The sequence below is a fragment of the Castanea sativa genome, chromosome 11, assembly GCF_040712315.1.
Source record: "Castanea sativa cultivar Marrone di Chiusa Pesio chromosome 11, ASM4071231v1".
NCBI classification, from domain to species: Eukaryota; Viridiplantae; Streptophyta; class Magnoliopsida; order Fagales; family Fagaceae; genus Castanea; species Castanea sativa.
Window position 1 is genome coordinate 58,298,011 of NC_134023.1, and position 72,089 is coordinate 58,370,099.

The window sequence follows — 72,089 nt, forward strand, 5'->3', positions numbered from 1 at the left end:
TCTTTTTTAAAATTTTTTATTTTATTTTATATTTATGCTTGGGGTGTTACAAGGGAAGCTGGAGCTTTTATCAAGAGAGAGAGAAATAAGAGGAACTGTAGATTTAGAAACTCACTTTAGTCACATTAGACCAGACACACCATTTTTTGCTATCCTGTTCGGTTTATAGAAACCCCTCTAATCGACTAGCAAAAGGTATTGCATTAAGTAAGATAACTCATGTTGCTAAAGGTAAGATATCAAGGGCTTGTTTGGTATTATTGTTTAAAAAATAATACACGTATTTCCATAACATTTTTCATATTTTCACAACACTTAAACAACATCACTAGAAATTTCTGATCAAATGGGCCTTAAAGCTACTCATGCAGTTTCACTAAGCATGATAAAGCTTTGCAGTCATGCAACATGGGAGTGCTAAGATATCTATCTTCAATCTATCTACATACACTCACTCACTGCCTTCCTGATCTATAAATCCTAGTCTTAGGATAATGTGACTTTTTTTTGCAATAATAGTAAGGGTAAAACCTACGTGCATCCACACACCACACTACAAGTGAATAAACGCTGCCCTAATATATACACAGATCACAAGCCTTGATACATCCTTAATTTATGGCCTTTGATACGTGCGGCAATGTGTTCGGCAAGGATAGGGATCCTTTCAGGTGGGGTGGATATGGGGAGGAAGAAACCCGCCCTGCCCTGCCCTGCCCCACTCAGATGCCACCTTAGGTGATACTGTTGGTACTAGTACTTCAATAAGATTATTTTATCTCCAGCATTGTCTGCAAAGTAGCAAATTTTTGTAAGTCCATTATCTTTGTTGTTTAGTGGCAAAAATGACCTAGCTGAATAAAAAGTCTACTATGCCTTGAGGACGTTGCATTATTTTTTTGGTTACATACGTTTGGAGATGCATATTTCATGATAGAATAAGCATAAAATTTGATTTTGAACCTGTGTACCCTTTGCCCTTTCCTTGATGTTCACTAAAGTACTTGGATATCTACTTAACATTTGAATGAGATTTGTTGGTTTCTTTAATTTTTAACTATAATATGTTGTGTTGATTAAACCTCCTATTTACTGCAGTTCTTTATCACTTGTGAAAAATGCGACTGGCTTGACAATAAGGACGTTGTATTTGGGGTTGCTCTAATTCCTTCTCAACTCTGTTGTTTTAATTATTCATCCAAAAATACTGAAATTTTACTCAATAATTTTTTTTCGTCTTTAACTTGCAATGTAGACCAGCTTAGGTTTTTTTTGAAGTGAAATAAGGAACTAGAGAATTGTATGAAGAATGATTTGACCTGATAACTGGATTGATTTTATTTAACCCAAGATAAAATTTTTACTTGGGTTGGGACAATTCTGGTTTCTTTGATATGCTTATGAGTTGCATCTGAGACTTTTAAACAATTGAACTTTGCTTTAGTGTGTTCATTGGTTTGGTTATTTTAGCACAATTGTGAAAGGAGCTGCAGGCACAAATTGTTCTTCTGTGACCATGGATAAATCTTTCATTTGCAAGCTGCTTCTGAATGTGGGGAAATGTAAACTTCATTCACAAACAGTTCTAACACAACAGTTTCCATACTTGTTATAGAAGATATTCTCTAAATCAAGTCACCATTATCAGCTTTCCTTTTTGTGGACATGCATATGCTAAATAACTAATTCTTTTCTTCCTTTAATAACAGATTACGGGTGTCAATCTGATCTGTCTGCATGTCTCAGCGTGGATACAAATATTTTCCTTCTTATTTTTCAATGAAGTCATTATCAAGCATGTTGCTTGTACTTAACCGAGGTCTTGAAAGTGGTGATTTGGATAGTTTAACTACTCTTACCCCTCAATATTTTTATTTATTTTTGCATTGACTGCTCTGAAGATCCAAAACTGCGTACTTCCGCTTGGCAGTGCAAGACTTATCATGCCTACAGGTTCAGTCTTCAAGCTAGCTTTGGATAATCAATGATCCTTCCATTCTTTATCCTTAAACAGATAATGTTATCTTTGCATGTGTTTCCACTTATCAAACGGGCACATTTATCATGCCTACAGGTTCAGTCTCAACACATTTATCATGCCTACAGGTTTAGTCTCAAGCTAACTTATTAATAATCTCTAGGTGCTGTCATATAGTTATTATAAAATGCCTTAGGGTTCAGCTTGTAGCTAATTAATTAATCTCTTTTGGTATATATTAGGTTGATTTTCAACATCAAAATAATAAGTTTTGATTTATCATTTGTTAGAAATTCCAATGTAAGCTGCACTGCCACAGAATGCTTTCTTGGACCTAAGCATTCATGCGTGCTGAGGGGATGGTTTTGTAGAGCCGCTCTCTATAATAAGATACCTCTCCATCCTACCCTGGGAGCTCAAAAGTTTAAAATTATTATTCACGATGGATTATAATTCATGAAACATGAGTCAAATCATCAGATACCATTAGCACAATGCACATACATACGAGACTCAGCTATCTTGTTGCCAAATGTTCAACTTAAGTCTATTTCTCAAATGATTGCAGTTGATAACATTGACGCAATAGATTAAGCCTAGCCAATAAGCTCAATTGCCACTAATTTTTTAAGAGAAGTTTCCATTATTAATTGCTTGAAAGTTTTGTAGAAATAGACAATGCCTTCTATTCATGAACTTGTCATAGATTTTTTTTTTCTTCTGATACCATTGTCATAGAGAAGATAATCATACAAAACCAAGGGTTTTTACATGGGGTACACAGATCACAGAATAGACATTCAACCTTTGTTTTTTGGGATCCATGCAAAGGGTACGTATATGCTGATAATCACGGGATCTTGGAATATTAGTAAACATAGAAGGGCACATGCTGATAATATCAAGATGAGATTAACGCCGTACATCCATGGGTGCCACAAGCTCCATTGCCACAAATTCTTAAAGAAAATTTTCCATTCATTACTTAAATTATTGGACAAATAGATTTTCCATATCTATTCATGAACTTGTCGTATACAGAAAAGACATTCTGCTTGTTTTTTTGGGTAAATGCAAAAGGGGAAGCAGATTATGATGTTCGTTTAGATGTTTGAAACCTCAAACGCTAGAATCAGCCTTTTATTAATATTTAAGCAATATGAAGCTACCACACGGTTTTAATTTATTAATCCATTTGTCTCTTTCTCAGACCAAACGAGTAAAGTTGTCACTTGCTACACAAAGTTAGCTAAGCTCAATTAATTTCACTAGTGTTGCCTATTTTGATTCCAACCTTTGGCACATCAAGCCAATGAGGAGATAATATATACATGCACGCTTTATGACACCCATTCCTTATTTTGTTTTGCACACAATTCAAAGCCAAACCTTGGTCAGTTAGTAAGATTTGAGCATATTAATTAAAACTAATCGGCAATTTGAAATTCATAAAATGAGCATTGCTACTACATGTGCTGGAGATTCAATAGTTGCTGCTGCAAGTGCTGGAGATTGATCAATAGCTGCTGCTCCAAGTGTTGGAGATTCAAGGGCTGGTGGTGTTACTAACAGTAAACGTGTGGTGGTGCTAACTGTGGAAAAGGCCATTCAAAGGATGCAGGCCAAGAAGAACAATTAAACCTTGGAGGATTTGAGAACATATAACTACCCAATGATTATCAAAGTTAACATAAAGCTCAATTTTCATAGAACTTCATAAACGCTATCTGACTTGTGGTGATGCAAACTGTGGAAAAGGCCACAATACTGAAATTTTACTCAATAATTTTTTTTCGCCTCTAACTTGCAATGTAGACCAGCTTAGGTTTATTTGAAGTGAAATGAGGCACTAGGAATTAGTATGAAGACTGATTTGACCTGATAACTTGATTGATTTTAGTTAAACCCAGATATAATTTTTACTTGGGTTGGGACAATTCTTGTCTTTGTGATATGCTTATGAGTTGCATACTTGTAAAAAATTTGACTTTGCTTCAGTGCGTTCATTGGTCTAGTTATTTAAGAACAGTTTTGTGAGGAGCTGCAAGCAGAAATTGTTTTTCTGTGACCATGGCTAAAACTTTCATTTGCAATCCACTTTTTCCCCCTTATTTTCTCAAGTAAATAGTTTTGAAATTTGATTTAATTTTCTCCGCTTCTATGCAGAGAGTGCTTGGAGATGATCCTTTGTTTACCAGGAAGATTGAGAGCGTAGCTACTGGACCCAACAACCGGCCTAAGTTAGCTTGCATTATTGCTGAAAGTGGGGAAATGTAAACTTCATTCACGAACAGTTCTAACCACAACAGTTTCCATAACTGTAATAGAAGATATTCTCTCAATCAAGCGACCATTATCAGCTTTCCTTTTTGCGTACATGCTAAATAATTGTTTCTTTTCTTCCTTCGACAACAGATTACGGGTGTCAATCTGATCTTCCTGCTTATTTTTCAGTGAAGTCATTAAGCCTGATTGCCAAAAGCTCCAAACGCCACAAATTTTTATAAAAAGGTTACCATTCATTGCTTAATTTTTTTCTATAAATAGAAATTTTCATCTATTCATGATTATAGACTTGGCGAACGAGTCGAATCGATTGGGTTTGTGTTTGACCTGTTTGGGGTATAGGTCAAATCAGGTTTGGGTCTGAAACAAAAAAGAAAAAAAAAAGGAAAAAAAAAAAAAAAAAAAAAAGGAGTTAATGAGTTCAGGTTGTAGACCCTTGCGAGCTGTTACTTGTCAGAGACTTATTAGTTTTTGATATATACCAATATTGTCAAAGAAAAGTAGACAGGATTTTACAAGGGGTCCACAAAAAAATTATTGAACTTCTTTTATTTTTGGATCCTTGTAAAGGAGGATTCTACGGTAAGGCTTTAATAACAACCACTCACGTACTTTAATTTAGTGCCAAAAAAGTGAGTGTTTGCGCACTAAAGTTATTAGCTTATAGCTTAGTTTGGATTTAGTTTATTGTTACTACGTTTTTAAAGTTCTGCGTTTTGTAGCTTTTTTATTTATAACATGCATGAACAGTAATCGGTACTGTTCATGCATGTTATTTCACTGTGCAGGAGACCAATTTCACTGTTTATGTACTGTTCATAGGACCCATATACTTTAATTTAGTGCCAAAAAAGTGAGTGTGTGTGCACTAAAGTTATTAGCCTATAGCTTAGTTTGGATTTAGTTTATTGTTGCCACGTTTTTAAAGTTCTGCGTTTTGTAGCTTTTTTTTTTCAACATGCATGAACAGTAACCAGTACTGTTCATGCGCGTTATTTCACTGTGCGGGAGACCAATTTCATTGTTCACGCACGGTAGCTGCACTGTTCATGCACTGTTCATGGGACCCACAAGCATTTTATTTAGAAAAAAAAATTAAAAATAGGTTCCACAATACTATTCACACATTTAAAAATTATTTTACTACAATGTTTTCAGTTTTCAGCATTAAGCTCTATCCAAACAGACCCTATATATAGACCTTTCTATTCGCATTGTTTCCAAGTCCAATAGCCCATCACTACCATAACCATGAAGATGAGTTTCTCCCATCCAATTTCACAGTGTGGACTACTCTGGTTGCTATTGTTTCTGCTTCCTTTGGTTAAAGCAGTTTCAAAATTTGAAAACTACCAGACATATATCATCCACATGGACCATACTCACAAGCCTGAATCTTTCTTAACCCATGAGTCATGGCATCGTTCCATCCTAAAATCATTGTCGTCATCTCCTACTGATGACAAAGAACTATTGTTGTACTCATACAACCATGTCATGAACGGCTTCAGCGCTAGGCTCACACCCTCTCAACTATCTGAGATTGAGGAATCTCCATCTCACCTTGCCACTAACCCAGACTCCTTTGTTAAGTCAATGACAACCTACTCCCCTAAGTTTCTTGGGCTACAAAAAAACTTTGGCATCTGGCCTACTGCCTCGTATGGAGAAGATGTGATCGTAGGCGTGGTTGATACAGGAGTTTGGCCAGAAAGCAAGAGTTTTAACGACGAGGGTATGCCACCCGTGCCGAAAAAATGGAAGGGCAAGTGTGAGAATGGCACGGCTTTTAGCCCTTCATACTGCAACAAAAAACTCATTGGGACTCGATTTTATTACAAAGGAATCCTAGCTCATGGTTTAAACCCATCTGAGTATGGCGAATATCTGTCTCCAAGAGACTTCGATGGTCATGGAACGCACACAGCATCCACAGCAGTTGGTAACAATGTTCCTGGAGCAAGTTACTTTGGATACGCAAAAGGCACAGCCATTGGGATGGCTCCTCGTGCACGTCTTGCTGTCTACAAAGTCCTTTGGCTAAAAGGCGGATTAGGTGTAACGAGTGATGTTCTTGCTGGCATGGAACAAGCAATTCTTGACGGGGTTGATATAATGTCTTTGTCTCTTGGCTTTCATATGAAAGCTTATTTCAATAATGATATTGCCTTGGGTTCTCTTTCAGCAATTGAGAAAAGGGTTTTTGTTGTTTGTGCTGCCGGCAATGATCCTTATTTTAAAACAGTAGACAATGTAGCACCTTGGATCACAACTGTTGGGGCTGGCACACTTGATCGAAATTTCCATGCAAAAATGACTCTAAAAAATGGGGTTTCCATTGAAGGTACATCATACTTTCCAGAGAGCGTTTTCATTACTGATTTGCCTTTGTACTATGGCAAAGACAACGTGAGTAAAGCAATTTGCAAGGACAGAACATTGGATAGAAAGGAGGTTGCTGGAAAGGTAGTCATCTGTGATTACTCAGGGTCAAATGTCTCTCAACAAATTGAGGAGGTTGAAAGGGCAGGTGCTTATGCGGCTATCTTCACAGATTTATTCTTACCATTATCGCATGAGAAGTACATCATGTTTAATGTTAAGTACAGCATTCCGAGCCTTATTTTGCCAACTGGTTCGGGGACTTTGGTTAAAGAGTATGCGACAAGGGTGAAAAACCCGAAAGTGAAAGACATGAGTTTTGTGTTAACGAGGTTGGGTACAAAGCCTGCCCCTCAAGTGGCCAGCTTCTCTTCGAAAGGTCCAAATCCAATCAGTCCAGGAGTTTTAAAGCCAGATATTATTGCACCAGGAGTTGATGTTTTAGCCGCATCTGTACCCTCGAAGTATGATTTGGTTACAGATTATGCATTAAAGTCGGGCACATCAATGGCGACACCACATGTTGCTGGGGTTGGAGCTTTACTGAAAGCAATCCACCCCAAGTGGAGCCCAGCAGCTATCCGATCGGCTATGATGACCACGGCCTATGCCTTGGACAATACTGGCACAATTATTAAAAGCGAATTTACAAATGATTTAGGCACCCCTCTGGAGTTTGGGGCTGGCCACATCAATCCGAATAAAGCGATGGATCCAGGACTCATCTATGACATGGGTTTCCAAGATTATATTGAGTTTCTGTGTGGCCTGGAACACACTAAGAAGCAAATGAGTGCTCTCATTAGACGAACTCAATGGAGTTGCAGCAACAAATCTATTCATGATCTAAACTATCCCTCTTTCACGGCCGCACTCACAACCAAAACCAATTATCCAGTGGCAATGAACTTTAGCAGGGTTGTGACAAATGTTGGAAATGATAAAGCTGTTTACCGGGCGCATTTGGAGAATATTCCCACCGGATTGAAAATAAGTGTGAAACCAAGGACTCTTACATTCACCCGCAAGTATCAGACTCGAAGTTTTGTTGTGAGCATTGAACTTGATAGAGAATTTTCAAGGGTAATTTATGGTTTTCTCAAATGGATAGATCAAGATAGCCACGTAGTATCAAGTCCTATAGTGGCTATCAATTTCTAGTAGACAATGTTGGCATGTTCCCGTGCTAAATACTATTATCAACTGCTGAGGGTGTATAGGCCATATTCCTTCTCAGTTCAAATAAAGGGTTTGTTGATCAAGCAAATCTCAAAAGACTGTTGTGTTATAACTATATGTTGGCTATGTGATGTACGATTGAAGTTGTCATATATGGTAGTTTTTGTATGTACCAATAAAAACAGTTCTTACTCAAAAAAAAAAAAAAAAACCAATAAAAACAGTGGTCCTAATTTACTGTTTGGACCAGTGAAAAGAGTCTAGCGTGTGATACTTTTGCAGTAGCAAGAGATGGTGTTCTTTTTGTGTTCAACCTCTGCAGTTGAATAAGACAGTACAAATGTATAATAGTATGCCAATTTTAATCTCTTTAAAGGTTGCTTTATATATATGTTTTCAAAAAAAAAAAAAAAGTTGCTTTATATATATAAGGGCTGGCTTGGTTGAAGTCCACCTTCTTCGTTAAGGTGATTGAAAAAAAAAATTATATATATATAAAGTAAGAATCCAGTCTAAAATTTTGATTAGATCAACTAAACTATATCACAAAATACAATAGAAGCTACATCTTCAAGTGTGTCTTCAAACCATACTTGAGGCTGGTCTTGAAACTTTTGCCTTCTAGAAACTAGCAAGCGCATATGCAACAATATTGCTGTTGCGTGTAACATCTGAAAATGCAGAGACCATCTTAGAGTAGTAACCATTTTCTTGTTTCTCAAAAAAAAAAAAACCATTTTCGTTATATTGTCAATTACATGACCATAATGAGCAAAACTGGTCTCGTTTTAATCGTAACTTCCGCATTCCCACCAAAGAGAACTTCCTGCACTCCTATTGCTTCATCAAAATGCACCGTTCTTCTACAAGCTTGTACCTTGACTTGCTCCACCGACTCCGATCGAGCAACCATGGAAATTACCATGGCCCCATCTTGCTGTAGCTGGAAAACACGACCCATGAACTCCACAAACTTGCATACCAAACTGAAACTATTCCAAGATCTTATAAAATACCATTACCGTGAAATTTTAGGTGAGCCTTTTCTTTTATATATATATATATATATATATTTCATATGGGAGAGGTCAAAATTTTACAGTCTTAAATTGAAGTAGATAAAGTAAACAGTATTTAAAGAGTGTAATTTTTTTTTAAAAATAACTTTTATTGATTAAAATTTTTTGGGATGTTGCATTCTAATGGGTTTTTTTTTTTTTTTTTTTTTTTGGAAAGGTAAGAAGATTTTAATTATATTCTACTGGGTAATGGAGGTGTCTTATAGTGTTGAGCCAACCCTAACTCCTCCTTTAACGCCTAACAACTCTATAGAGCATGTACAAAAATAACAAATAATTTTTGAAAGGGAAGTCAAATATGTTGTTGAAAATATTACAAAAATAATATACACTTGTGATTCTATGAACAAAAATAACAAATAGAACAAAACTTGTTCAATGCATAAAAATTACAAATAATTAAACATATATTCACATATTAGATAAATGCAAATTTGATTATAGGTAGCGTTTGACACCATCTTCTTAAAACGTATAAAATATTCAATTATTCAACCCCATATGTGAATTATTGATTGCATGTAAATGAGTGATATAGAGAAAATCCTAATGTCTTTTTTATATTTAATATGATGCAAAAAAAAAAAAAAAAAACCGCAAAACATGTTGAATTGTTAAGATACATGAAAACATAATGAGATGCATAAGCCCTAGATTTAAGAATTAAGATGCATGAACAAATTGAATTCCTAAACCTAGGTGACTAAATCTAAATGGGCATTCGGATGCATGATCATCATATGATTTGAGCATGTGATAATACGTGTCATTACCATTGGAGTACTATTTGAACCCTAGTCATCTACCTAAAAAAAAATTGTTAGCTATAAGATTTGCATTATACAAAACACATCCCAATTAAATCAATCATAATTAGATTTTTTTTTTTTTTATATTTCCTTTCTGCCTTGGTACACTTTTCTTATTTATATAATTAGTAGGCCATTATATGTCATATTTTATGATGTTTGTTATGGTTAAGAATAAATTGAAGAAAAACAAAATTAGAGTAAATGGTTTATTTATGATTGAATGGTTAATTTTCATTATTATCAAATTTATTAATTCCTTTTGTTTAGTAGTATAATGATTGTGGTCCTTTTGCCTTGTATTTTAGCTTCTTTCCCTTTATTTATTTCTCACTCTTACAAGATGGAAAGCAGAAAATTCTTTATCAATAAGAACTTTTGCACCATTGGAAACTTCCACGACAACTAAGCAAGTTGGAATTATAGTGCTAGATGCATATTGCTAAGAAAGGAACAAGTATGTCCCGGACCTTGTAAGTAAAGTGAAGTCTTTCGGATATGATTTGGATGCTTATCTTTACCAATCTTCAAAATTCCTCCGATATGGTCACTGGAACACGCAGGAGATTGAAAGTGCGTCCCCTGGATGATTATTGGCAATGGTAGATGAATTACAGTCAATAATGGATTCTTTTGGAACAATTTTGAAACATACTGTCCTCATCAGAACAGTTGTTGTAAGAAAATAGTCTCAATTTGATATTAATAACCAACCCCATTTCAGAGATTCTTTTCCCAGCCATGTAGCCCTTTGATGTAGGTACCTTGGGAGTGGAATTGATTTGTTCTAGTTAGTGTGAGAAATAAAAGTTCTTCTTACCTATGAAAAAAATAAGTGTGAGAAAAAAAAGTGTTAATACGGCTGAGGAAGTGGATGGCATGGATAAATTCCTATGCATCTAGAAAGTTTTGTAATGCATACCAACCCAAAATTTCCCCCAAAATTTTTATTGACATTTAAATGAGAGAGACTTGAGTATTTGTGCTGTTCTTGTTTGGGAAATGTTGTTGTTTCCTGAATAGTGCGATAGAATTGGTTGGAATAGGGAATTTTGGTGCTATTATTTTTATTTAGACTTCAACAATGTCTTTGTTCTTAATGATAAATTCACAGACTAAGCAAAATAAAAAACATTAAAAATAATAATAATAAATGAAAGAAACACTCAAAATTCAATATTTTATTGATTTTTTCAGTAAACAAACAAACCAAACATTTTTTTTATTTTAATTATTATCAATTAAGGATGAATTTTTTTAATATAAAAAAGAAAAAATATACATATTTTAAAAAAATTGAACGTTACCGTCATAATTATTTAATATAATAAATTAATTATATTAATCATAGACTAATATTGTAAGTCCATTTTTAAATAAAAGTAAATATATCTATTTAAATATATTTAATCATTTCTTCTCCTTCCCCTTTTAATTTTTTAAATATCCAAACAAAAAAATAGTTAATTATTCTTCTCCAAGTCCCTCATTTAATTTTTAAAATATTCAAATAAAACGAAAGATTACAATTCTTCTATACTCTCATTTGCTCTTCTTCTCTCTACTCTCTCGTCTACTCTCCCTCTCACAAACGTAGCATAAGCCTATCCGATAAGTTCACTTCCCACTAATTTTTTAAGAAAAGTTTCCGTTATTAATTGCTTTTAAGTTTTGTAGAAATAGACAAAGATAATCATGCCAGACCTAGGCTTTTTACATGGTGTACACAGATCACATAATAGATATTCAACCTTTTTTTTTTTTTTTTGGGTCCACGCAAAGGGTGGTATATGCTGATAATATCCGGATGAGATTAACGCCGTACACCCACGCGTGCCACAAGCTCCATTGCCACAAATGCCTAAAGAAACTTTTCCCATCATTACTTAAATTATCGTACAAATAGATATTTTCATCTATTCACAAACTTGTGGTAGAACTTTTCTTTTCTCTACTGTCATAGAAAACTTGATCGCACAAGACGAAGCTTTTTTTACATGGGGAACACAGAAAAGACATTCTGTCGCAGAAAAGCTTTTTTTTTTTTTTTTTCGGCACGTGCAAAAGGGCATGCAGATAAGCACGAATCTTATTCTTATTGATATTAGCGAAGATAAAAAGAAACCAATGAGCGGTTTTCATGAGAATACAAATTTTTTTTTTCTTTTTTTTTCTTATAGCACTAGACGATGCTTTTTTTTACATGGGAAACACAGAAAAGACATTCTGTCGCAGAAAAGGATTTTTTTTTTTTTTTTTTTTTCGGTACATGCAAAAGGGCATGCAGATCAGCACGAATCTTATTCTTATTGATATTAGCGAAGATAAAAAGAAACCAATGAGCGGCATTCATGAGAATACAAAATATCTTTTTTTTTTATTTTTTAATGTTTAGTCTTTTATATTTATTTGATACTTAAATATATTCATTATTCTTATATTTTTATTTAAAATATAAATAGAGGCATTAAGTACAAAATGTAGTTAATTGGATAATTTTAGGCAGATTTGACATCGTTTCATAATTTGGGCATAACTCTCTCATCAAAATTTCGATTGAGATGATTCAAGATACTATGGAACGCCAAGAAAAAGCTTTACAACTTTCATGTTTTGAGTTTTGAGAGATATTAGATACATCAAGGTCGAAATCGGGTTTGAAGTTGCTGCACCTACACTGCTGACATTCTAGAATGTTCCTTTGCCTGAAATTCTAATACTTGATGCGGTTTCTTTTCAAAAGCTTCTAGATCTGGTGCACAAAAATTCCAACTGAAAAAACACCACTTTCCTAGTCATATTAAGATTTTGTTTTATTTTTAATATCTTCCTTAATTAGTCAGATTTGGATATTGTTATTTAGAATATTTTTAGGAGATTTTGCAGGCTTTGAAAATGGGGAATTAAAGGGTAAAAGAGGGGAAGAGAAATTAGATTGGACACACGCCTCTCTCTCCCCTTTTCTCTAAACGTGAGTTTGTTTTAGCTTTTTGAAACTGGGTTTTTTTTAAAAAGTGCAGTATGAAAGAGTGTTTTTTCAAAAAACTGAGTGTTTGGTAAAAACTGTTAAAAAATGCTTTTTGAAAAAACTAAGTATTTGGCTAGCACTTATAAAAGTAGCAGTTTGAAGGGTAAATTACTAAAATTGACAACGTCTATATAAAAAGAATTCTTTGTTTTAATTACCTCTTTTAATGCAAGTTATGGACACAATATTTTCACAAAAATTTCACATTAAAGTCTATGTAACAAGTTGTTAATGGTAGGAAAAAAATGTCACTAGTAGGTCTAAATGAGAACTAATAACAACTTATTATGTAAAATTTATTATGAAATTGTTATAAAAATATTCTGTCAATAGTACTATTTTTTTTTCTAAAAAAAAAGTTTAGAGATATAATAAAATGTCACAATATTTTCACAATACCAATTTAAAATTAATCTTTGTAAAATAAAATTTTATTAACACTAATCTTTTAAATGAGTTGTTCTAATACCCACAATTTTTTCTCCACCACATACTTTATAACATCACAGTTATGAAAAAAAAATTGTAAAATAATTTGTGTTCTTACTCATTATATTTTCTTCCACGTTGCATAACCAAACCTAAAAACTCTTTTTTTTTTTTTCTTTCACTTTTTTCTCATCCATACGTTCAGTTCGTCCTTATCTTCTTATCTACCTTTTCTTTTACTTTCCTCCACACTCACACACACACAAAGAAGTCTGAACTCTCTCTCGAGCTCCCTCTCTCTACTCCATGTCTCCAAAGGTTCCATTTATCAAAAACTCTACCAAATTCAAAAGTTTTTTTTTTAAGATTAGATATGTACGTAAATTAAAAAAAAAAAATAGAGAAGAGAAGGGGAAGAAGCAGCACAAAAAAAGAAGAAGAGGAAGAGGAAGAAGAAGATGAGATGCCGCAGCACAGTAGCATAGAGGAGCAGGAAAAAAAAAACTATGGGCAATTTAGGGAAAAAAAAAACCCACCAACGGTAATATTACTATTTTGTAAACGTGTTTGTGCGCGTTTTGTTACTGGAGCTTAGAGCTCCATTTTGCAAATGCACGTTTTCTTCACAAACTCAAAACGCAACTTTTAACAAAAAGTTGCTTTTTGAACCTAACCAAACAGGCTTTTGGGCTGGGCTTTTTCAAAACGTGCTTTTTTGGCTGAGAAAGTTGAAACAAACAGGCACTAAATTCTCCTTTGAGTTTTCATCATGGCCCTACTTGGCTAAACTTTTATACTTGGTCGAAGTAAACTGAAGCCTCGGAATCAATAAAACTATGAGATATAATTTGTTTTTATTATTCAATTTATGCTTTGAATATCAGATTTTCTTTGGTGCCTATTTTCATGATTGCCTTGTTTAATTACTAGGAGGCCTACTAGTTTATTATTCGTTGCAATCTACTACCAGGTTGGATATCAAATCCGTAATTGTTTGATCTCTCTAATTTGTGAAGCAACCAAGATTTAATGATTTGTTGCGTCAAAAATTATTGGATCTTAGGAAGAACGCTCGACTAAATTAAATGCAACCGCTTGTGCTTGTGTTGTTTGGCTTCATCAATCTCTCTAATTCTTAAGGCTGCTACTAGATTAAACCTTTAGCGCTTATCTTGGGTTGTTTAGTAGTTAGGGTTAATTAGATTGCTTATTTTTAAATTAAATACGACTAAGGATAAATAGAAAAATAGTTCCAACAGTGAATATTCAAAGTGTGAATTGATATATGCTTGCATCAATGATCGCTTGTTTATATGTGTGAATAGTGGCGTAGGATATATACAAAGCCGAAGGCCCTGCATTAAAGCGATGGAATGCTCTCGTGCTCTCTCTAGGGAGGAACAAGAGGAGCTATTGCATAGTAAGAAAAAAGTTAAAGAAATAAATCATGCGGGTTTCAAAGAAGGGCTAGACTCAACTGCTTCTTCTCCAAGGAACAATGGAGGTGTTTGGAGTAGAGCCACGTCATTCAAAGACAAACTGGCCAGTGAAATCCCTAGTGCTTTCACACAAGCTTTCAGCTTTGGAAACCTCATGGAAGACGATGTTGATTCTGATGAAGAGGTCAAAGCCCTGAGGGAAGGATTGGTGGCAGTGAAGTTCTCTAAGGAGAGCTTAAACAGAGGATGCGTAGCCCTTGGTATAAAGCCCTCATTGTTAAGGTTTATGGGCAGTCTGTGGGGTTTAATTTCCTACAAAATAGATTGCTATCTATGTGGAGGCTAGCTGGAAGATTAGACTGTGTGGATTTAAGCCATGGCTTCTTCCTTACAAGATTTTCTTAGAGAGAAGATTATGAAGCTACGCTAAAAAGAGGACCTTGGTTTATTGGAGAGCACTCTTTATCCATAAGACCTTGGGAACCAGATTTTTTACCGGCAACAAAAAATGTTTCATCAGTGGCTATGTGGATTAGGTTGAACGAACTCCCAATATAGTATTACCATGCGCAGGCCTTGTGTACAAGTTGATGTCGAGAAGCCGCTTGTTACGACCATCTTGATAGGGAAACGTGAGCAGCTTGTGTGTTTATGAGGGAATCCACAAGTTGTGCTTCGGGTGTGGAAGAATAGGACACCGTAAGGAGCAATGACCGTATGCCATCCGTCAGCCATCGCCGCCAAGTAAGGAGGTTAACCAACCTGATGATGAGATTGAGGCGCAGGCATGCAATTTGCATGAACCTAACAACCTCAAGCAAAACGTGGGGCGTAACTTGAACGTGCATGGTAGTGCGCAAGAGGATGTACTCAAGAGTACTTACGGACCTTGGGCAGTGGTAATGCGCAAGAAACAAGGGACAAAACAACAGAGACATGATGGGACCACAATGAATATGGCGCATGGGCAGCCACGAGCAGGGAAGGAGACACGGTCCTACATGCCTTCAGGATCAGCAGAAACAAGCACTAGGTATAGTAGAGATATTAAGGAAAATCTCTCATCCTAGAGAGCTATTGATGGGCTTCAAGTGGCTAACGCAGTCCAGCACCTTGTGAAGGAGGGCCCGAAGCCTGTTAACGAATCCAATGAAGCAGGTCCAATTGTTTTGCATATTAAGAAGGTTCATTTTAGGCTTGAGAAGGGGCCAAATCGGCCCAATACCATCATTTTAAAAAAAATTTAGGCAGAAAACACTGTTTCGGAACTAATTGGGAATGTACCACTTTTCTTAGTACTCGAGTTCGCCAAACTCGAGTACTAGATTTTACACTTCCACCGTGGCATGCCAGCGTGGAATTTCTATTTTTTTTTTAAAAAAAAATTCACCTAGTACTCGAGTTCAAGAGACTCGAGTACTGTACGATATGTTACCCGAGTTTAGGGAACTCGGGTACCAATCTGGATTGTACACCGCCATGGGATGGGATAATCCAGACTGATACTCGAGCTTAACAGGCTCGAGTACTTTGAATGGTACCCGAGTTTTTTAAACGCGAGTACTAATCTGGATTCCCACACAATCCAGACTGGTTCAAAATTGCATATCCAGATTGATACACGAGTATATGAAACTTGAGTAACTTGAAAAGTACCCGAGTTCTTGAAACTCGAGTACTAATCTGGATTTGCCCAAATTTGTTCAGTCATGCCGATTAATGAGTTTCACGGAACTGTCACCATCAACTTGATTTTTTACATTATTCTCAGTAAGCTCTTGCTCCTTTATATTCTCATTATTTGCACCTGACATTTTCTGCTTTTGGCACCAGTAAGGAATGTAACTATGAACAACCGATTTGATATCTATCACAAATGAAAAAACTAAAATTTAAACTTCTCAACAAGTGCAGGCATTTGAATGCCATGTCCAAACAAAAGAGAGAAATTTCACGGCAATTACATTACAAAAGGAATGAGCCCATTCAAACAATAACATAATTACACAACACTCAAAATAAGTAACCACTCTTACACAACATTCAAACAATTCTTTAAGATTGTAAGGTCCTGTGACATTGAGAGTTCCACTCCACATTTGCTCTGCGAATTGCTGGTAGGCCTTTTCGGAAAGATGACCAGTGTCAAAGAACAAATATTCACTAGCATTCTCACATAATTCATACTCTTTAACTAATCTCTTCCCTCCACAACTATTTATTCCTTTGTATGGACCAATTCCACAACATGCAATATTCCCTTCCTTGAAACCTTCACAACATGGTTATAATGCTATCAGTTAATGACATAATATAGAAGGATGCCACAGTTCAAACTTAGCGTACCTAGTCTGCGAGACCACCACTCGCCGAGGCCTCGTTCCGCTTAGGGCATGTTCTTCGGTTATGCCCCTCTTGGTCACACAACCCACATTGCACCTTCCTCCCCCCCTCCTTCCATGGTGTGGTTCTAGGCCGATTCCCGCCCTCGTCCATCTCATTCCTGATTCGTGTTGAGACAGGGCGACCTTTCTCTCGAATCAATTGGGGGTTAGGGAGGACCCTTCGAGTTTCTTTAGGATCTGGCCATGATAATCTATCTTTCAAGACAGGAAAAACGGGAGCATAGCTCCGAAACAATGCGTCCACGCTATAGCATTGGTCAATGTACTGCTCTGCATCATGTCGATACCTAATACAAACTGCAATGACATGTGAACATGGTATCTTATACAATTTCCATTTCTGACATGTGCAAGTTCTTTGCAACAAATTAACTCCATGTGTGTGATCCCCATGTCCAGCAGTCCCTGGATTATGCGGTGTATCTACTTGATATGACTGTTGTTGCGCACTCAATCTTGTCACCCTGTGATGCTCCGCCCTCTCCTTATTTCTCATGAAGATATCCAAGGCATATTTACACCATTTTTTCCCTGAATTCAACTGCTCTATGCTCTTATTGCGACGATCATCGAAATAAGCATTCAGTTTGAACCATGTGTATTTCACCATTGCTGTAATGGGCAGGCTACGAGCACCCTTTAGAACACCATTGAAGCACTCGGAGACGTTTGTAGTCATCGTCCCATAACGGTAACCCTCGTCAAAAGTTAGAGCCCATTTCTCTTTGGGCACATCCTTCAGATATTGGTGCGCATCCTAGTTCACATTCTCAATTAAATCGAAGGTGGCATTGAACTTTCGCTCCTGGGTTGCACTTGCTGCCCTCCATACTAGGTTCTTTAAAGTTTCATTGTTCCATCTAGTGTTCACGTTACTGCATAGATGACGAAGGCAGTAACGATGTTCTGTCATGGGATGCTGCAAATAGTCTCGATTAGTGTCTCTGAAGATAGCTTGTATCCCAGGGTGTCTGTCAGATATGACACACAGGTGTCTCCGGTCAGTAACATACCTTCTTATACAAGCCAAGAACCAACCCCAAGTCTCTGTGCTCTCGCTCTCCACAACGGCGAAGGCTAGTGGATAAATCTTATTATTAGCATCTGTCGCCATTGCAATCATCAATTTCCCTTTATATTTTCCATAGAGGTGGGTTGCATCAATACTAATCACAGGCCTACAGTTCTTGAACCCAATAATACATGGACGAAACGCCCAAAATACGGACTTGAATGTACAGGTTCCTGGTTCATCATTATCGTCCACGTTTAACTTATACTTTGTACCCGGACTTGCATCCTTAAGTCCTGCCAAAAAACGTGGCAACTCTGCATAAGACTCCTTAAAATCCCCGTATATAGCTGCAACGGCCTTTTGTTTGGCATCCCAAACCTTGTATGTGAACCATAATGATTATGTTAGAAATTAAGTACAAGTCAAATAATTATAGTTGAAGAAAACAAATCAAGACTTGTAAGGCTATAAGATGAAGATAATATTTCTTTCTCTTTATTCGTTTTTTTTTTCAATTCAATTTCATTTTTCATAACATCAGGTATTCATGGGTTTTGGGAATTACAATCATGTTTATACTTCCATGTATTGAAAAAAGAATGCAAGTTAAAGAATACCTTGTAGTGAGATACTTCGTGTTTTAAGTCTGCCAAAGCAACGTGACGTAAGTTCTTTATCTTATACGCGGGGTCTTCTCGTATATAGCGCTCAAGTACGTATGCTAGGAACACCGAATCAATCATCCGTCCATCATGAGCATTCTGAATTTTGTCGCACGTGTGGGGGCCCTTGCATTTTGCGATCTTCCAGACATTGTCTCCCTTGCAACAGATCGCACGGACTGACCATGGGCAGGAATCATCCTCACAACTCACCATAAGCCTCTCTGAGTCTGAATGCTCAGTTTTAAACCTAAAATTCTCTCGCAGTGCGTACCAAGTCAATGCATGTCGCACCGCGAATTTAGTCGCGAATACCATTCCTTTCATTGGCTGCTGCCCAGGCGTCCAACTTGATACTTCTGCTTGCATAACCGGTGATGGATCAAACATATTATCCCAAGTGTTTTTGGTGAACCATTCCGGCGTAGGATCGGGACCAGGGCATGTGTCTCTATTCTCTTCTACAACCACATCCTCGATATGATCAACATCATCATGTTCACCCATGGTTTCTAGACGCTCCTCAAACTCATCCCTAGTAACATCAATATCGGTTGCATCGTCACCAAGTCCGTGATCATATTCGGGTTCAGATGTGCCCCCATGCAGCTCATCATGAGATAAATGCTCTCCTGCATGCACTTCCTAGGGCCCTTGCTCCTCCTCAATGTGTGAAGCATGGGGAAATGTTTGCCACGGTTCAGTACCATACTCATCTCCTGTGTTTTCTGCACACCCTTGATAAGATTGTAATGGTATTGAGTCAATGTGCTCATCTACAGTTCCATCCAAAACAGTGTGTTGTGAACCCTCCCCGGCCTCTACTATGGTGGGCTCAATAGTGACATAGAGATCTGAAGCAAAAAATCCTTTCACCACCATTTGCTCAACAATTTCCCACATCATCTTCACTTGGGCGCCACTCGATAACTGTAGTGAATTGTAGAAAACATGGGTGTCTAGAACCCGTTGAGGTGCTCGATACACGATGGAAATTTTATGCCTAGAGTGGTCTAACCTCATCACCTTCAATATTCTTCGTTGCAATTTCATAAGCCCTATCCCACGCTTCACCCTAACACAATTTTGCTTTCAGTTCGAGCCTTGGTATGACAACCCATGCAAGTCATGATAATACATCTCTCCATCGTAGTATACATAGAAAAAGTGAAAATCCATCACTAACCTGTTGGCATCAATATAAAAGTTGCCATAATGTATAACCACTTGCAACTGATCTTGCGTATGATAAAAACAATTTATATTCAAACTCAATCATAGACATCTAAATAATTGAATATTTGACAAATATAAAAACAATTAATAGTATATCGAGTTCTGCGTTCTAGTTAACTCAATTTATAACATTTCTCTCATAAAAAAAAATTATAAAATCTCTTATTGTCAAACTCACATGGTTTTTAAAATCAAATCACGTCTAAAAAAAATTATTAGTGTTTTCACATAATTAAGAACCATAATCAGACTGACAATTCAAATACAATCATATTTACATTATAAATGAGAAAAATAAATAAATAATAAAGTCAAGTTCAAACAACATAGTGTTCTGCGTTATTATTACCATATAACTAGGGCGATCATTTAAGTTACAAGATTTTCACTATTGTGTTAAGTTTTTACACAAACCAATTACAGAGAATAATTTTTAAAAAAAAACTTTAGGCATTGTAGTTACAGTGCCAGTTGAATAAACAAAAGGATTGAATAAATGGGAATAAAAAACTGACTAACTAAACCAAAACACTATCGTAGCTACAGTGCTGCACAATGCAAAAATATTGGATGTACAGTGACAAGACACTGTGCGCGCATTCGCGCTTTTATTATAAATAAGTAATTTTCAGCTCGACTTATTACATGTGTATAAGCCTAGGTTGGATTGTCGAAGGGTTGTGCATATATATTTCATGCTTTTTAAAATTTTAGGGTTCGTTTGGTAATGCTGTTCTACTAACGTTATTTGTATTTTCCGGAAATACATGTGGATGAAAAAATGTATAGAAATAGGTGTAATGTTGTTTCAAAATTGAAAATTGTTGCTTAAAATTCTATACCAAACGGCCAAGTTTTTATAAACTATTTAAGTACTTTTAAATAGTTAAATAAATATTTACCATTCATATAATTTGCCTAAATTATATTTCAAAATTTCTAATTTGTGAAAATTAATGATTAAGATACCAAACTTAATCAAACTGAAAATGAAAATAATATTATAAAATAAATTTGTATATATGGTGGGTGGAGTTTTTTGCCTACGTGGTTGAAAAAAACTATTACTTTGAATTTGACCCAACTCAAATCCAATCCAACAATGAAAAATGATTCCAATCATCAATAATTTTATGGGTTGGCCACACATTTTTGAAGACGGAGAGTCCCCCAAAAACATCTATTACATTCATAAGAAATTACACAACTTTTTCACATGTGTTGAGTTTGTATATTTTTTCAACATTCTTGGTATACACTGACTACTTAGATCACTTCTTTGAAATTGCCAAATTTTTGAACTTCACTACAAAGGTGTGAATATCAGCAGTTGTACATAGTTATTATTGAAAAATTAGGGAGTACAAGAAACTACTCATGCATGGAGTACAAAAACACCACAAACGTAACAACCATCAAACAATTAACTTAGCTATTACCTATACGTTCTGGATAAATAGACAGCAAGGTTGACCCAAAGGATAAATATCAAGGTTGACCCAAAGGATAAATAGACAGCACGTTGGTCTTGCAAACTCAAGGACCTGCAGATGGTGACCCAACTACCAGTAGCTTCTGTGTCCACGAAGTGCTCTGACTCATCACGTGGAGTTGGGAAGATGGACGCCAATAGAACAATCTTTAGAAGTTGTTTAACCAAAAATAGACGAAAGGTGATGGGCAATGTATTTAGAAGGGGTACTCGAGTTTGGAGAACTCGAGTACCATTGATTATGCATTTATGTGGTGGTTGCCGTCAGGGAAGTCGGTGCTTGCAATAAGTATGGAACGTATTACTCGAGTCTTAAGGACTTGAGTACTGTGCTATGAAGTACCCGAGTCCTTCAAAGTCGAGTATTCCTCGGGTATGATATAGTAATCATACAGAGTAGTACTCGAGTTTAAAGAACTCGAGTACAACTAACGAGTACTCGATCTTGGGGTACTCGAGTATTATTTATTATGCATTGCTGTGTTTAGAGGTACCCGAGACCAGTAAACTCGAGTATTCCTCGGGTATGATATTGTAATCAATCAGACTGGTACTCGAGCTTAAAGAACTCGAGTACTATTTACAAAATATTACTTAGTTGTTATGGTACAAAAATAAGTTTGATAAAAGTCTATTTAAGATCAACTATATCACAAGAAAGAATAAATTGAAATAGTCATATATTAATTGAAAAGCAAATGCCAGGGACTTGAATACAAAAAAAAAAAAAAAAAAAAAAAAAGTCGGTACTTTGGCATCTCAAAAGTCAATAAGACAAGAATTCTAGATTCTAAATGAAAATATTATATTATAAATTAAAAAGATTTTATTTAATTGATTTTTAAGTACTATTTAAAATTGTCGACCACAAAATACATGGAATTAGCTCTGGAACTATCAAAGCATTAAAGAGGTGTTGGATACCTATTGTGAAATGTATGCTAAAAAAGGTGAATAAAAGGAAGTCTAAATGTGACTTCGCAATGAATTCAGTAATGTAATTGGTTTTAACTTTTAACACAAGACCAAACCTTGGAAAATATATCTTTGTTTCCCTATTAGACATCTTGGCTCTTTTAACTAAGATTTCAACTTGTGTTCTTATCCAAGCAATCACCACAACCGTACATTCCATGCAAGGTACCATATTGCTTGGAAAAGTGCTAAATTCACTGGATAGGTTGAACATGAATTTTATGCGAGGGTTAAATGATTGTAATAGGAAACTATGATTCTGTTGTTTTGTAGTAAAATATTTTAACATCTTCAAAAATGCCTAAAAATATTGATACATAACAAATAAATTTATCCCAAAAAGTAATTTTTTTACAAGGCATATAGATTGACTGCACTTCTACCTCTGAAACATATAGTTCGACACACTGAGGTAAAATGAAAGCATTTGCAATACATTTACATAACAATAATACCACCACCATCTAAGTGATAATTCATAATCATCCAAACACTTAACATTCTTCCATAACACAACCATTATACGATTCCCATCCTGGTTTAACACATAACCATCCAAAACACTACTACCATTCAAGTTTATTCAAAAGACACATTGTTCCCTAATATATAACCATAATACTACCATTAACATTGTTTCATAATGCTTAACAAAGTTTGGTGACCACCATTTTTGGTGAAAAAGTTCTCAAAAGTCAGTAATTTTCACAGTTTAGCATTTTTAGCCCTAAAGAATCTTCCTGCCAATTCATCATAAACCAAATGATCACAAGTAGTTGCAAGCATCTGCTCATCAAAAGCTTCTGTTGCCATCACCACTGCATAAAGCTTATCAGTGTCAACAGGGCCACGGTTAAGAGCTTTAAGTGCTATCGTGATTTCCCCTAGTTGAGAAGATATCTCACTATAAGCCTTGAAATCTGAGTTAAATTAATCTAACAAAGCAAACAACTGCACCTGTTCAGAGATCAAGATAAGTACTAATATGAAGATCAAGAAAGTGACTTGTATAGTTGTATGAAATTCAGATAACAGAATATGAAGATCAATAAGAGACATATACAGTGAAAAATTAATCTATTAAAAAATATGAATTTCAATTTAACAAACAAGAAAATCAAAACATCCCTACAAGGATGTCAGTGCAAACACTCCCCACCTCTCTTCTTGCCCTTTTTTTTGGAGGAGAGAGGAGGGGATATTTGACAAGAAAACATAAACTCATCAGAAAATTAAAATCTACAAAATGGATGTACCGATTGCTTTAGAAGAGGCACTTATCACCCCCTTTTTACTTGCAAATTAATTAACTGATTTTAGTGTCAGCATGATAATTGAAGTATTCATGCATAATAAATTTTAGTGAGGCATCCACAACACTTTGGACGATTTGAGAATCCCTCCTTTGTAGGAGGAATAGAGAAAAATGGGGAGGGGGATCAATGGAAGCTTTTTCACAAACACTAATATTAGTCTTCTGGCAGGAGTCTTACTTAGCCAAAGATTGTGCTAAGGTCTGCAACGAATCTGCAAAAGCGGCCACTCCACCAGGTGGATTAATACAGCTCCGAAGTCTTTCAAAAAGGCCACGCATTTTCAAAGCAGATGCGCGCAGTGCACTATACTCTGAGGCCCTCCGATCAGCTGCACAAAGATGGGTCTGGGCTTCCTCTCTTGCCTTATGCAAGCAGTTTTCCAAGTGAGCACAATTCATCTGTCATGCAGGGGAAAATATGTAATAAGAAAAAACAGAGTCAGTGGGATAAAAAATTAAAATTATTAAAAGCATGTTTCTCTAATAGACAAGAAAATTACAGTTGCATGAAGATGATTTACAGGAGACACCAATATCGCAACCAGACAAAGGCGTATGGTTCCCAACCAAAATTTCATATATGCATTAATATATAAAAAAGTACTACAGATTTTCTCTTGCATCTAAATGTCAAATAACAATTACATCTCACACATTTTGTGTAGATGCTGTGATGCTGAATTAACAATAAAGTAGGTTGTTAGAATAGCAAAGAAAGCAAAGAGGATTAATCTAAGGAAGCTGCAAGTGTCTGCTCAGTAGTTTTATGGTTAAAAAAATGGAATGCTCTTACTCTGATTCACACAAAGTTAATAAGTAACAGCCACTAAGGCCAGAGGATTTTTTTGCTTTCTCTTATAGTGTATTATTAGTTTCTTAATAAAAAATTGTCAGAGGATTGCTTAGCTGGCTAGCTTCAAGGAAGGGAAAATTGGTTTAGCATGCATCCCCTAATGAAGATTGTGTAGTAAATTAAGTTTTCCAAATGAGCTGTTCCTTCAATAGACAACTTTGATTTATAATTCAGTAGTTACAGATACACCAGTTAAATGCTGTTTCCTTTTCTTTTCCGTTCTTTTTTTCCATTTACTTGTTTTACCATATGTGACGCAGCAAATGGCATTAATTAGAAACTCTAAGTAGGTTATCTAGTTTCATTGTTCTCCCTTATCCCTGGGGTTCCAAATCATTTTAGTTCAATTCAAATCAGTTGCCCAAGGATATTTCTGAAATTCTGAGAGCTAGAAAGCAAGCACAATAAACAACTCTTCTATTTTTCCAGCTAATGTTTTCGAAAAATGCTTCCTTTAAACCAACAAAAAACTTTTAAAATTTTTGTTCTTTTACTAAAAAAGTAAAAAATTCTTCCATTCTTTCAATAGATAACCCCTGATAAGGTTTTCATTTAGAACTAGCAACATAGCCATCACCAACCTTTCCTTCAGTGATCTTACAACAAACAGGGGTTTTTTGGATAACTCAGATAAACCTATAGAAGATCTATAGAGGCATTCACGCGGACCAACTAATGATATTCCTATTCAGGCAAACCAATATTGTCATCCCACAGGGCCACAATATCAGGAAAGGCAACCTGAAACCTTGTAAGTTTCACTTTTAAATCATTTTCATTCATGCATAAATAACTAAACATCATGCCAAACTTCGACAAAAATGTAATAATTTTCCATAACAAAGAAAAATGTCAAAGTTATGAGAAAAGAATATAGATGATAATCTCTTCACTGAGCCAACCAATATGAACAATTTATTATTTTAATGCAAAAAATTTCATTTGCCTGTAATAAAGATTAGTTACAATCTTTAGTTTATCCAAAGGACTTGACTAAAGTCACCATAAGACTATAGGAGCCTATAATTACCAATTCAGAGGGCAAGGACTAAAAAAGAGGGTAAAGTTTCAGCCACAGGAATCCAACTCAGGGATCTGAAACTTTTGTTATTGTTTCAATTGTACATTGTTCCCACTTCAGAAAAAAGCCATAGAACAACTAAATCCCAGCTGAACGGACTGTCAATCATAAACTATCCTACCTTACCCCTTTCACAATTTCCTGATATTAAACATGTTGAATATCTCTACAATTGACAATGTAGCCCCTTAACCCTCTTAGCATATCCAAATTTAATTGGAATCTAACATCACTCTTTACGTGACAAGGTGTGTTAAAGAACAATTAATACTTAACAGGCTATGCTACATTTTTACTTCCCCATTGCAACTAAGCCTAATGACCCTAACCTAGTCATAGAAGTTCACAAGTATACATCATGTTATGCCCCAGAATTTCAGTGTCAACACCAAATGCTTGCAGTATCATTAGAATCTAACCATACACAAAACTCAATTTCCAGAGTAATCATGATAACCTAGTATCATTAAGTGCTAACATATTCAAAAAACAGACATTTAACTATCCTTTGGGAGGCACACTCACGCACACTTTAGTTTGAGTGTGTATATATGCATGCCTAATGGACATAACAACATTCAGTAGAAATTCAGAAAGACAAGAATGTAAAAAATTAGTGGGGCAGAAATGAGGAAATCATCTAAGAACTAGTTGTAATTTGTGTGTGTGTGTGTGTGTCTGAGAGAGAGAGAGAGAGAGAGAGAGAGAGAGAGAGAGAGAGAGAGAGAGAGAGAGAAGAGAGAGAGAGATTAAATTTGACAAAGAAATAATGAACATTTCTTCATAGAAATTTGAATCAATTAATACTTACAAAATCTCCTACAATGGAAACACTGAGAAACCACAACAAAAAAAAAGGTTAAATTTCAGCTAGCTAATACCTGAGATTCATGAAGGAGCTTCCGACTCGTTTCCAACTCCCTCCTAAGCAAGGAAAACTCATCGAAGGTAGCTTTAAGCTTGGTTTCAGTTTCAGTCAATTGGCTTGACTTGTCTGCAAGTGCACTTTGTAATTCCAACAAAAGATCACTATTGACTTTGGAATTTAACCCCAACTCAGCCTGTGTATCAGAGGGTAAAGCAATCAGAGGCCCAGCCATGCTCTCAGCAGTGGAACTGTTTGTAAGGGACATGCCCAACTGTCCTATCATCTTATCTTTCCCATCTTTATCACTGACAAGAAGTTCTTCACGATTTGGCTCCACCATTGAGGAATCAAGCTGAGAATTTTGCATTCCAAAGGAATCCATCATATTCTCATCCACTCCTTCTCGAGCTTTGCCATGTTGCCCAGTTAATAACCCCAATTTTGCATTCAAAGAACTTGAGATACAAGAAATCTCATCCATGGGGTCAGTAGTAGATATGCAAGGTATGTGGGCTTCACTACCTAAGACTTCTCGCTTGCAATCATCAGCCCTCTCAGCCAAAAGTGCAAAATCATTTGTATCGTTATTATTTGAAATCTTCTGCCCTTGCAAATATTGATCAGACAATCTTTGCTCCAATTCTTGAATGCGCTTCTCATAAGACACACACTGTGTCTGCTTCATTCTAAGCATAGATTGCAGATGTTTCACATATTCATCTTTCAGATGCAAGGCTTCAGATGTCTTTTCTTGAGCATTTTTCAATAAGTGATCCAGTTTGTCATCGTCCAGAGATTCGTATTCAACTTCAGCCCAATGCAAACAATTAAAGGCAATTGCAGAAGCAAGGTCAGCCTTCAGTTTTGCATTCTCAACTTCCATTTTGCTAGTCCCAGCAACCTCAACCAACTCACAGCCTTCAAGAAGCTCCTCAGAGTCATATTTCTCAAGGGTGTCCACAGAAATCTCCTCAGGCTCAGCTGAATGGGAACTGTCATTAGACAAAGATAATGAACCTTTAAAGCTTCCATGCTTCTCACCCTTCAAAGGCAGTCTGGCCAAATGCTCAGGAGCATATCGATCTAGGTCTGAAATGTCAATATCAAGTAAACCAGTATCAAAAGGAGCTATATTGACATCACATTGATTGGGGGTTTCAAATAATCCAAGGGATCCTAAAACATCCCTGGGTATGTAAGAACTATAAATCTTCAGAAACTCCTCCCGTCTCCGAACCTCAACCTCCCTCTTTGTAGCAAGCTTTTCAGCCAATTGTCCGGCCATGCCCATGTAAAGCTTCATAGAAGCCTTTCTTCTCACAACTTCTGCAAGGCAGGCTCGAAATGCAGGGCCAAGCCCACGGAGTAACTTCAACTCCATAAACTGATCATCCTGACGCACCAGTGCCTCTCTAAAAACAGGAAACTGTAACTTAGCATCTTTGACGACAATAGTGACAATTGTTATCTGTTGCATGTAATTATGTAGAAAGAGATTCATTTCATTCTTCTTATCCCTACAGAAGTCCAATAGCTTAGAAATTTCACGATCACAAGCCTGCATCTTAGGCAGGTGATTCCTGTCATGGACATCATACATAGGACCCAAGGCTGAAACTGCATCATGAGGACGGAGGGATGAAGATAATTGGCTGGACAGACACTCATCCACTAGTTTCTTCACTGTATTGACATCTTTGCTGCATGGATAGACACATGTAAGTATTCATAGGCTTTTAGAAATAACATGATTAAAAAAGAACCAGGTATCATGATCATACAAACCACGGAATACAAACAGTAAATACAATGGTTAATACATAAGACACAAGTGACATCCAGAGTCTTTCTTACTTATATTAGTAAGTTACACACACATTAGTGATTAGGCTGTCTACCAACCACTATTTCCAAACCACACAGAAGTGGGATCCTTGTGTATTGGATATGACATTTTTTAAAGTTACACACACACCCAATGGGTCTTGAACCCATGAACTACCCTCAATCCCATTATTAAGGGAGGAAAAAGCTCCTTTTGTGCTAGAGCCCATTGGTCAAGTAACATCCAAAGTCTTGTGTACTTTAACTTGCTTAAACCAAGATTTTGACTCCATGGCCGCTTTCAATTTTGGGGTTTAGGCATTTAGCATTATAGGCAGTAGAGCCAAGCAAATGAGGTCCAAAACACCATAAAGGTAGTTCACTTATCTGTATCACAATCCCTTGCTATGCTATGAGGAGAACCTAGGTTCAAATCTCTCTCCCCCCACTTATTTTAAGCAAACCAAATTTTATTTGAAAAAAAAAAAAACTGCCATGCTATCCAGTTTCCTTGTGTGTATATACATATAATCTAGGTCATGGCTTCAAAAAGTTTAACATCATGACATGGACCAAAGATCTCTAAACAAGAAAAAGCACACGGGAGAATGCATGCACACATACACCATACAAGCCAGGTACGTTACTAGCCCAGATGGTATATCATATTGTAAACTGAACCACTCCATGTATACCTGATGAACAAGGCATCATGTACGTCTGTTGAAGAATGTGTACATATGGAAAAAAGTTAACTAGCACACATTTGGCAAGTATGCACTTCTAAATTAAATTGAACATAAACATCTTCAACCATATGTCCAGAAAATGCTCTCCATTTGAGATATGCTGAGTAAAAATTTAACCTAAGACTAGCATAACAATAGAACATCCAAATTAAACAGAAACAAATTGGGAAAAATGCCGTTCATGTAATACAATTATTTGACATATAAACCAACCCCCAATAGTTACAAAAACCAAACAAAACCACATTCATACAAAGCAACAGCAAAACAGCATAACACCTCTAATACGACCAGCTAAATCTTACCATAATTACGCATCAACCAAATCATTGCACCAAAAAACTTATGACCCAAAGCAAAACACAAATTAAAACAGCTGAAATCTTGACATTTAAGGTTGGATTCTAAGACCTTTGACTGGTCTCACCCTTTGGTTCCACCAATGCAATTGACCATCGAAAATCATCCCCGTTTTCTTCTCCTCACTGGTTCCTTAACTGGTCTCACCTTGCTTGAAAAGAACACAAGCAAATACTCATATTCAAATCATTTAACCATAAAGAGATGCATATGTAATCAGTATAAGAGGGGAGAGTACCATGTCCAGTCCCACAGTCAGGAGGATGTGTCCGTGTCCGTTGCAGCCTTCGCGGCCGATCCTCGGCTGTGTGAAGCCTCGGGTGGGGGTGGGTATCTCGGTCGGGAGGGCACCAGGGGTGGGTAGCCCAGGGGTGGCCATGAATCTCATCTCATCTCTACCACATACATCTCCGGGGATAGTGCCGGTAGTCGGTGGGGGAGAGGATGTGGGTGGGCAGGTATCATCGCGAACCATGGATGGGGACCGACATGTCTGGGCAAACGTATGGGATGGACCCGCATCATCATGTGCCATGGAGCCCATGTCATAACGAGTGTCCTGCATCATCTCATCTGATGTCTGACTTGCCTCCTCCATCGTGTGGTCATGCACGGGTGTGTGACGGCCGCCCGATGTGTGACGGCTCGCAGTTGTGGGATGCCGACTAGATGCATGGCACTGACTAGATTGACGGCCTCCATGCCCTCGACATCCACCTACTTGCCGACCACGCCTTACAGCCGGTTCACTTGCGTTGCCCACAGTGCGTACATCATCCAAGGTCAATCGACTGATTTCTTCAACAGATTACAAGGCATTCATACAGTCCGTGTAGATCTCAGACCCTGGTTCGAACTTCGCCATAATCCTCAACTGTGATTCAACCTGTCACAAGTATAGAAGAGTAGTGTTAGGATTTGGAACTAAACTATGCAAAGCAAGGTACATTTATAATAGAACAATCTTTGTAAACTTATCAAAGTGTCCTAGTATGAGGTCTCTTTTGTAATGTGCCGAACAGTGATGGAACGATACCACACCATATACTCGTCATTGTAGCTCATTACCCCATGAAAGGGCGGTGCTTCGGCAATTGTGGCATGCGCAGCCCATCTAGCAATATGAGTGGCATGTTCTTGAACCCAATTTTTTTCCTGCTTGCCTTGGAGCGTTATCTTGTGAAGTTCAATTGAAGTATCGACATTGTCCGGTACGCCTTGCTTCATCCCAAACTGTCGAAGAACACGTTCGGGGTGATGGCCTTCAATCACCCAAAAATGTATGAGTGGCACGATGGACCTCCATATGTGTTGGCCTGCCGTACAATATGCGGGCAGAGAACCCAAATAATCTCTATATGGCTCCCAGACAATCTACAATGATCCAACAAATGCAAACAATCATATTAACAATATATATGTAACGATATCTTACAAACAACCATACAAACAACCATAAAGTGGTTGGTTCCCACTTGTAAGGCACAATACTTGATTTGGCCAGAGCGAAGCAAGCGACACACGATAGGCGCGTAGGACATGCATTGGATGGTCAGTTGTTATCTTAGCCCCTTTCCATCTATCAAACAACACAGACATAACCTTCATATTAATTACTTACATAATTCCCATGCGAAAAAAATTAATGCGGAAATGTAAAATGATAACTAAGTTGAAAATCCTACATACCTGACAGCAAGTGGACCTGGGGGCAGTGCCTGGTGTGGATGCCTCATCACAGGACATATTTGTGGAAACCTCGCCCACGCCCACAACTGCACTAATAGCAGTGCACCACCAATTTGCTTGGCTGTCTTCTCTGATGCCTTACAGAGGTGTCTATATAGCCAACTTAGTGTTGCACTACCCCAACTATAATTCTTTCCATTGCTGATTGGATTGAAAAATTGTAGATACATGATTGAGAGCCGTTCGCCAGATTTGTCCATAAACAGTATACTACCCAACATTTGGAGTATGTAATACCGAGCATACTGTTGCACACGCACCTCAGTGGCGTCAGCAGGAAGAGGGTTGCGAAACTGCTCCTTCAGCCATTTGGCTTTTATCCTCGGCCCTTCCAACACTGCAGTGTTCTTTTTTGTACCAACTAGTCTGTCCGGTGGAAGGAAGCCTAGCAAATCTATGCAAAAGTCACGCCAGTTGTCCATATGGGTAAATCCTACCACCGGCAAGCCATGTACAGGTACCCCCAGGATGACCTCTATGTCTTGTAGCGTGATGGTCATCTCACCGTGTGGCAAGTGGAATGAGTGCGTCTCTGGCCGCCATCTCTCCACTAAGGCCGTGATCAGTGCATGGTCAAGGTCCATATGTGGGACTCAAAGTAGCCCATCTAACCCCGCATCTGTGATGTAAGTGGCAATCCGTGGATCTAACCCACCATCAAACAGACCTTTATCTCGGTGACGACAAGTCAGAACACCTGGCACTTCCTGCAAACAAAGCAGCTTAGTATTAATAATAACATTCACTAACATCGTAATAATTACACTTCAAACATAATGCCCAAAATCTTTCTACTACATATATTGATTATAATGACACAAGTGCATACCTCGCTTGCCAAAGGAGCATCCCAAAGCAAACTTGAACGATGCATAGGTTGCCTCGTCAAGACAGTCCCTATAGAGGGTCCTGCTCAATGTGGGTCCATACCTGGCATAAATTAAAGGTGATTAATGGCCCATTAGCATATTCATCAAATACCCATAAGCTAAATCAAAATGATAGCATCTCACTAATTTTTTTACTTGTTCTTATATCAATAATTTTTTATGGCCTTTAAGAGGGGAAATGCTATTGTTGAGGGTGGCTCAAGTGTTGTGGTTTGTGTGATGCTGCCTGTACTACCTGTACAAGTTTCTTCTTTTCCCCATGAGTTTTTAGAGTTGAACTATGCCATTACTAATAAATTCTTGCTATTCTCTTTGTATCTCTATTAGTTTTTTTTTTTTTTTTTCACTATTTTATCCTATTCTAAGGGCTCGTTTTCAAAGCTTATTTCCAATTTATTTAGCTTATGGAGTATATAACCACCTCAAAGCATGAATCTGCCCTGCTTGAAGCAGAGAGAATTTTGAGAAGTGCTCTAGAAAGGGCTTTAATAGTAGAGGAGGTTCAAAATCAAAACTACGAATTGAAGAGACAGATAGTTTGCCAGGCATGATTTTGCATCAGATGTTTTTATTCTAATCAAGATAATGAAGTTTGAGTAATTAACCCAGTTTATACATAACACATGCAGGAGGAGAACAGAATTCTTGAGAAAACCAATCGCCAAAAGGTTTTAGAGGTTGAAAAGCTGAGCCAAACCATTCAAGAACTTGAGGAGGCTATTCTAGCAGGTGGGGCTGCTGCTAATGCTATACGTGACTACCGGCGGCAGATAGAAGAATTGCATGTATGTTTCATAGATATGTGGTGATATCAAGAGTTCCAAAGAAAATTTATTTACTAAGTCTTCTGATGATTTCGATTTTTTGGATTTTGTTCAAATTTCTAACCATGGTTTTGTCCAACTTCTCAGGAGGAAAAGAGGACACTGGAAAGGGAACTAGCAAGAGTCAAAGTTTCAGCAAACAGAGTTGCAACTGTGGTGGCTAATGAGTGGAAAGATGAAAATGAAAAATTAATGCCTGTCAAGCAATGGTTGGAAGAGAGAAGAATTCTGCAGGTATTTTCCTTCCCATAAAATTATAGGAAGCCCAATTTTTTAAACATTTTCCACTGAAAATTATAATTTTCATAACATATGTCAAGGAAACATTGGAAAAAAGTAAATTTTGACAAAAATTACTAATAAAAGGCAAGTCTCACTAACTACCAAATTAAAAATACATGAATAAATTTCAAAGTTCAAAGTTACAACTTACAAATACAAAGTTCTAACTCCACAGACATACATTATGTCTCACATAAACAACACAAAGCAAATAACAATGTTTCAAATAAAGCCACAAGCATACTAAATCATCTAAACCAAGGTCATTGTAACATTGAATGTTTTCCTCATAGGGGGGTTGATCATCATACTACATTCTCATCTATGTCATTTTTAGCACCCAAATCATCCATAGGATAATCACCAAAATCCCTTCATGCATTTGGAGGTTCATTGGCATCACCATAATCAGTTGCAATTGCTGCAAATAATGAATGAAAAAGACACCCCAATTTACAAATTCATCAAATATTTGTATTGAAACTTGGGTCCAAAAAAATCAAATCTTTTAAAACACCAACATATAAATACCCAATTTATTTTTGACAATATATCTACATTGGCATAATGCCATCCATGCAGTGAAGTCCTGGCATTTTAGCACGGTGGTGGGGAATTGGGTTCAACTCTAACTCTAAATCAAGGAACATACCAACCATAAAAAACATTGAATTCAGTAACACACATTCAGATTAAATAAACTGCATAGCGACCAAGGACTCACTGCACCCCACTCAATTGCATCAAACTATAAAACAAAAGCTCAAGAAGCCATTTTTACACAAATACTTGCTTCATTGTTTTAAACGGCAATAATAATAATAAGAACTAAAAAGACCCCAAAAACCAAATGAGCTGAAGTATCTCAAATAAGTAGAGAAACAGAAAAAAAAAAGAAACATTGCTAACCTTTGAGTGCGAGGTCGCCGACGAAGAAATGGCTTTGGGGTTTGAACGCCGGCGCCGGTAAAGAAACGGGTTTGGGACTCCGACGTTGCCGGCGATGAAAGGGGTTCGGGGTTTCTACAGCGGCGCCGGTGATGAAGGGTTTGGGAGTCCGAGTTTTACCGGCGATGAAATGGGTTTTCGGTTTGGAGAGTGAGAGTGTGCAACTGAGTGAGAAATGAGAGATGAGAGAGTACAAAATTGAGTATAATGGGCTTTTACACAAAATTGAAATCCAGACTTATACTCGAACTTCGCACACTCGAGTACCATGAAAAGTACCCGAGTTCTAAAAACTCGAGTACCAATCTGGATATGCAATTTTGAACCAGTCTGGATTGTGCGGGAATAAGGGATGGGAATCCAGATTAGTACTCGCGTTTTAAAAACTCGGGTACCATTCGAAGTACTCGAGTATAAGAAACTCGAGTATAAATCTGGATTCCCATCCCTTGTTCCCGCACAATCCAGACTGGTTCAAAATTGTATATACAGATTGGTACTCGAGTTTTAAGAACTCGGGTACTTTTCATGGTACTCGAGTATGTGAAGCTCGAGTATCAATCTGGATTTTCCCATCCCATGGTGGTGTACAATCCAGATTGGTACCCGAGTTCCCTAAACTCGGGTACCATATCATACAGTACTCGAGTCTCTTGAACTCGAGTACTAGGTGACATTTTTTAAAATAGAAATTCCACGCTGGCATGCCACGGTGGAAGTGTAAAATCTAGTACTCGAGTTCTCCAAACTCGAGTACTAGGAAAAGTGGTATGTCCCCAATTAGTTCCGAAACAGTGTCTTCTGCCTAAATTTTTTTGAAAATGATGGTATTGGGCCGATTTGGCCCTTGAGAAGGAGGTAAATTCTTTTAAGCCTAATGACAGAGGCAGACCATCTGATGCAATTATCAAGCCCGACACACCCAACCCGTAAGCTTCAGTTAAGGGTAAGAAGGGTATTACCCGAAACAGGGCATCTTGTTCTATTTGAGCTAGCGCTGATGAGGAAGAAAAAACAGCTGGCTCACCACTGCTACTTAATGCATAGGGAAGAAGCTCGCATGAAGAAGAGAAAGGCACTGACGGAAAGCTTTCGGGTACTCCTTCTTAGTTTCAGTTCTCTACCGGGTCAAAATCTACTTTGGGCTATCAATTTAGAGGTGGGTTCAGCAGAGATCAAGGTGCATCCTCTAATGGAGATGAGTGCGATGGAGGGTGGCTTGTTTCTACTAGATCCAGTGTGGAAGGCAGGGAGAAATCTATGGTGGGGTTTTATGGTGGACCTGTTGAAGGCGGAGGGGAAGAGATGTCTAACTTGGAAGTCATTGCCTTAGATAGCACCAAATCCCATTCTGTATGAAGTGGGTCCAATGGAGTGTCTAACCATGCGGCGAACTATGCTTCTAGAGGAGAGGCAGACAAAACATATGGTGAACTGGATCGAATGGAGCTTGAGGGTGGAGGTAGTGGCACTTCTTCCTTTTGATGAAAGTCCTACCATAGAGCACTCGCTCATCATGAATATAATAGTATGGAATTGTAAAGGCGCTCTAAAGCCCTCTTTTCGGAGACATGTTAGGGAGTTGATTCGATGCCATAATCCAGCAATTTTGCTAGCGATGGAAACTAGAATCGAAGGCAAGAGGGCTAGGGAGATTACAGATAGGCTACCATTTGATGGTGCTATCCACACGGAGACCATTAGGTATGCGGGTGGTTTATGGATGCTGTGGAATTCTGACAGGGTGGAGATTACGACATTAGCCAACACTAAATAGGAGATTCATACCATGGTAAAGGTATGAAACTCTAACTCTAGCTGGTTGTTTACTGCAATATATGCTAGTCCTAGAACTGAGGAAAGACATGTTTTATGGAATAATTTAATTAAAGTTGCTGAGATGCATAATATGCCTTGGGTGTTAGCTGGCGATTTTAACAAGCCTCTTATGAAGGGTGATAAATTTGGGGGTAGGGTTGTCATTGTTAGTAGATCTTTACTTTTTAAGGAGTGCTTGGATAAATGTAGTATGATAGACATTGGGTTCTCTGGTCCACGCTTCATGTGGACTAATAAAAAAAATGTTCAAGCTCTCATTCAAGAGAGGATTGACATATTTTTTGTTAACCTCAACTGGTGTCTTATGTACCCTAAAGCAAAAGTGATACACCTGACTAGATGCCATTCGGACCGCTACCTTGTGCTTTTGGAAATGCAGCCGAGAGTTGCTGTTAATAGGAAAAACCTTTCAAGTTCCAAACTTGTTGGTTGTCTGACCCAACCTTTCTCAACATAGTCTCTCAAGCATGGAGACATTACCCCATGCTTGCGGATGTTATAGATTGTTTCACTAAAGAGGCAAAGAAGTGGAATAGAACGCAATTTGGAAATGTTTTTGCTAGGAAAAACAATATTATGGCTTGCTTGAATGGTATTCAGCTGGTTGTAGCGATCAGACCATCAAGCTTCCTCCTAAATCTTGAGAGTGAGTTGCTAAAAGAGCTTGAAAATGTGCTGAATCAAGAGGAAGAGATTTGGGCTTTAAAGTCAAGAGTTAATTGGATGATTCAAGGAGATCGAAATACTGCCTTTTATCATATATCTACATTGGTTAGGAGTGTTGGGAAATTTATACCACAATTGATAGAATAAATAAGTTTTAAACCCAAGTTATTAATTAGATTTATTATGCATAAAACTTGTTAAAACAAACAAACATCAATATCATGTCAAAACTAAGTGCAGCGAAAAAATAAATAAGACAAGATATGATGACCCAAGAAAACCAATAAAACCAACTAGTTTTACAGTAAAAAACCTGGGGGGAAACCTTTCCAAAAAGCAATTCACTATAGTAAAGAGAAGTTTCAAATCTAGTACAAAACCTTCGTCCCTAGACTCTACAATCCCCGTAGATGAACTTACAGCAGAAACCTTCTACCATTTCAGAACCTCTGAACTCTTCAATATATGAACGCCACCCTTTGATGCACGGATCCCAATACATGACTCACTCCTTTGCACGAATCTCAGTACGTGACTCACTCACCAACTTGAGAACGAAGAATGTTGGCTGCAAAGTTCTTCACTTCATCAACAATGAAGATCAAGAAGCAATTGGTTACAAAATCCTAAGGCGCAAAGACGCAGTAGCTTCTTTCAAAGAGAATAAGACTTTGGTCACCTTTTGTATATGTTCTCCTTGTATTCTTTTATGTGACGGCCTCTAAAATAAGCCTTATATATGTCTAGGGTTGTGAGAAAAGAAACCCTACACAAATACATAAACATGGGTCGAAAATCATATCTGAAAATCTGAATTCCCGTAACCTCAATAGATCCTCGATTGATCGAGCAACTGTCGAGCTTTATTCATTAAATCTCGATAGATAGCTATTTGTCGAGAAGGTGTCGAACAGTTGTCCGCAGGTGTCCAGTAGGTGTCCAGTTTTAGTAAACACCTTTCTTTACTTGTTTCTTGGTCCAATCTTCATGGCTTTAATACTAGACTTGAACAACATGTTCCTTGAAGTATTAAACACATCCTAAATCTACTCAAATACAAGTAAAGTGTGTTTTGTTAAAGGATTAACCAACTACATAAAATATGTCCTTAACAATCTCCTCCTTTGGCAATCCGTGACAAAACCACAACAAACAAATGAACGTATGAGATAAGTCATAAATCACTCAATTCATACTCACTTGTTAAATACAATAAAATCTATCCTAACATAAACTCTTGAAAAACTTTGCAAGAAGAGAGTTCATGACAAGTAGACTTTGACAACCTGTATTTCTGAAACACTTAAACAAAACTCATTAAAGCATCTTAGTGTGAAACAGAAATAGTAGATTGCATACAAATAAAGAAACATATGTATAAAGATAGAAAGGAAACAACACATGTAAGGGTAGGTGAAAGAAACATACATCATCACATATATATCAAAGATAAGTACAATGTATGTAAACATGGTCACAAGACCTAAGGTACAAGAATAAGAAGCTAAAAGAAGCTCCTACTACAACAAGGAGGTAATCACTCCCCCTAACAAGATGAAACACATCTCCCCCTCACAAAGGAATGTATTTCTCCCCCTAACTTGTAGAATCTTAAAGAAAGAAACCACAAATTCTCCACTTTCTCCCCGTTTTTGTCATGATTGAAAAAGGGTACAAGAAGCTATAAAGCTTTACCCGAGAAACATAAAGATGATCAAGAATGATCAATGGGGCACAAAGAATCCATAAAAATGTACGAATGTAATGAAACAAGATGCTATGGATGACAATATAATAAAAAGATGCAAAACATGTGAAAAACAATGCATGCTAGAGAATCTTGATAGATCGAGAGGTGTTGAGAGGCTATCAAGCATACCTCGATGGATCGAACAGCTATCGAGAGGACAGAAGTTTTCTCGATTGATCCACCAGGTGTCGAGAAGTTGTCGAGATTGCGATAAGAAAAAGCTAAGAAGCTCGACAGGCAGCCAAGTATCGAGGAGGTGTCGAGCCAGCTTTTAAAAATAGTTTTTCGAGAAGGGAAAAATACAAATATGAATGCAATCAAATATGCAACTCAGCCAATGATCCAACCAACATTTAAACCTCTCAAAAATATCTCTCAAACAATCAAAGAGTTAAGCATATAGCTCCCAAAAACACACACACACACACACACACACACACACACACACACATACATTAAACTAGTCTAACCAATTTTATATTTCAAAAATAAGTTAAGACAGTTTAGTGAGCATACATCAACACATTTAACCTTGTGATGGCCAAATCACATTGTACCTGCACATGTATCAAGAGTAGCAAAGAATATTGCTTGTTGTGTGTGAAAAACATTGCAAGATTACATAAGTGTCTCAATGTTATGATGATTTGAGATATGAGAAAATCACTTTAACTCACACACAATCATAATTGTTTAATGGGAACTATCACCTTCGAGGTACATCCTATAATTCCCACATCTCCTAGAAAACATGCTTGCAATCATATTTAAAGCATTTTTGTTCTTTTTGCTTTTATTTTTTTTGCATATTTTCTTTTTATTAAGCAAACCATGCATGGGTATACAAATGAGAGAAAAGAATTACCCAATTATGTTAAACCTTTGACATTGCATTTTTGCTATGACGAAGCATACAGATGTCATTCATATTGCACTTTTGTTATACCGAAGCATACAGATATCATATCATGATTGACGGGCAACAGTGGTGAGATGATTATTTATGCCTTTCTCTTAGGATTTTCTAGCCCTACTCATCAAAAAGAGTGATACGAGTATTAAATATAAGAGATCACTTAACCTTACTCATCACAAACAAAGAGCCACAAAACTCACTTGCTTAGTTGTGCATAAGAATGCTCATCTAAGTTACAAGAGATACAAAGTTTAGAAAACTCTGTTTCAAATGCCATTTTAAAATTCACAAGAACCAATGTACACAAACACACACTATTTTTGTATTTTTCTGAATTTTTCTATTTTTTTTTATTTTGAGAATAAAACAAAATAAAAACTAAATAACCTAACAAAAACAGACAAACAATCATGAAAGCATGAAAGAAAGATGCATATGCATGTTAGCATGATAGAAGAATGCAGATGCATGACAACATGATTTCAAAAGTAGAAAAGAAATCAAGCAAAGAGAGTTCTACATTAGATAGAAAGAATTAAAGTAGAGGACAAACAAAAAAGAAAATTAAGTCTTAGGCTCTTTTTTCACTCACATAGCACGAGTCTTTGGCCGTGAAGATGAAAAGGCACGTGTCCTAGTATGTTTACTAAAGGACATAGAAGAATTAAAATTCTCTTGAAATTGAGTTAAAAAGCTCAAAACTTTTAATAACTCACCAAAAGTTTCCATGACAACGGGGGTCAAGGATCACACTCAGGAAATTAATCCAATTAGAGTGTACCCGCTCTAATACCACTTGTTGGGAAATTTAGACCTCAGTTGATTGAATTAATAAGTTTTAAACCCAAGTTGTTAATTAGATTTATTATGCATAAAACTTGTTAAAATAAACAAACAAATATCAATATCATGTCAAAACTAAGTGCAGCGGAAAAATGAATAAGATAAGATATGATGACCTAGGAAAACCAATGAAACCAACCAGTTTCACAGTAAAAAACCTGGGGGGAAATCTTCTTGAAAAGCAATTCACTATAGTAAAGAGAAGTTTTAGATCTAGTACAAAACCTTTGTCCCTAGACGCTACAGTCCCCATAGATGAACTTATAGCAGAAATCTTCTACCGCTTCAGAACCTCTGAACTCTTCAATATATGAACACCACCCTTTGATCCACGGATCCCAGTACGTGACTCACTCATCAACTTGAGAAATAAGAATGTTGGCTGCAAAGTTCTTCACTTCATCAACAATGAAGATCAAGAAGCACTTGGTTACAAAACCCTAAGGCGCAAAGACGTAGTAGTTTCTTTAAGAGAGAATAAGGCTTCGGTCACCTTTTGTGAGAAAAGAAACCCTACACAAATAAGCCTTATATATATCTAGGGTTGTAAGAAAAGAAACCCTACACAAATACATATACATGGGCTAAAAATCAGATCTGAAAATCTGAATTCCCATAACCTCGATAGATCCTCGATCGATCGAGCAAGCAGCTGTCGAGCTTTATTAATTAAATCTCGATAGATAGCTATTTGCCGAGAAGGTGTCAAGCAGGTGTCCAGCTTTAGTAAACACCTTTTCTTTACTTATTTCTTGGTCCAATATTCATGGCTTTAATACTAGACTTGAACAACATGTTCCTTGAAGTATTAAACACATCCTAGATCTACCAAAATACAAATAAAATGCATTTTGTCAAAGGATTAGCCAACTACATAAAATATGTCCTTAATAAGGAGAAAAAGGAATAAGATTTTAGCGATTAAAGATTTAGTAGGGGAGTGGCTATTTGAGGAAGAGGCAGTTAAAAATGTCATAAGGAGTGGTTTCAATGAAGTGTACTCCTTCTCTCTCTCTAGTGCTTCTTGGTCTATTCCTTTTACCACTATATGGCAAGGCAAATTGTTAGATGAGGAAAGGGAGAGTATTAGTGGGGATGCTTTGATGAAGGAGATTAAAAATGCCTTGTGGTCTTAAAAGGCTTTTAAGGCCCCAGGGCTAGATGGCTTGCATACGGGATTTTTCCATAGATTTTGGTTGATTTTTGGCAACTCTGTGATCAATTTAGTGAAGAAATTTTTTGTTGAGAAGGAAGTTTCAGAGTTCTTGAATAGGACTCATATTGTCCTTTTTCCAAAGATTTCAAGGACTGGAGACGTTAGGCAACTATAGGCCTATTAGTTTATGCAATACAGTCTATAAAGTGATTACAAAGATTTTTGTTGCTAGACTTAGGCCTTATTTGGAGAAGCTTATATCCTCTCTTCAAACTGCCTTTGTACTGGGGAGGAAAGGCATTGACAATGCAATCATAGTGCAGGAAATTGTACACGCCCTTAGCAAAAAGAAGGGGAAAGTGGGGTATATGGCCATTAAAGTGCACTTGGAGAAAGCGTATGATAAGCTTGAGTGGAGCTTTATAAAAGGCATGCTTATTAAAGCCAATTTGCCCACTGATTTGATTGCTCTCATTATGAGCTGCGTTTCAACAGTTTCGACCTCAATATTAGTGAATGAAGAAGCTTTGGACCCTATTTATCCATTGAGAGGAATTAGGCAAGGAGGCCCACTCTCCCCGTACTTGTTTATATTGTGTATGGACTTCCTTGGTCAACTTATTCAAGAAAAATGCGTGGCAAAAATGTGGTAGCCTGTTAAGGCTTCTTAAAGTGGGCCATCCTTTTCGCATTTATTCTTTATGGATGACTTAGTCTTATTTGGGAAGGTAGATGGAAGGGATTGTGCTGTTATTAGAGATGTTCTTGATGAATTTTGTAGCATGTCGTGGCAATCTGTGAGCATTACCAAATCAAGAATGTATTTTCTCTCCTAATGTGGATAAGGATACAAGAGAATCGCTATGTGATATTCTTGGGTTTGCATCCATGGCCTCTCTTGGCAAATACCTTGGGTTTCCCATAAAGCATCTGGGTACCACCACTCAAGAGTTTAATTTTATCCTGGATAGAGTCAAGCAAAAATTGTTGGGGTGGAAAGCTAACATGCTCTCCTTAGCTGGCCGGGCTATTTTGATTCAAGCTTCCTCGTCAACAATTCCTTCTTACGTCATGCAAGGCACTTATTTACCAGGAAGAATTTTGGATGGCATAGACCGGGTTAATAGGAACTTCCTGTGGGGTTCATCGGAGACTACGAGGAAAATTCATTGGGTTGGCTGGCAGAAAGTAACAAAACCTAAAGAAGAAGGTAGGCTGGGTTTGCAAGAGACGAAGGGTAGAAACACTGCACTCCTTGCCAAGTTGAATTGGAGGTTTCACATGGAAGATGATGCTTTGTGGGTGAAAGTGCTGAAAAGAAAATATTGCAGTAACAGGAGAGTAAATGCTGTTAATATGGATAGACTGCCTTGCTTTCAGATTTGGAGAGCCATTAAAAAGGGTAGGGAAACCTTTAACAAAGGCAGCATGTGGGTGGTTCATAGAGGCAATATTCTTAGCTTTTGGCTAGACGACTGGACATGTAAAGGTCTTATCCGCGGCCGCATTCATGGTCCTTTAACTTGTGAAGCAAGCCAATGGAAGATTAAAGATGTTTTGTTGAGTGGAGGTTGGGATTGGAATCGAATTCCCTTTGAGCTTACACTTGAAGTTAAATCGATCATCCAAGCCATTCCTATTTCCTTAGCGGATGGAGGAAGGAATAGGATAGGATGGATAGGTAATGCTAGAGGTTGTTTTGATCTCAAAAGTGTCAATTCTTTTTCTAGAGAGGTGGATGATGTAGGAATAATAGATGCTGGCCGGATTTGGAAATTATAAACACTCCTTAAAATTAAGACTTTTTTTATGGAGATGTGTTCACAATAGCATAGGAGTTAAAGCTTGTCTTGCTGAAAAGGATTTGTGGATGATGAAGGGTGTTTATGTTTTGTGTCACTTCACCACAAAACCCAGTCCATAAAATTAGCAAGAGAATCAAGTGGGAGAAAATGTCAATAGGATGCAAAAAGTTGAACACTGATGGCTCGGTTATAGGGTGTATGGAGTGGGCTGGATGTGGAGGAGTAATCAGGGATGAGCATGGGAATTGGGTGGTAGGGTTCACAAGGCATGTAGGAGCAACCAACGGTTTTGTTGCTGAACTTTGGGGGCTTAGGGATGGTCTTTTGTCGTGTAGTAACTTGAATATCCCTTATTTTATTGTTGAGATAGATGCCAAAGTGATTGTGGATGTCTTTCAAAATTTTGCTTATGTAAATTATATAATATCTCCTATTTTGGAAGATTGCAAGCACTTGATGACCAGATTTTAGCAAGTTCAATTGAAGCACTGCTACCTCTAGGCTAACCAATGTGTTGATCTGATGGCTAGACTACGGGCTGAACAAGAACTAGAGTACATTTTGTTTTCAAGTCCGCCTATGGACTTAGCTAAGGTTTTGGAAGATGATTGTAATGGTATTCTCTTTAACAGAGTATGTACTGAGCTAGACGTAATGTTTTGATTTTAATGAAATCGTCATTTCACAAAAAATAATAATAATAAATAATGCCGTAAAATTTATTTTTAATAAAAAATTTGTTGAAAAAAATGTGTTTATAAGTCTTGTGAATAGTATACATGACCCATTAATAGTGCATAATCACGTGATGGAACTCTTCCCAGCAAAAAAAAAAAAAAAAACCAAAACTCAGGATAAACGCTATCCAAACGCACAACAAGGCTTTTTACATGGGTACACAGATCACAGAATAGACATTCAACCTTTTTTTTTTTTTTGGTCTATGCAAAGAAAAAATTCTTAAGTAGTTTCGGAATATATTGAAATAGTGCTTTTTTCTCTTACATTTATGGTGAACCTCACCATAAATTTAATGAGCAAATCTCACTATTAATGTGAGAGAAATAAGCATCATTCTTCGTGTTTCGAGAATATCTTAAAATTACTCCTCGCAAAGGGTGATATATTGCTGATAATATTCGGATGAGATTAACGCTGCACATCCATGCGTGCCACAAGCTCCATTGCCACTAATTCCTAAAGAAACTTTTCCCATCATTACTTTTTTTTAAGAAGGTTTCCCATCATTACTTAAATTATCGTACGAATAGATATTTTCATCTATTCACAAACTTGTGGTAGAACATTTCTCTATTGTCATAGAAAACTTGATAGTACAAGACGAAGCTTTTTCTACATGGGGAACACAGAAAAGCTTGTGTTTTTTGGGTACATGCAAAAGGGGAAGCAGATAAGCACGTATCTTATTCTTATCAATATTAGCGAAGATAAAAAGAAACCAATGAGTGGTTTTCTGTGCGTTAACAAAATGAGAGGTTGTAATTTACTGTTACAACAAGTGAAAAGAGTCTAGCGTGTAAAACTCTTGCCGTGGCAAATTAATGGTGTTGTTTATAAGTTCAACCTCTGCAATTGAAGGGCCAAAAAAAAAAAAAAAAAAAAACCTCTGCAATTGAAAAATAAAATATGAAAGTAAGCCAATTTTAATCCTCTTAAAAGTTCAGGCATTTAAACAGTTACCATATCTTGCGTGTCTCTTTTTTTTTTTTGGTGTGCAATAGTGGCTCTAGGAATTTTTTTTCATAGTAGTCATGAAGAAATTTACATTAAACAAAATTTAATAAATAAATAAATTCATAAATTGAGAACAACCAAAAAAAAATGCAAAAAAAAAAAAAAAAACAAATACATGAACTCTTACTATTTTCTTCTACGAATTTTTTTTTTTTTTTTTTTTTTTTTTATATATATTTTAAAATTGTTGCATGATAATCTCATTATCAATGTAGCAAGTTCTTTCAAAATTTTAGTTAAATAAAATTTTTCTTCGATTTTTCTTTTTATTTGTCAGGGCTCAATATATTGTTAAGAGGAACAAAGTTTGAGGATAAAATTAATTTAACTACAAACTTAGTTGTAACTTAATATTACAACTTTTACTAAACAAATTAACATAGCTACATATTTTGAAAATCTAATATTTGAATTGTATTTTCTTTATATTCTTAAAACGCATGTCAAATATCATGTTAATTGGATGTTATTTACTATTTGGTCCATAAATTTATTTTTGCATATAATTTTAGATTACAAAAACTCAAAATTTAAACATTTGATTGATGATAAAAACTATTGATCTTTGATCTTCTAGAAGTTTTGCAAGCATGGAGGATATCAGAAAAAAAAATGTAATCTAATTATGGATTTGTTAAAATTCGTATCTATTAAAAAAATTGAGTAGAGTTGTAACCTTAGTGTACAACCAAGTTAATTTGTTGCTAAACTTGGTCCAAAGTTTAATTATATTGGGCATAAAAAAATTTAGGATGGCCACACATTTTTTTAAGGGTAAAAAAATCATAAAAGTTTTAAATTTTATATATAATAATAATTTTTTTTTTCTAGGTCAGGGTGGTCCTGTGACCACCCTGGCTCTAATGTGGAGCCACCAGTGTGTGTGTGTATGTATATGAAAGAAGCACTCAAAATTCAATATTTTATTGATTTTTTAAGTAAACAAACAAACCAAACAGTTTTTCTTATTTTAATTATTATTAACTAGCTTGTAATCTCATACATATGCATGAATACACTTAAAGATATACGATAAAATGCATAATATAATTTCTATATATAAAATTTAAATACTATTGATAGTCATTTTTATATTTTGTTAACTCTTTAAAAAAAATTGTAAGGATATTATTAGGTATAAAATGTAATTTTTTCGTGTTTTTAAAAAAAAAAAAATTATTGTGAAGTACTTTTTTATTTTTATTTTTTTTACAATTCATTTATTCTAAACTCTTTGGTTTTTGTACTTAATAACTCACTTGGATGAATATTTATGATGTAGTCCCACATTTGATTCTAAAATGAAGAAATAAAACTCTTTAAGAATAGATAATTTAGGACACATGACGCAAAATTGGAACTCTAATTTGGAATTCTAATTTGAGTTTCTCTCAACTTCACCTATTATTATATACTAGCATTAAACTCACGCAATGTGCGGTATTATTTTATGAATTAGAAAACAATCAACTTTATATATTATACTTAATGTGATGGTAAAAAATGGAAGGGGTGAGTGGTTAGTTGTTCAGATAATGATGCTAATGTGCAAGTGTTCTTCTAAAAGACAGACTGTCACAACCTAAATCCATGGAACATGAATTTAGATGTACGAAAAACTTGCTGAACTTATATAACTCCATAAACATAATTAATCCAAAATAAATTAAAACTCCCAAGAAACAATACTCTTAAAAAAAACCTCTTAGAAAAATCTAAACTCTACAAATTGGAAATAATCTCCACTATATAAAACATGAATTACAAAATAAAGGTAACTAAAATTTTATAAATCTTCAAGTAATATTGAAGTCGCCTACAACTTCCATGCTTTACCTTGCACCTTATAAAACGATCCAAAGGTTCTATATTCCCAACTATACTTTAATCTAAAAACAGTAATTGATGGGGTGAGCCACACAACAGAAGTAATTATACAGAATACACAACAAAATATAGTCAAGCAAAGCACGAGTATTTTTTATTTTTCGGAAACTCATTCAATGAAATAAAAAATAATTATTCCAAAACATATAATGAATCACTTAATACATATGTAATCACATCTCACAATCATTAGAAAATACATACATATAATTAATCAGAGCACATTGTCATATATACACATCACATATTCTCACATACACTCCTGTGAGTGGATACCAACATCTAACCTCTGCTGGTGAGGGATCAACACATATTTCTCACATACAATCCTGTGAGCGGATTTACAAACATATCTGATCAATTCTAAAAACTCTTATTTTAAGTTATATCACAAAATCAAATTTTATACAAAATATAATAATTTACACCATATTAGCAATTATTCCAGATATAGAGACATATCAAATATCACAATATTGAATTGAAACAGAATCAAAGGATGCTTGACTCCCTTAGGGAACAAATAGAAACTGAGGAATTATATAAATATTTAACAATTCTTGAGTAAATCTGAAAATTTAATTTGGTAAAAGAAACATTTTAAATACCATTTGGAGAATATGAATATGACTTTGAAATCACTTGGTTTTACACAAATTTAAAGAACATGAACCTTTTTAGAAAACTTATTTTGAAACTCAATTATTTTATGAAAATAGTTTAGTTTAGAACTCATCTTTTAAATGAGATTTGGACATTCAAAACGTTATTTAGAATTCAAAGTTTCTCTTTAAAACATTATTTAAAAGTTGAAATTCCTCTTTCAATAGTGTAAAAATGCTTTTTGATAAACTTTTAAAAATGTAAGCTTAAAAATATAACTTTTGAAAATCTTTAACTTCTAAGAACCTAATGAACAAAACTTGTGCATATTATGCATAATTACTTACAGCACTTGAATCACTTTGAAAGTCCAGCCAAAACAACCTCCAAAATCCCTCAAAACACTCTTAAATAGGACCTATAATTAATCATGAAATATACTTAATATCCTCTACAAAATATAAAGCTTATAGAACTATACAAATAGACTCACTAGGATTAAACTTTGATGAACTAATAATACTTTTAACACTATATAAAGTTTCTCTAACCAATGATATTCTAACTAATAATATTCCCTTGCATTAATTGAAACTCATATTGCCATGAAGAAGGCAGTAGCCAAAATATCATTGACTTAGGATTTAATATAAAACATTAAAACCCCAAAGAAAACGTTAATTCATCCTAACATATACAATCAAAGAAACGTGACAAAACTAAAAGGACCTAATATATACAAATCCAATAGAAGACCTTATGGCAATATTTACTTGTTCTAGGGACCCACAGAGAACAACGTGAGAACCATACTCCCACAAAAGCCAATTCCAAGCTTTAATATAAAACCTCAATGGTTTTAAAAGCATAATCTCAACGAAACAGTGGGCAATATGTCTCCCAATGGCAATGAAAACAGTGGCAGCATCATTGATCATTGACTTATTATATATATATATATATATATATATATCCTAATGAAAACGTAACAGGTACACATGAGTAAGATTTGATTCATGTCTTTGTTCATGGATACATACAGTGGCAAATCTAACTGTAAAAGTATAAGTAGAATTTTAGGACCGAAATCAACCTTTTGAACAATCTAACATCACAAACTGATTCCAAGATAAACTTATAAATTTTTAATTCTTTGTTTCTAATGGTGAGAAATCATACCTTGAACAATTTGATTTCCTTTTCAATTGTATGTGCTCTAACTTCTAAACTCCAAGGGAAAAACACACTTCCTAGCCTCCTTAGTGATGAAACCCTGCTTATGAAAACCTTAATTTATCTTTTCCTCCACCTTATATTTTAACGCATCAGAGATGTGGGCTTGGTGGTGTAGTGGGCTAGAGTTTAAAACCTACTTGAGCTTATCTTTTTAGTCTCCAAGAAGCCCATAAAACATCTTCCTCTTTTATTTATTTATTTATTTATTATTTTAATTGCCTCACTGAATTGTATGTACTAAAACTTTAATTTCCTCACCTATTCGTAGCACCACAAAATTGTCTACTCCCATCTTACTGTGCACACACATATAGTACCTCAACTCTATATTAAAAAATGACAAGGTATGGTAATAATCATAAAAACAAAATTGGGGTATTACACAGACATAACCTGGCATCAACACATGATCTAGAAAAAATGTTAATTGAAATCCCATAAGTTAAAACTAATTGGTTCAAGATTTTTTTAAAGGTTGTGGGTTCGATAGAATATAGTTATTGAAGTATGAAATAAGTAGAAGAGAAATTTGGCTAATAAAATCAATCTGTAAAGTAAAAATTTGTTGCAAAGTGTATAAGATACGTTAGTTATCAATTTGTTTTTTTTATTATTTTAAAATGTAGTAATTAACCCAAAAAATTCCATAATTCCATTTACAAAAAAATTATTATTACTATACATTCTAAAGTATGCATGTTGAAATTTGGTTATGAACACAAAGATTTGCATGATCAATAAAGATTTTCCTTTTGTATTAAAAGTTGTCCTAACAACATTTATTTTAAACTTAAATATGAACAAAATAACATACTTCTTTGTAATAAGCTCAAGGAGAGAGAGAGAGAGAGAGAGAGAGAGAGAGAGAGAGAGATCAACACCTTTTCTCTCTTGCTATTTTGCTTGAGAAAGGACCAAGAACATATCGAAAATATAGTGAAAGTAGTTGTCACAATTATGATTACAGTAGTTTTTGGTGAGTCTGACCAATGCCAAATTCTAGTTGGTTCTTTAGTCCAATTGTGGGTCACATATTTTTTTTAGAGCTTCACATCAGGATTCCTAGAATTTCCTATTCAGTTGTAGATTTTTCATCAGTCACACTTCTGCATTTGTGAATAATAATAATATAATACCTTCAAAACTAATTGAACTAACTTTTACTTTTCTACAGTTTTTTCCCCAATTTAGTACCCAAACAGACTCTCAACTAAAATAGAATACAACAATCAAAATCTATAAAAATCCACTACGACATCCAATATAGCCACTTGTAATAAGCACTTTGAAGAGAAAACATACAACAAAAGACCATTAAATTACTTAACTCATCCTCATTAGGAATATACCTGCTTCTCTTTATACACAAATGCAAATGCAATTTCTATAATAAATTTAAACAAACAAAAAAGATCAATAAATAAAATATAAATTGACCTTCTTATATTAGAAGGAAACTCCCACTCCTTTTCTGCGATAACATACAAAGCCTAAGAGGCTTGAGAGAGCTGATATTGATTGACTTCATGTTTCAAATTGCAGAAATATTTGTTGATTTCATAAGGTTTTTTTTGCCCCATGTAAAACATATGATCATGGAAATTCTCTCCTATCAGTTTTGTTAATTAACTCTTTAAACTATAAAACTTATACAACAAATGCAATAAAGATGCACTGGTACGGAAAATTTCTTATAAAAGTATTGTTTAGACATAAAAGCTTTCTAATTTTACAGGAACTATCATAATTTTATTAATAATTGTAAAAAAAAAAAAGAAAGTGAATATTCTACATTGTGTGAATATTATATTAAAAATGTTATATAACATATTATAATTCCAAAGGTTGAAAAAGAGCACTTGAGTTAATTATTTCAATGATTGTTTTGGCTTTTTTCATCACACAATAGATAATAATGTGTCACCAAGGACAATAAAAGGGATGAAAAATAAGATTCATGCCTTCACAAAATCATTGCTAAATGATTTAGCAACAAACACAACAATTTTAAAAAACTCTTCCAAACTATTGCTTTCAAGTCAATAACAATTTGCCAAGGACAATAAAAGAGATGAAAAATAAGATTCATGCCTTTACAAAATCATTGCTAAATGATTTAGCAACAAACATAACAGTTTTAAAGAAGAAACTCTTCCAAATTATTGCATTTAAGTCAAGAACAATTTATTTGTGAAAGCAAAAAAACATGTACATAACAAATAAAATATTAAATACTTTGCTGCATATGCACATAAAGATTTTAAACAATCCAAGGTGAAATTTTACTTTTAACTACAATAAATCAAAGGATAAGTCCCTATTTTACCAAAAGAATAAACCAAACCAAAGCATTGAAAGAAAGAGAATCAACCAATCTATTTTTTAAAAAGGGTTAAAAAAGAACCCTAGACAATTAAGCAGGGAAAAAAAAAAATATAGATATATTGAAGAAGACAGATTGTAATTCCTGTAGTATAAGCATCAGATTTTAAATTAAAACAGACATATATTGAAGATTGAAGATGCTAATTCGAATAGGAGAAGAAACAGTGAGATGATGTGGACCTTCTGCATATGTGGCAGAGAGGAGATGGGGGAAGAGCACAAACACAAACAGCAGAGGCCGCAGAGAGGAGATAGGGGCAGAGCACGAACCCCCCTATTAGACTCAACCCTGTTAGTCCTCTATTTATTTATTTTTATCAATAAGTAATCTTCTTAGTCCTTTCCATGGTCTAAACACCCTCAAATTTCACAGTAGTATTCATTATTAGTGCAGTAATTAGTTTTTACCATTAATTTAATAGTGAAAAAATGTTCCTACAAAGCAAATCCCCCCTACCTTTCAAAGGCAGCATAGCAATGAAAAATAACCCACTATTTGCCTATTAGATTCAACAATTAATATATCATCTTGGATGACAGTGAAGTCTTAGGAAATATGCTTCAAAATTATATAAAGAAGAAGGAAAAACACAGCTCTACCTTTTCACTTTGCTATTGCTGGAATTTGCAGACAGCTTCTAAACTCTATAGATCTGGTCTTTCGCTATGCATGGCAGAAAGCAGAAAATAATCTGTGGGTTACTGAAGAAAGACATTGGAAAAGAAGCTGGAGTTTGTAAACAAACAAAGAATCAAACAAAACCCCTCATAAATCTAGATGCTACTCTTAAAGAAGGTTCTTATCAAATTAAAATACAATAATACGATTCTTTGATTAAACCAAGCTTGAGATAACCTATAGACTAAACATAAAATCAAAAAAGTTTTATTTTTTATTTTTTATTTTTTTATAGGTAAAATCAAAACAGTTTTACAGTTCAGTTGAATACAAAATAAGAATTTATTGAATTAAAAAAAAATGAAGAAAAAATCAGACTAAAATATGGAATTCAAAGCCAAATCAAACCCAAAATTATTAATGGACAAAATTTAATTCAATTTATGATATAAATTAAATAGAGGAAAAATCAAGCACTCCTAAACTCTTAGTTTGATGCAGCAACTCTTCTTACAAATTAAATTACCCGTGTGCCGTACCTGGCAAAGAACGTAATAAATATAATATTTCAACAAAATGATAGAGTAAGAAAGTTTTTTAAATCACAACAAAGAAAGATGAAAGAGGGATTACAAAAGAAGTGGAAGCAAACATTGTAATATGGTTTGAGTCGTAAAAATATGAAAAATTGTTCCCATATCAAAGGTAATTTATCAGTTCCACAAAAATACTTAAGCATTAATGTGTAAACATACAACCATATTTAGTGAATAATTTGCACAATGTTTAAAATTTTGTTGGTTAGTGTTTAACAGTCTGTTGGTTATTTCCCATATGATGATGGCTAAGGATTTGGCTTCTATTGGCCAAGGCTATATAAAATAAATACATAAATCAAGATTAACATCAAATAGTAACACTTTTTGGCACAAACTTGAATTGGAAAGTTTGTTTTCATCTTATACATAAAGGTTTTAAACAATCCAAGGTGAAATTTGACTTTTAACCACAAAAAATCAACGGAAAAATCCCTAACGTTACCAAAAGCAAAAACCAAACCAAAGCATCCAAAAAAAGAGAATCAACCCATCTACTTTTAAAAAGAGTAAAAGAAGAACCCTAGACAATTAAGCAGGGAAAAAAAAAATAGATATATTGAAGAGGATAGATGGTAATTTAAGTAGTATAAGCATCAGGTTTTAAATTAAAACATAGATACATTGAAGATTAAGGATGCTAATTCAAAACGGTGAGATGATGCTAAGCATTTGTAGATGTTGTAGAAAGGAGATGGGGGCAGAGCACGAACACACAAACAGCAGATGCCACAGAGAGTAGATGGGGGCAGAGCACGAACCCATCTATTAGAATAGGTTTGTTTAACTCTTCTTTTGGCTTAGAATCGTGCCACGATACATTGCAGCAATAAAGACAAAGCAATGGTTCCAATGGCTTTGAAAAAGGGACCATTTAGAAACAACAAACAAAAAAACTTTAAAACTTAAAATAAAACTTTAGAGTAGTTTTGATTACTCAAAGGTTTGCGCTTTGAGTAACAAAGCAAATCTTCATTCTACGTGAACTCAAAATCAAAGCAACCTAAATATTCAAAATTGATTCTAAATACCCAAAACATTGAGCCAAGCCAAATACCTTAAAAACAATACTACTTCTAACCAAAATCCTTTAATCAGAACCAAATCTTCTTTGGTGACTAGGTGCCGGACTTGGTCTTCTCTGGTGATGTAGCTCTTCGTCTTTACAACGAAGCATCTCTTTGTCCTTCTCCACATTTCTACGCAACAAAGCCACTTGCTCCCTCAACCTTTCCACCTCCACATCCCTATTTGCATAAGAGAGGCCTTCCATATTGGTAGCCGACCCTTCACGTTGCGAAGGTGGGCTAGGTTGTCATTGAGTTTCCATGTGAACTTTGGATCTCACACGTCGATCCATATGGATAGATTCTTTTGAAACACTAGGCCGTTCAAGATGTGTGGGACTGCTTCGTGAATGGTTAGCCATGGTCTCAAACAACCCAACTCTTGAGTCTTTTGCTTGGTAGAGTGATTCCCACAGACGTCGCCAATTGTATGGACACTGAAATTAGTCCCCGTGGAACATTCATCAGAATTCTACTACAATGACCCACACAATCAAGATACAAGTAAATAACAGGCAATAAACACTCTACAATGTAAAACACAAACACTGGGTTCCTTTGACCATTAACATGCTACCATAACTATTACAAACGCTCAAATGACTATGGAAAGCCTTTTCTTTTTATTCCCGTGATGTCACACTTAAGGTTTCTCTCTCTTCCTCTATTTTTCTTCTTAGACAGATTTTTCTTTTCTTTTAGGGTGGTCATAAGGAAACTTAAATTAAACAAAATCTAATAAAATAATAAATTCATATATTGACAAAAAAAAAAAAAAAAACCAAATACATGAAGTCTTACTATTTTCTTCTACGGATTTTTTTTTTAAATTTTAAAATCCTTTCATGATAATCTCATCGTCAATGCTGTAAATTACATCTCTTTCAAAATTTTAGTTAGATAAAAATTTTCTTGAATTTTTCTTTTTGTTTGTAAGGGCTCAATATATTGTTAAGAGGAACAAAGTTTAAGGACAAAATTTGACAACAAACTTAGTTATAGCTTAAGATTATAACTTTTACTAAACAAATTAACATGGCTACATATTTTAAAACTCTAATCTTTGAATCGTATGTTCTTTATGTTCTTAAAACGCATGTCAAATTTCATGTCAATTGGATGTTATTTACTATTTGATCCATAAACTTATTTTTTTCATATAATTTTAGACTATAAAAACTCAAAACTTAAACATTTGATTGATGACATAAGCTATTGATCTTTGATCTTCTTGAAGTTTTGCAAACATGGAGGATATAAGAAAAAAAAATGTAATCTAATTGTGGATTTGTTTAAATTCGTATCCATTAAAAAAATATTGAATATAGTTGTAGCCTTAGTTTACAACCAAGTTAATTAATTTATTGCTAATCTTTGTCCAAAGTTTAATTATATTTAGCTTAAAAAAATTTAAGGTGGTCACACATTTTTTTAAGGGTAAAAAAATAATAAAATTTTCAAATTATATATATAATTATGATTTTTTTTCCAGGTTAGGGTGGACTTGTGACCACCCTAGCTGTAACATGGAGCCACCAGTGTGTGTGTGTGTGTATATTTTCGAGAAATAAGATTGCTTATTTTATTCCAAAAAAGGGCTTAAATCAGTCTAAACAAAATGAAAAACTGATGTTGGAACATCCTCCATCCATACAACAATATCTGGCAAATTAGTCGTTATTCTCGTTGTTTGTTTGTTTAGACCCTTTAAAACAGATTATTTAACCTAATATATTAGCCAAGTAATTACTTAGGTTTATTATGAGATCTAGGTTAAACAAAGATAGATCATATCATGCACAACAGTGGAAAAATAAAGAATACAACAATATGATCACCTAGGAAAACCATTGAAACAAACTGTCTCAAGGTAAAAACTTGGGGAGGATTTTACCTAATTATCCTCAAGGTAAAACAAATCCACTAGAATAGAATTGAAGTTTATACAATAAGATTCAACTCTAAATCTATTGCTATCTCCAGTAGTAACTTACTAATAAGACCACATGCAAGTTTCAAATTTACGGACTTCTTTTTTGGATTTGCAGAGCACAAATTCCTACATTTGCGACTTTGAGATCCCACTCAAAGGTTTCAAATCACGGCTTGTTGATTTTGCAGCAACTAAATTCTACCATCACTTAATTGTAAATCTTGTTCCGGTAGATACTTGTAAAGTTAGAAGGTACAGAATCTCTCCTATCTCATAGGAGTAACTCACAAGTCTTCCAAGAATCTTCAAAACGTAGCTAGGGTTTTCTTTTTTTATGTAGGAGTGTTTGAATGAAACCCTAAACATTTTCACGAGCTTGGGCTTGATTTAAATTTTGCATAAACTATTTTCTGTAATATTTGATCGGTCGTGCTTCACAGAATTTCAATTCTTTTTCCTGCAGCTTGTATATTCTTGAGTCTTGACTTGAACAACTTTGAGCAATGTCTAATACCTATTCTAGACATGTTTTTGTTCTTGATTTGCCAACATATACAAATTGAGACTCTAAACATTTAATCCTATATCTTTAGAACCTAACACTCGCCAAACAATGTGCAATTTTGTTACCCTCTATAAAATTGATTATTGCTCTATCTGGTGATGTGATTAATGTGGTAATTAACCCTCTGCATCTAAGGAATTTCTTCGAACCGTAATAGCAACTCTTAAAGTTAAAGCCAAGTTAATTTGAGGGGACATTTTAGGAGTCAATTTTTCATATATTATTTAATGGTCTTTGAACAAGTGATCGCATGATATTAATCATAAAAAAAACACGTCCCAACTTAGACCCACTTCAAAGGACAAATAGGTCTCCAATTTATATCAAACACTATAAAAAAAACCATTTTTTCCCCATCGTATATATCTCTTGAATGCACTTGTTTTACGTTGTGATATTGCATCCATGGGATGGGCGGTTACATGGAGAGTCAAATGTATTAAATAGAGCCAGCTTGTCTAGCCAATTATGGCGAAGTAACATTTTCTAATTGCAAACCTCGTGGTGATTGGCGGCATGATTGGGACTGGTGTGCATTGCAACTGTAACAGACATCTAGATTTTTACTTTTCCTTTTATTTATTTATTTATTTTTATACTGAGTATTAGAGATTTGTAATTGAAGACTTTTTTTTTTGTTAATTAAGGCCTTGTTATTTTGTATTATTTTTTGGGTTTGTTGTATTTGTACCAATTTAATTTTTTTAAGGGTCTTTATAGACTAGTTCAGAAGTTTCAGGGATCAATTATGAAAAATTGAAGGTTTTTTTTTTTTTTTTTTTTTTTTTTTTTTTTTTTTTTTTTTTTTTTTTTTGTGATAGAATCATAGAACTAAGATTTAAATTTTGAGAAAGCCAAATTTCAGGGGGGACAGGGGGCAGTCAGTATATTTTTTTGTTTAAATTGTAAATTTCTCCCACCCTCTAATATAAAATTCAAAAAGTCAGCGGGGCCATGGCCTCCCCTAGTTCCATCTTTGAATAGAAATAACTTGCATGAAAAAAGTGACAATGTTAGAAGTGAGATTGTATCATATATGTGTGAAATAAAGAAATAAAATGCAAAAGGAAACCCTTAATGAACTTCTACATGGTATGCGAGAAAAATAATGGAAACCCTAATTTGATTGAAATGTCGCTTGAAGGAATTCAATAGGATTAACACAAAAAATATTTTTGGCTTTTCATATATTCCATGTGATGCAAGAGGAATATAAACGCATGCTAAAATTCTAATAATCAATGCTTGGGCATTTAAAGATGTGAATATAGTTTCTCTCATAATGTAATGTATAAGGTAATGAAGTTGCACATGTCTTAGCTCAAAAAGCAAGACTTTTTTTTTTTTTTTTTTTCCTTTTATTAGTCTAGATGGAGTTTGTTCCACTAAATGTTGATTGTGTTATAGTTGCTGATTTTCCAGCTCCTTATTAATATTCAAGTTTGGTATTTTTTTTTTCTCAAAAAATAAAAGGAAAAAGAAAAAGATGCAAATATTCAACCCTAGACTGGACGCGAATTCTAGATGGCTAGTGAATTGATATGGAATTTTATTTTTCTTTTTTTATAATTTATAGGATGCAAAAAAAATAAATAAATAAGAGTTGAATTTTGAAGATGCCTAAACACATAATGAGATGGATTACACCCCAGACATACATCAACGAATAATATTGAAACCATAAATCTACATGAATGAAATTCCAAGTGGATAATAATTCATGAAGCATGAGTCAAATCGTGCAATATTACAGATGTATCCAAGACTCCGCTGTCTTTTCCCTTTTCCTCTTGATGCATTTTATTTAAGCCCTTATGTTTTTGTTTTTGTTTTTGTTTTTGTTTTTTTTTTTTTCTTCTAATGATTAGATCGAGTTACTATTTCTTTCAGCCAATCCAATAAGCTTGATTGCCAAAAGCTCTAAACGCCACAAATTTGTATAGATAGGTTACGCATATTGGTAATAAATATTCATAATAAACTATTATGTAATAATTTAAAATTTAAAAATTTGTAGAAAGAAATTATAAAAATTCATGTATTTTTTTCTATAACTTAATATATTCAAGTTTTTTTTTATTAAATTTTTTATTAATTTTAATTTCTTAATAGTTTTCTAAACAAAATTCATAAAGCTCCCACTGCCTGACTTAGGTTAAATCAGGTTTGGGTCTAAAAAAGAAAAAGAAAAGGTTAATGAGTTTTGGTTGTAGACTAGAGCGAGCTGTAAGCCTGTAACTTGTAGAATTATTAGTTTTTGATACCAAATTGTCATAGAAAAGATGATCGTACTGGACACGATTTTACAATGGGTCCACAAAAAAGATATTCCACTTCTTCTATTTTTAGGTCAATGTAAGAGAGGTTCCAACACCATATCCAATTACACAATTTTGTCCATAATTTTCCCATGTGACAAATTGTGGTTGATGGAAGGGTGTTTTCACATGGACCTATCATTACCTTTTCATCTATCACAACTCGCTACACGGGCAAATTGTGAACAAAATTGTTTAATTTGGTGTGGCACCAAAAATTTTCTCCCATGTAAAGGACGATTCGAAGGTTAGGCTTTAATATCCCCCACTCATACTTTAATTTAGTGCAAAAAAAAGTGAGTGTGCATGCGTTAAAGTTATTACCCTATATATAGACCTTTCTATAAGCATTGTTTCCAAGTCCAATAGCCCATCACTACCATAACCATGAAGATGAGTTTCTCCCATCTAATTTCACAGTGTGAACTACTCTGGTTGCTATTATTTCTGCTTCCTTTTGTCAATGCAGTATCCAAATCTGAAAACTACCAGACATATATCATCCATGTGGACCATACTCACAAGCCTGAATCTTTCTTAACCCATGAGTCATGGCATCGTTCCATCCTAAAATCACTGTCATCATCTCCTGCTAATGACAAAGAACTATTGTTGTACTCATACAACCATGTCATGCACGGCTTCAGCGCTAGGCTCACTCCCTCTCAGCTATCTGAGATTGAGGAATCTCCATCTCACCTTGCCACTTACTCAGAGTCCTTTGTTAAGCCAATGACAACCTACTCCCCTAAGTTTCTTGGGCTACAAGAAAACTTTGGCATATGGCCTGCTGCCTCATATGGAGAAGATGTGATCATAGGTGTGGTTGATTCAGGAGTTTGGCCAGAGAGCGAGAGTTTTGATGACAAGGGTATGCCACCTGTGCCGAAAAAATGGAAGGGCAAGTGTGAGAATGGCACGGCTTTTAGCCCTTCATACTGCAACAAGAAACTCATTGGGGCTCGATTCTATTACAAAGGAATCCTAGCTCAAGGTTTTAACGCATCTGAGGGAGGTGAATTTCTTTCTCCAAGAGACTTCTATGGTCATGGTACGCATGCAGCATCCACGGCAGTTGGTAATCATGTTCCTGGAGTAAGTTACTTTGGATATGCAAGAGGCACGGCCATTGGGGTGGCTCCTCGTGCACGTCTTGCCGTCTACAAAGCCCTCTGGGGACATGGAAGTGGTGTAGCGAGTGATGTTCTTGCTGGCATGGAACAAGCAATTCTTGATGGGATTGATATAATGTCTCTGTCTCTTGCGTTAAATGAGAGATCTTATTTCACTGATCTTGTTGCCTCGGGTTCTCTTTCAGCAATCGAGAAAGGGGTTTTTGTTGTCTGTGCTGCCAGCAATGATTTTGACTTTAAAACAGTAGACAATGTAGCGCCTTGGATCACAACTGTTGGGGCTGGTACACTTGGTCGAGAGTTTTATGCAAAAATGACTCTAGAAAATGGGGTTTCCATTGAAGGTACTTCATACTTTCCAGAGAATGTTTTCATTACTGATTTGTCATTGTACTATGGCAAAGACAACGTGAGCAAAGCACTTTGCAAGGACAAAACATTGGATAGAAAGGAGGTTGCAGGAAAGGTAGTCATCTGTGATAGCTCAAGTTCAAATATTTCTCAACAAATTAAGGAGGTCGAGAGGGCAGGTGCTTATGCGGCAATCTTCTCGACAGATAATTTCTTACCATTATCGTATGAAAAGTACAGCATCCCGAGCCTTATTTTGCCAACTGGGTCAGAAACTTTGGTTAAAGAGTATGTGACGAGGGTGAAAAACCCAAAAGTGAAAGACATGAGGTTTGTGTTAACGAGGTCGGGTACAAAGCCTTCCCCTCAAGTGGCCAGTTTCTCTTCGAAAGGTCCGAATCCAGTCACTCCAGGAATTTTAAAGCCAGATATTCTGGCTCCAGGAGTTGACGTTTTAGCCGCATCTCCAACCTTTAAGTACATCAAAGTCGGAAACTATGATTTGGTTACAGATTATGCATTAATGTCGGGCACATCAATGGCGACACCACATGTTGCTGGGGTTGGAGCTTTACTGAAAGCAATCCACCCCAAGTGGAGCCCAGCAGCTATCCGATCGGCTATGATGACCACGGCCTATGCCATGGACAATACTGGCACAATTATTAAAAGCGAATTAACAAATGATTTTGGGTCACCTCTGGAGTTTGGGGCTGGCCACATCAATCCGAATAAAGCGATGGATCCAGGACTCATCTATGACATGGGTTTCCAAGATTATATTGAGTTTCTGTGTGGCGTGGAACACACTAAGAAGCAAATGAGTGCTCTCATTAGACGAACTCAATGGAGTTGCAGCAACAAATCTATTCATGATCTAAACTATCCCTCTTTCACGGCCGCACTCACAACCGAAACCAATTATCCAGTGGCAATGAACTTTAGCAGGGTTGTGACAAATGTTGGAAATGATAAAGCTGTTTACCGGGCACATTTGGAGAATATTCCCACCGGATTGAAAATAAGTGTGAAACCAAGGACTCTTACATTCACCCGCAAGTATCAGACTCGAAGTTTTGTTGTGAGCATTGAGCTTGATAGAGAATTTTCAAGGGTAATTTATGGTTTTCTCAAATGGATAGATCAAGATCGCCACATAGTATCAAGTCCTATAGTGGCTATCAATTTCTAGTAGACAATATTGGCATGTTCCCGTGCTAAATACTATGATCAATTGCTGAGGGTGCCTAGGCTATATTCCTTCTCAGTTCAAATAAAGGGTCTGTTGATCAAGCAAATCTCAAAAGACTGTTGTGTTTTGACTCTATGTTGGCTACGTAATGTAAGATTGAAGTTGTCATATATGGTAGTTTTTGTATGTACCAATAAAATCAGTGGTTCTAATTTACTGTTAGGACCAGTGAAAAGAGTCTAGTGTGTAATATTTTTGCAGTAGCAAGAGATGGTGTTGTTTTTTAGTTCAACCTCTGCAGTTGAATAAGACTATAATAGCATGCCAATTTTATTCTATTTAAAGGTTCTTTATGTATATATATATATATATATTTTAAGAATCCAGTCTAAAATTTTGATTAGATCAAATAACTATATCACGAAATACAATAGAAGCTACATCTTCAAGTGTGTCTTCTAACCATACTTGAGGCTGGTCTTGAGACTTCTGCCTTCTAGAAACTAGCAAGCGCATGAGCAACAATATTACTGTTGCGTGTAACATCTGAAAAAGCAGAGACCGTCTTAGACTAGTCACCATTTTCTTGTTTCTCAAAAAAAGAAAAAAGAAGAAGAAAAAGAGTAATTATTTTCGTTATATTGTCAATTACATGACCATAATGAGCGAAACCGGTCTCATTTTAATCACGACTTTCACATTCCCACCAAAGAGAACTTCCTGCACTCCTATTTCTTCATCAAAATTTACCGTTCTTCTACAAGCTTGTACTTTGACTTGCTCCACCGACTTCGATCGAGCAACCATGGAAATTATATGTTTCCATGGCCCCATCTTGATGTAACTGGAAAACACGACCCATGAACTCCACAAACTTGCACACCAAACTGAAACTATTCCAAGATCTTGAAAATACCATTACCGTGAAATTTTAAGTGAGCCATTTCTTATATTTAAATTTTAATTAAATAATATTTATTAGTTTTTATATCATTAAATTTTATATGTAATTTTAATATGGGATAGGTCAAAATTTTACAGTCTTAAATTGCAGTAGATAGAGTACACAGTATTTAAAGAGTGTAGTTTTTTTTTTTTTTTTTTTTAAGGTTCCATAATAACTTTTATTGACTAAATTTTTTTTGTGACGTTGGATTCAAAGAGCAACCAAATCAAAGGTTGCAAAATTGTGCAAAAAAAAAAAAAAAGTGATTAATTTTATACATTTTAACAAAAAAAGACACTTACATTAGTGCTTGTAAAATTGTGCATATGGTCCCCTCTAATTTCTCCTACCCTATGAGTTGTTGGAAATTTCACTTTCAAGTAATATGTTGATATTGCTGCTCTTAATTTGTTGAGTGCACGTTTTTCCAAGATGATGTTGTATGTTGAAGGACAATCAACTATGAGGGAATCAATATTCTTGGTGACTTGCGTTGGATAAGTTCCTACAGTCATAGTTAGAGTGACGATGCCTCTAGGGATGATTTTATCCCCTATGAAGCTTATTAGGCCCTTTCTTATCCAGCTTTATTTACTGAAATGCGGGCAAGTAGATGATGTCTGCTGAGCTTCCGTTGTCAGTAAGCACTCGGTGGATGTTGAACTCTTCGACTCTGAGCATGATTACTAGTGGATCGTCATGGGGTTGCCTAATACCACGACCGTCTCTCTCTAAGAAGACAATATCAGACTCGTCATTCTTTGGCATCTTCATTGGAGGGAGTCATGAATGGACGCTATTTATCTCCCTTCCCTGTGCCTTTTTCAAGGATTTCAAAGTTCCGCCTGCTATTATTCCTCCCAAGATTGTCTTTATTTCTCCTGCAAGGGGTTTGGTATCCCCTATCTCTGAAGTTCTGCCTTGGTCATCCTTTCATTGGTACCTGTGTGGCTCCATCTTTCTAACGTACTTCTGGAACATCCCTTGTTGGATTAAAGTTTCCACCTGGTATTTCAAATGCCTACACTCATTAGTACGATAACCGTGGTCTTGGTGGAATCTGCAGTACTTGCTCTTGTCTCTTCTTTCTACTGGAGTGCTAATTAGCTTTGGCCATTGTGGGGAAGGATCATCTCTTATCTGCATAAGAACTTGCTTAATTAGCATTATTAGGGGAGTGAAGTTGGTGAACTTGGGTTTCTTGTCTAGAAGCTCCTTCTTTTTCCCCGTGGTTTGTCCACCACTTCATGTCTCCTTCTTCTTATCCTGATTGCTGTTTGTTCCTTCATCTCTCTTCCTTTTCCCTTTCATCTCCTTTGTGAGCACTGCATTCTATGCATTCATGTACTTTTAAGCTTTACGAAGCAACTTTGCCATTTTTTTTTTGGTGGACTTTTAATGATTGAGTAGAAGACATCTTCTGATAGCAATCCTGCCTGGAAGGTTGTTAGGATGACTTGATCTTCAGCTTCATCTACCTACAGCAGCTCCTTATTGAACTGAGTGACCTACTGCCTTAGTGATTCTCCTCCTACTTGATAAATATTGAGAAGATGGCCAGTTGGCTTTTTGTGTCTTTGTCCCCCAATGAATTGACGAACAAAACCCTTGCTGAGTTGTTCAAAGTCTGCAATGGTTCTTAGGGGTATCTTGTTGAACCATACTCTAGCTGCTTCCTTTAGTGTCATTAGGAATGCCCTACACATCACTTCTTCTGGGGTCATCTGCAATAGCATCAGCATCTTGAATGATTCAATGTGATCCAAGGGATCTTTGGAACCGTCATATGACTCCAATTGTGGGAGATGGAATTTTGGTGGGAGGGGACGGTTCAATACTTCAGTAGTGAATGGTGAATCCGTCCTTCGGATCATCCCATCTAGATTCTCTCCACCTTTGTCCTTCATAGAATTTTTTAGTTCATCCATCTCTTTCCTCATGTTGAGAAGTTCATTCTCCAACTTGGTGGAATCTTCTCCTAAGGTCCTGTCTCTCTTGTTGGCTTGAGAGTTTAATTCTTCTTTATTTTGGTTTTCACCTGTTTGTTGACGTTCTGCGTTTGAATTCCATTGTCTTTCGCAGTTCTTTATTCTGGCGAGTCAGCTCTTCCTCGTTGGCCAAAAGGGCCTGGATTTGTTGTTGTTGCATAGCATCTAGTTGTGGTCCAGTCTTTGCTTCCATCTCGTACTTTGAGGAATTCTTTTGTTATTGAGAAAGATGGCTTGAATGATTGGTGTTCCCTACAAACGGTGCCAAACTGATGATGCAAAAATCAACAGTTGAGCTCTTCGTCGTAGCAGATGGATGATATCATGAATGGGGTTGTATCTGTAGATGAAAAACCTACAAAATGAACAGAGTGGAAGAGTAACACGCCGGTGTGGCATTAGCCAAACTGTCTCCGATGCTTAAGTCACTAAGGGAGAAAGATTCTAAAGAGAAAATGAGTAGAGAGTGATTTTGTAGAGTATTTGTGTGAACCTTTAGCTTATGTTATCTTCTTTTTATAGTTGTATGCCTCTTTAATGGGCAATGTGCTTCTTTTATGCTCAACGGTTAGTGTGTTATAGAATCTTTTTCTGGAGGTCACAGCTCATTCTATGACCGTTGCTCCGTCAATTACATTTTGTTATCAATGATGGTAATAAATGCGTAACGTCTTCTCTGGGTGAATGACGATCTATGTATAATGACGACCATAAATTTCTGGTTCATCAATAGTCATAATTATTTAATCTAACAAATTAATTATATTAATCATAGACTAATGTTGCAAATTCATTTTCAAATAGGGGTAAATTTATCTATCTAAATATATTTAATCATATCCTCTCTTTCCCATTCTAATTTTTAAAACATCAAAAAAGGATGGAAGGGCTAATTATTCCTCTCCCAGCCTCTTATTTAATTTTAAAAACATCTAAATAAAGTGGAGGATAACAATTCCTCTCTACTCTCCTCCCCTATACTCTTCTTTCTCTCCAAACTTCCAAACATAACATAAGCCTATCCAATAAGCTCCATCGCCACTAATTTTTTAAGAAAAGTTTCCATTATTAATTGCTTTAAGTTTTGTAGAAATAGACAATGCCATATATTCATGAACCTGCCATAGATTTTTTTTTTCCCTTCTAATACATTGTCATAGAAAAGATAATCATACAAGACCAAGGCTTTTTACATGGGGTACACAGATAACATAATAGACATTCATGGCATGTTTGAATACCACTTATATTTTGAAAATTGAAAATTTATTACTGAAAATACTATAGTAAAATACTATTTTAATTAGCAAAAACACTGTAGCAAAAACTCTACACACGTTTTTAGTATTGGCTGATCTATGAATAGTGCCATGAGACCAACCAAACGCAAACGCAAACGCAAACACAAACTCAGAATCATTACAAAACAAACGCACGCTCAACCTTTTTTCTGGGGTCCATGCAAAGGGTGGTATATGCTGATAATATCCAGATGAAATTAACGCCATACATCCATGCGTGCCACAACCTCCATTGCCACAAATTCCTAAGGAAACTTTTCCAATCATTACTTAAATTATCGTACAATAGATATTTCCATCTATTCACGAACTTGTGACAAAACTTTTCTCCATTATCATAGAAAACTTGATAGCACAAGACGAAGCTTTTTTTACATGGGGAACACAGAAAAGACATTCTATCACAGAAAAGCTTGTTTTTTTCAGTACATGCAAAGGGGGAAGTAGATAAGCACGAATCTTATTCTTAGCAATATTAGCGAAGATAAAAAGAAACCAACTGTGAGACGAGATTGAAGTTGGTATGGAAGCTTTTTTGTGCGTTAACAAAATGAGTGGTTGTAATTTACTGTTACAACAAGTGAAAAGAGTCTAGCGTGTAAAACTCTTGCTGTAGCAAATTAGTGGTGTTGTTTTTGAGTTCAACATCTGCAATTGGAAAATACAGTATGAAAGTAAGCCAATTTTAATCCTCCTAAAAGTTCATGCATTTTAATGGTTAGAGCATTTGTATCCTATTATTCTATCTTATTCTATTTTACTATCTTAAAAACTTACTTTATCAATTATACCATACCATTTTATAATATTCTTAACATCCCAACTTTTATTTTATAATACAAGACATTAAAATAATATAAATTATACAAGAAAATATATTTCATGCTCTCTTTAATTTCTGTCTCCCTTCCTCTTTCTCAACCAGTGGTTAAGTACCTCAGAGAAAACCCAATACACCATCTACACAACAACCACCCTCTCAACTACACCACCTCCACACAGCAACACAGTCACCACCACACAACAACCACCATGACACCAAACCCATCACAAACCTAGCAATTATCCAGCCACAAACCAACCAAAAACCACCCACAAACCCATTAAAAAATAACCAAACAAACTCGGAACTATCAAGCCACCACCATGCCCACTATCCTTTGCTCACCACTGCCGCTACCACTGCCACCACCACAAACCCACATTAGCAAACCACTGCCGCGGTAATCCCCAACTCCACTGTCATCAATCACCCACTACCCACCCCTTCACCACCACCACGGCAGCCCCCACCTCCACCATCATCAACACCCACCACCACTGCAACCCCCCACCACTGCCACCACATCGGTGACAAACCCAACCCCACACACACACCCACACACATCAAACCCACTGCCACTGCAGCTATTCACCACCGAAACATAGTAGATCGGTGGAGATCGAACTAAGCACACCCATGTCGATCTCAACCAACCACACCGTGAGAGAGAGAAAAAAACCCAGAGAGTGAAAAGAAACACCATTGATGCTTGGTAAGTGGCTTCAGTGATAGTGAGAGAGAGAGAGAGAGAGAGAGAGAGATGAGACCGTGTGAATGAGAGAGAAGAGAGAGGCTTGAAGCTTCAGAGATGGAGATAGAGAGATGAGAGACGTATGAATGAGAGATAACCTGATATTTAGGATAAAATATTAATATTTTCTTTTACAATTAAGCTACAGTTCAATTCTACATTTAGAATCACACTGTAGCACAATTGCAAATTTTTTTGCAATAGTTGGCTTTTACAAGTCCGGATGTGTGGGGGGTTTTGGGCTCTTATGCTAAATTTTCTCTAAATATGGCATATGCCATTCCCAATGTCAATTACATGATCATAATGATTAAAACTGGTCTTGTTTTAATTATAACTTCCGCATTCCCACCAAAGAGAATTTCCTGCACTCCTATTTCTTCATCAAAATGTACCGTTCTTCTACAAGCATGTACTTGGACTTGCTCCAACGACTCCGATAGAGCAACCATAAAAATATATATGTTTCCATGGCCCCATCTTGCTGTAGCTGGAAAACACGACCCATGAACTCCACTCCACAAACTTGCATACCAAACTGAAACTATTCCAAGATCTTGAAAATACCATTACCGTGAAATTTTAAGTGAGCCTTTTCTTATATATATAAATTTTAATTAAATAATATTTATTAGTTTTTTATATCATTTAATTTTAAATATATTTTTAATATGGGAGAGGTCAAAATTTTACAGTCTTAAATTGCAGTAGATAGAGTAAACAGTATTTAAAGAGTGTAATTTTTTTTTTTTTAAATAGCTTTTATTGATTAAATTTTTTTGGGATGTTGCATTCTAAGGGCCTTAATTTTTTTTTCTTTTTTTGGAAAGGTAAGAAAAATTTAATTATATTCTACCGGGTAATGGAGGTGTCTTATAGTGTTGAGCCAACCCTAACTCCTCCTTTAACGCCTAACAACTCTATAGAGCACGTACAAAAATAACAAATAATTTTTGAGAAGTCAGATATGTTGTTGAAATTATTACAAAAATAATTTACTCTTGTGATTCTACGAACAAAAATAACAAATAGAACAAAACTTGTTCAATGCATAAAAATTATGAATAATTAAACATATTCAGACTAGATAAATGTGAAATGATAAATGCAAATTCGATTATAGGTAACGTTTGACACCATCTTCTTAAAACATATAAAATATGCGAATATTCAACCCCTTATGTGAATTATTGATTGCATATGAATGAGTGACGTAGAGAATATCCTAATATCGTTTTTATATTTAATATGATGCAAAAAAAAAAAAAAAAAAAAAAAAAAAAAAAAAAAAAAACCCTAAACATGTTGAATTGTTAAGATGCGTGAAAACATAATGAGACACATCAAACCCTAGATTTAAGAATTAAGATGCATGGACAAATTGAATCCCTAAACCTAGGTGACTAAATCTAAATAGACATTCGGAGGCATGATTATCATATGATTTGAGCATGTGATAGTTGGTGTCATTACCATTGGAGTACTATTTGAACCCTAGTCATCTACCTAAAAAAGAAAATGGTTAGCTATATGATTTGCATAATACAAAACACACCCCAATTAAATTAATCATAATTAGATTTTTTTTTTCCCCTTTCTGCCTTGGTACACTTTTCTTATTTATATAATTAGTAGGCCATTATATGTCATTTTTTATTACGTTTATTATATATGGAAAAGAACATATTAAAGAAAAACAAAATTAGAGTATAAAATTAAAATAAAGAAGCAAGAGTTTAATCAAAGAGGAAAAAATAAATAAAAGAACATTATTATTATCTTTCAAAGTACAAAAAAAAAAGAAAAAAGATAATAGGGTCTCACATTCTTTTTGTAATAATTTATTCTCCTTAATAATTTTTTTTTTATAAACAATAAAGTATGGAGATTATTATATAATAAACCGTTGAGTCTGAAATTGTTTTCAAGCTAATTAAGCTCAAATTTCAAATACATAAATTAAATGTTTATGATATAGAATTTCGAATTATTAAAAATTTAAATTTTTATGATCATATATTAAATAAAATAACATAAATTTCACCTATTATTATTTAACTACTAAAAATATTTCCATTCGTAAGGGAAATTTTGACTTAAAAAAAAAATTCAAAAAGTGATTATTCATGTGATAAAACCGTAATAGATAAACATAATAAAATAAACATACTATCTTTTTGTGGGTTTTCTTACATTAAATTTCACTTAGAATTTAAAAATAAAAGGCGCTTTTGATATTTGGATATGATCTCAAAGACTATATATACATGCTCACATGTGCATGTGCATAAATTTATCATATATCTATTACCCTCTTTCAAGTCAAATCGTATCTCCGTCGTTGGATTTAATCTTCTAGTTAACTAATAAATCTTTTTGTGCAACCATATAGCCAATAGATATTATAAGGGCACAACTTATCACTACCACAAGAACTATATTTCGCGAAAAATTAACACAATTTTGTTGCCAATAGTAACATTAAGCAACGAAATAGACTAGGGTTTTCAATTGAATTTTTAAACACATAATTACATTGATATTAATTCTCATGGGACATATAACACTATTTGTGTTATATTAGTCAATCCAATCATTTGTTTGAATTCAATTGAAAAGCCTAATGCACTACACCTAAACTTTGCGTATGTATTATAAAAACTCATCACCACTCCTATGCTCCGTTTGTTTTGAAGTTAACGTAAAAATGAGTCACTTTTCAAGAGGAATTTCCTAGAAAAATATTTCATTTTCTTGGGTATTGTAGCGACTTTAAAAACAAGTTGGAAAGTGTTTTTCGGTGTTTAGTATGGACAAAAAATTACCAGTATTCCTTGCATAATTCAAAACATATATGTATAACATGTATATTGTATAAACCAGCTAATGTAATTGAATATAAATTGAAAAACCTGAATTAAGTTAGGATTAAATTTTTATAGAAGAGTTAGGATTAAAAACTTTGTTGGGTGTGTTCAGATTTCTCATTTAAGCAATTGTTTGACGAATCCATACTTCAATTACACCGTCTATATATTTACGTCCAAGGCTAAATTATAAGAATTTCCTTTTGCCACCGCAAAACCTAAGGTAAACGGCTGGCTTGAATTTTTAGATCACATCTTCGTACAGTTCAAAAGAAAATAATTATATCTTTCAAAACATGCATAATAACATTGCTATTAAAAAAAGGCAGTAATGAGGCCAACAATAATTGCACTAAAGGCGAAGGTCAGAGAAGAAAGAAGGAATATAAGCGAGATATAGTTGCCAAAAAAAATTTAGCAAAAAAAAAAAAAACCTCTTAAAACTAATTTAAATTTTTAATAAGATTTTTCATTGATTAATGATATTTTAAATTTTTAATAATACTTTTTGTTGATTAAAGATATTTTTCCTTTAACCAATTTTTCTGATACCACCACAAAAAAACATTAAAAATAATGTTTATATAAGGTTTTTCATCGAAACAAACAAAGCGTTATACACACCTTGTTTTAGTGTATGCTAATCACAGACTCATGTAATATGTAAGAATATATAATTATTTTGAGATATAGTATAAAGTATAATTTGCTCTCTAAATTTTATTATAAATAATTTGTCTCCCTAAAAATTAAAAAATTTCTATAAGTAATTTCTATCTCTCTATTTTTACAAATATATAATTTTACTATTTTTGGTATTTTTGATTGATATTATTCTTTTTGATTGAAGTGATCCATATTCTTCTAACTATTGTTATTATGTACTATATTTTCCTAATTTTCTTTGGTACAAATAAAATTTGTAAGTTTCAAATTTCTCGTTCTCTCAAAGAGATTATCATGATAATCAAAACTTATCAAATAATTAATAGGCACATTCAAACATATAGTCATGTAGATTGTACTTTGATATAAACTCAAATTCTCACTTCAAAACTATGGATTAAGTTAAACAAAAATCTCATTAAAAAAAAAAACTTAAATAAAAATCAAACAATCACTAGCTATAAGAGGAAGAGAGAAGACTTGTGATGGGAAACTCAAAAAAACATAACACCAAAACAACCCAAAGTAGATATATTAAAAATGACAAAGTTTAGCCACAAAATTGGTTGTAGCCTAATACTACAATATTACTCAATAAAATAAATATTACTACATATTTTAAAATTTTAACTATTAAATTGCATTTTTTTTTACATTCTTAATATACATTTTAAATTTTGTGTCACAATCAAATATTTTTTACCATATAATTTATAAGCTTATATTTATGCATAATTTTAAACTATAAAAACATGCAATTTAAAGAAGTTATTGATGACTTAGCTATTGATATTTTATTTTCAACAAATTTTGCAAGCATCGAAGATATAAAAAGATGATATAATCCAATGGTAGATTTGTCAAAATTCATCTCTAATAAGAAGATATTAGAAAACATAATCCAATATATGCTACAACCCATATTTTATCTAAATTGTCTTACTAAAAAAAAAAAAAAATTTATCAACTTAAAGTATTGTTAATAGAGAGAGAGAGAGAGAGAGAGAGAGAGAGAGAGAGAGAGAGAGAGAGAGAGAGAGAGAGAGAGAGAGCATAACAGACCGAAGTGTACCAAATTTAATTGGAATGGATCGTATTGGACCGAAGAGTGCTAAATATTTTTATTATATCCTCATTCCCGTGCAAATGATGTGGGTTTTGTTGAGTATATGTTCCTCTGTCATGGCTAATAAAGGCATGTTTGAAAGTAAATCAAAATGCATATTCTTTGAAACTTTGTTCGTTGGCATAGTAACCTCATCATGGATCAAGTCTGATTCTTTCTTTCAAGAGTTATATTTTGTTTCATTGCCTATGAGATGTTTTATTTCTTGCGTAGTGTTTTCTATTTGCGTTTTAACATGTCTGGTACTCTCCATATACTTTCCAAGAGTTCTAGATCTTTTGGGCATTGAAATCAACTGGCAACATCTTTCTCTGTAGGAGACAATGAAGTTGTGGATTTAATAGTCACCGAATGCTTTATTAGAGCTATACATTCATGGGTCCATAATAATAGTCATACAATAGATTAAGCTAATTCAATAAGCTTGATTGCGTAAAGCTCCATCACCACAATTTTTTTAAAGAAACGTTACGTTTCATTTCTTAAAATTTTTGTGGAATAGAAATTTCCATCGATCTAATGGATCGAGCTGCTCTAACTTGATTCTTCAGTGTGGGCTAGGTCAAGTAGCCTTTCAATGACTAAACAGATGGACTTGAAGGTATATATAGTTTTTAAATTAACCAAGGATTATTTAAACACATACCATTTCTTTTATACGGTATTAAATACGTTCCAATTCTCATCAGTCGCACAACTATGAAAATGAGTTTCTCCCATCAGATTTCACCATGTAGCAAAAACTCTTCACACGTTTTTAGTGCTTGGCTGATCTATGAACAATGTCATGGGACCAGCCAAATGTAAACGCAAACACAAATGCAGAATCATTACAAAACAAACGCACGCTCAACCTTTTTTTTGGGGTC

At 35.1% G+C, this 72,089-nt stretch overlaps 3 protein-coding genes and 1 long non-coding RNA gene across 4 annotated transcripts in view; 3 read left to right on the forward strand and 1 right to left on the reverse strand.

Annotated features, from left to right (window-relative positions):
* LOC142617817 (uncharacterized) overlaps positions 1-1,330 on the forward strand; it is a 5,308-nt gene extending 3,978 nt beyond the window's left edge. The window contains exon 3 of the long non-coding RNA XR_012841056.1: positions 1,099-1,330. This is a non-coding gene — a long non-coding RNA (uncharacterized LOC142617817). The remainder of the gene's footprint in view (positions 1-1,098) is intronic.
* Positions 1,331-5,492: 4,162 nt separating this feature from the next.
* LOC142614939 (subtilisin-like protease SBT3) lies at positions 5,493-8,214 on the forward strand. The gene has a single exon (XM_075787587.1). The coding sequence runs from the start codon at positions 5,516-5,518 to the stop codon at positions 7,805-7,807; it is 2,292 nt and encodes a 763-aa protein (XP_075643702.1). The 5' UTR covers positions 5,493-5,515; the 3' UTR covers positions 7,808-8,214.
* A 14,593-nt stretch (positions 8,215-22,807) lies between these two features.
* LOC142615290 (autophagy-related protein 11-like) lies at positions 22,808-28,293 on the reverse strand. Its single transcript, XM_075788026.1, has 3 exons — positions 26,525-28,293; positions 23,888-24,108; positions 22,808-23,351 (listed from the first exon to the last, which is right to left on the reverse strand). Exons 1-3 carry the CDS (start codon positions 28,109-28,111, stop codon positions 23,330-23,332), a joined length of 1,830 nt encoding a protein of 609 aa, XP_075644141.1. The 5' UTR covers positions 28,112-28,293; the 3' UTR covers positions 22,808-23,329.
* Positions 28,294-58,440: 30,147 nt separating this feature from the next.
* Positions 58,441-61,090, forward strand: LOC142614844 (subtilisin-like protease SBT1.8). Its single transcript, XM_075787486.1, has one exon. The coding sequence runs from the start codon at positions 58,464-58,466 to the stop codon at positions 60,750-60,752; it is 2,289 nt and encodes a 762-aa protein (XP_075643601.1). The 5' UTR covers positions 58,441-58,463; the 3' UTR covers positions 60,753-61,090.
* The last annotated feature ends 10,999 nt before the right edge of the window (positions 61,091-72,089 follow it).

Coding starts and splice junctions, on each gene's coding strand:
- LOC142614939 (XM_075787587.1), top strand. CDS start 5,516: ATGAAGATGAGTTTCTCCCATCCAATTTCACAGTGTGGACTACTCTGG.
- LOC142615290 (XM_075788026.1), bottom strand. CDS start 28,111: ATGTATGATGTCCATGACAGGAATCACCTGCCTAAGATGCAGGCTTGT. Junction 24,109..26,524: donor AGCTCCTTCATGAATCTCAG/GTATTAGCTAGC, acceptor CCTGCATGACAG/ATGAATTGTGCTCACTTGGA. Junction 23,352..23,887: donor TTAGCACAATCTTTGGCTAA/GTAAGACTCCTG, acceptor ATCTCTGAACAG/GTGCAGTTGTTTGCTTTGTT.
- LOC142614844 (XM_075787486.1), top strand. CDS start 58,464: ATGAAGATGAGTTTCTCCCATCTAATTTCACAGTGTGAACTACTCTGG.